General features: G+C 44.9%; 1 protein-coding gene and 2 long non-coding RNA genes across 4 annotated transcripts; 2 read left to right on the top strand and 1 right to left on the bottom strand.

Annotated features, from left to right (window-relative positions):
- Positions 1 to 27987: 27987 nt before the first annotated feature.
- On the top strand, positions 27988 to 32442 carry LOC112391440 (uncharacterized). The gene is made up of 3 exons (XR_003001490.1): positions 27988 to 30936; positions 31339 to 31444; positions 31806 to 32442. It is a non-coding gene; the product is annotated as an uncharacterized LOC112391440 (long non-coding RNA).
- Positions 32443 to 35901: 3459 nt separating this feature from the next.
- LOC112391439 (uncharacterized) lies at positions 35902 to 61610 on the top strand. Of its 2 annotated transcripts, XR_003001489.1 has the most exons (11): positions 35902 to 36474; positions 38710 to 38826; positions 39416 to 39534; positions 45409 to 45513; positions 48540 to 48610; positions 49273 to 49369; positions 49698 to 49899; positions 50490 to 50673; positions 51268 to 51333; positions 51590 to 51700; positions 61087 to 61610. It is a non-coding gene; the product is annotated as an uncharacterized LOC112391439 (long non-coding RNA). The 2 variants fall into 2 exon arrangements; XR_003001488.1 differs by lacking the exons at positions 49273 to 49369; positions 49698 to 49899; positions 50490 to 50673; ... (1 more) ...; positions 51590 to 51700; positions 61087 to 61610 and having other exon boundaries at positions 48540 to 48672.
- Positions 48396 to 50459, bottom strand: TMEM174 (transmembrane protein 174). Its single transcript, XM_024732807.1, has 2 exons — positions 49341 to 50459; positions 48396 to 49150 (listed from the first exon to the last, which is right to left on the bottom strand). Exons 1-2 carry the CDS (start codon positions 49967 to 49969, stop codon positions 49045 to 49047), a joined length of 735 nt encoding a protein of 244 aa, XP_024588575.1. The 5' UTR covers positions 49970 to 50459; the 3' UTR covers positions 48396 to 49044.
- Positions 61611 to 71486: the final 9876 nt, after the last annotated feature.

Here is a 71486-nt window from a genome sequence, read left to right as displayed (position 1 = left end):
TGTGAGAAAAGAAAGACTGAGTCTCAGTTATTAATGCAGTCAAAAATTTAAATAAAATGTTACCAATGAAATGTTACCAATGAAATAGATTAAGATGGTAAAAAACATATGTACCTCAGACAATATAAGCTAAAAAAGAGAAAAAGCTAGCTACACATTAGCCAGCTACTGGGAGACGCAGGGCCAAAGATTCCATGGCAATGTAACACAAAAAGTCATAACTGAATTCTGTTTCCTACAGGGTCCATAGCTCATTAACCATGAAAGAAGCAGAAAAACAAATCAAGGAACCAGTTATCCTTCAGGAAGCCAGCAGACCAGATGGGTGCCAACTTGGTACCAAGTTTGTTATAACTTGGCCGGGCTCCTGACCAGGCTTCTGCACGGGCACACTGGGTCTTAGCAAAGCCAGCGTGGGAAGGAAAAAGTAAACAGGAAGAGGGTGGGGGGACTAATAGCCTAGAGACCTGATGCAATGCAGAATTCTAGTAAGCATAGGCAGCAGCTGGTGTGCCATGGGGTCCAATCCAGTGTACGGTGTGGATACTGAGTCAGGCAGTCAGCGCTCCCAATTACCAGTCCATTCCCAGCAAGACCCCAGCCACTGGCCAAGGTATAAAGAACAGGATCCGGTTCCACCTACCCCAGGGGTTCCTGGCAGGGACCAGCCAGCGTGTCAGACCAGCCAAATGGGTGGAGGGCAGGGTTCCAATCCAGGGGTAGGAATGGGGGTAGGTGGAAGGAGAGGAGGGACGAAACTCTGGATGGCCAAGAAGTCTAGCTGTGGAAATTGACCAGTACAGTGTGGAATATGTGATATATTTGGGTGGTGAGGGTTAGAGAAGATGCCAGGGGACACAGTTTTACATGTTTGGCACTTGTTTTTTAATATCTTGTTTTTTCAAGGGGAGATGTCTATCTAGTCCCTGTAGGGCCTTTCCAGCCCCCATCTAAAAGTTGCATTCCCCACTCCACCCTAGCGGGGCCCAGCAGAGTACCCAATAAGCCTCTGTAATTTATCACTTGGCTCCCATTCCCTGAATGAAGAGACTTTCCACAGAACAGAACCGGCACACACACAGTCTTCCCAACACTTGCTTTCTTCCTCTGGGCGGCTCCAGATCGCCCCCAGGGCAGGACCGTGAGATTCACGGGACATCTGAACTCTGCCCACAATACTGTGTAACCCTACAGCTACCCCTCTGACTGTGCTGACCTTTGATGGGGGGTGGGGGAGGCAAGGAAACCACCCTTTTTGACTCCTCGTTATCCCACCCTGTCACCTCCGTTTTCTAAAAAACACATGTACGTTTGGAAAAAAAAAAAAAAAAGTCTTTCATCTGGGATATGTTTTCTTTACCAGAGCAAGTGTGTGTGGGAGGGGACGGCGGAGGGAGAGAGGGCGGGGAAGGGGGTACCAAAGTGCCCAGCGGCAGGAGCACCTACAAAAACAATCCTCCCTTGGTGAGGCACCGAAGGAAAATCGTGCTAAGCAAAGTGACTTGCAACTCCTGGAAGGCTGGGCAGTTCACGGTGGGCAGGCCTGGGCGACGATGGGGGGCGGGGGGCGGGGATGAAGGGAAAAGAGACGGAGAGGGGGAAGGGCAAGAGGAGGGGGAGGGGGCGGTCCCGAGCAATTCAATGGCGCTTTGATTTAACAACTCCAAGCCCTTTGAAAACATTTTGCCAAGAAAAGCTTGCCATCAACACGTATAATCTCTTATCAGAGGCCCCTGAAAGCCCGGGCCCCGGGGTTAATTCCCCCATCGCAATGAGTTTGAATCAGCTCTAAACCCGCAGTGACATGAAAGCTCCCGAGCCCCGGGCCGCACAGAACCCACTGCGATCCGCCGACCGGGGAGGATTACGGGGCCTGTTTCGCGGCAAGCTCGCCGGCGGGACGGGCAGGCTCAAAAGAAAAAGAATAATTAGGGATAATTGCTTGTGTCCAAACACAAGCATTAAGGCCCCCTGTTCCCCTTTGGGACTTTGTGAGCCAGAATGAAAGAGACACCCCCTGTTTTGACAGCTGGAACAGCGGCCTGGATCCGTGACCAAGGGAGGAAGCGCTCCCGGCTGCTGGGAACGCGGCCGAGTCTGGCCGCGGGTGGGCGGGGGGGCCTCCGGGCCCGGAGCCGCCCGAGTCCACGCGCGGGGTCCGCTTTCGCGCTCGGCCCTCGCGAAGCTCGGAAAAAGCGGGTTGTCTCTCCGCCTGGCGCTTGCGGCCTCGGAAGCCCGCTGCAGCCCAGGGGCCTACAGCGGGGCTGGGCAGCAGAGGCCCGCTCCCAGCGCACGGCGGCGGGTTGGGGGAAGGTGGCCAGGGACCCAGGGGCGTGGCGCCTGAGCCGCCCAAGGCGTCGGGTGCGGCAGAGCTCCAGAGGCTCCGCTACGCAGGTTTGCACCCCCAGCCCCAGGTGGCCTTTGTCAGACCCACTAAAGCTCACAAAATGGGAATGAATATCCGGTCCCATCTCTCTGGGCGTGAGGCGGACTGCGCCCCATTTGGAGACACCCGAATCCCAAGGTGGTCCCAGCCACATCCGGCTGCGCCCTTGAAGCCAAGGCCCGCGTAGGAGGCCTCCCTTCGTAGCTTGGAAGTGACAAGAGAATTAAACGCAACTAGGGAAACGAGCTTAATGCACACCCGCTGCCTCAGGGCCCGGCAACAAGGCCCACAATCCCGAGGCGAGCTTGGTGCTGGGGTTTGGGGCCAGGGCGCTCCGGAGGAGGCCAAAGAGGCCTCGGCTAACAATCTCCGGGGGCCGAACTTTCTGGGAGCTTGGCTAGTTTGCCCTTCGTAGTCCAGGAAGCCACAGGGCCCGAAAAGGCCAAGCCAGGCCTGGAAGTTTCCTTGAAGGAGTGGGGTGGAGGTGGGGGCCAAAAAGCGGCTCCTGCCAGCTGGGTGCCAGCTCCTAAGGCGAGGGGAGGGAAGGGGAGGGAGGAAGGTGGAGAAGGGGGAGAAGCTGACGGAAATACGGTCTTCGAGACCACCGGCAACACCTGGACCACCCAGACCGAGGCCTGGAACTGCGAAACCCTGAAGCCTGCGTGGCCAACCGGCTAGAAAGTCCAGAGAGGGGAGTGGATCTTCCAGAGTGTCACCAGCTGGGGTCTCTCCAAGGCGGCTGGCAGCCTGGTGGCCGGCGGAATCCACAACCGCGCCGTCCCCAGATGCTCGGGCCTGCGCTCCGCTTCCAAATACGGATCGTATGCGGGGCTGAAGGAAGAGTGGGGAAGCGGCGCGGCGAACACGCAGGCATGAGTAATTGATTAAAGGGAAACCACATCCGACAAGAAAAAGGTTTTCTGAAAGGAGCCGAGTCCGAGACGAGCTTCCGACCCTGCAGCTGTGGCCCAGACGGATCCTCCCGCGACTGGGCCCTCCCCACGCAGCAGAGGACGCGCGCTGGGGCCTGCTGGCCCAGCAGAAGGGACCCACCTGGCTTGCAAAGACTGTGTACTTCAGATAAAGCTCAAGGTTAAAAGTTTCCGGGTTGGCCTGGGACTGGGGGAGGTGGCGGGGGTGATCTTTGGACTTCCCCTGGCTGGCTGCGACCACCTGGGTCTCCCACAGTGGCCTTAGATAGGGCACCCGCGGGTTAGATATAGGCCCCGCAGGGGTCGCCTACATTAACCCAAAGCCAGCTTGGGTTCACCAGACAGGACTATTCTGCAAACAGAGCTTTAAGATCTAAAGGTTCAGATCCGGACAAAACGCACGCTTGCTTACATTTTTCTGCCCTTCGTCTCACCCCTTTCTTTTCGGGAAAACTGAACGACAGCAACATTGCCGAGAAATAAGAGAAAATGCTGTTTTTTTAATACCCGTTTTCATTTTACTTCTAATTGCCAGTTTATTAAGATACCCTTAGTTTGTTGAGGATTAAATACAAAATAAAGTTTATAACTGTCGGTAGATTTTTAAATTTTTGTAATTGTAGGCTTCGGATAATTCTCTTGACCAGAGAATAGTTGGGAAGATTCTAAATGAGGGAAAGTGTTGTGTTTCTCTACCATGAAAGAATGAGCTATCACACCTCCCTCCTGTGAGTATAAAAGTCAGGAAAAAATTTGAAAGCCTTGATTTGCAAAGTCTCCTTTCGTAGAAATGGGTGATGCTATCTGAATTTTCAGACTGCGGCACACTTTTCAAGTTAGGCCTCAGGTTTTGAGGCAATCAACGCTTTATTTATTTGTTTTGGGGGAAGGGGAGAATATTCCGATGACAGCCAAGGAGACCTTCCTGCTCCTTTCTCGTGATTCCGAAATCCTCAGTCTTCTCTCTCCAGCTGCTTCATCAGGCTGCCCTGAAGAGAAAGCTTTGGGTTGGCGCTTTGCTTTGCTTTGTTTCTGAGACTTAATACTGCATATATTTCATCACACCACACTGGTTTCAACAACATATAAAACCCATGAAATTTAATATTCAATTTCAGAACCTTGGCCAAGAGATTAAATTATTATACCAAGAAGAAGCAAAACAAAGATTCTTGGGAAAACGAGAACCTCCATCGAATCTCTACTTCCTCGGAATTACACCACTTCTGCTTACGGTGCCTTGTGGGCCTGTGCCCTCGGTGGGCTCAAAATAGGCGAGACAAACCGAAAAAGGAGGTGTGAAAATGACGTAATACATCTGAATCGGTGCCCCGCAAACGTCACCTTGGCGTTGCGGAGTTACTCCACAGTTATGCCTGCGGGCCGCACCCCAAACAGCCTGGAAAACCGAAGAGCGCGATACAGGAGAGGGCGGGTCCCGACCGGCGGCTGCAGCGTCGAGGCAGGCAGGCCGCCCGGAGGAGTTGCGGGTCTGAGCTTAGAAGGGGCGGGTGGTAGTTAAATAAAGACCACAGTTCGGAATCCGGAGTTGCTAGCGCCCCTCCCAGGGATTTGGAAGGGGTAGTGCAAGTGAAGGACCCAGAAGTTTAAGCTTCGTGAGTTTGATGATAAAGTCGCTTTGGAGTTTTAAAAATAGATCTATTGGTCCCACAAGTCCCCGCTAGGGAGGCCACCAGCCCGCTCCGGCCTGCGTGGAAGCCTGCAGGTTCTACGAGGCGTGGGCTCCGCGCGGACGCAGCCCTTGGGCGGTGAGGAACCTCAGCGTAATTTACGAATGTCCCCCAGGAGTCTGGGACCTTTTAAGGAGCTCCCCCTGGAAGGTCTGAGCGGGGAGACCCGAGCGCGGATCGCCTCCAGCCAGGAGCCCCGGGGCTTCGACGGGCCCCCGCCCGCCCCCACCCCCGCCCCGCTTCCCGTTCTGGCCCCGCGGCCGGGGAGCGCTGGGCGACCAAGGCTGTGCGGACTGCCCGGAAGCCGTGCCCGCCGTCCCGGTCTTCCAGCGCGGGTCGGGACCCGCTGCAGTTGAACCTGTGCCCCGCGAGCCCCGGGAGTAGGGCGCAACGTCAAGATCGCAGGTCCAGCGAGCCCCCGAGCCGGGTCTGCTCCGCCTGGGTGCAGCGGGTTCAAGGCCCCCGCCGAGGGCGCGCGTCTCCGGATTCGTGCGGCAAGGTGGGCCCGGCGGCGGTGGGGGGAGAGGGCAGCAAACAAGATCTTTCCCGGGCTGGGAAGGCCCCCTGTCCGCCGAACCAGGGCACGCAAACTGGAACCGGAGACCCAGGGGGATTGTGGGCAGTCGCCGACCCCGCTAAATGGCGGGAGTTCCAGTTTTAAAGCAAATCTCAAGCTTCGCGGCTTAGCTGATGGACTCAGCTTCTCCTTTTAAGAAGCAAACCCAAGTTCGCATGGAAAAGGCTAAAAGATGTTATCCACTTTCGAGTCTTCCTCTTTCCCCAAGGAGGTGCATATCCCCCATCCTTCACAGCTGCCTGCACTACTACAGCAATGAAACATTTGTTTTGTGGGATATGTTAGAATTAATGACAATAAGATCTATAATTTTTCAAAACAAATACAGATTTTTTTAACCATTGTCCTTATACACATTATGTGCGCATGTGTGTATCCACTCATGTATACATAGCACGCATATTTGGGTATATACTGTGGACTTAAATTTGCATTCTAAAGCTGCAAAAATACAGTCATGTATCCCATCACATATGCTATGCTTGAGCATGCTGGTCTTCTCAAAGGCCAATTAAAATGCTATTTTCTTTTAGTTTTTATTTAGAACCTCCAAAACAGGAGCAAACTGTACTTTTAGAATGTAGCCACTCTACACATGAAAAGATGACATGTATAAATTATATTTTCAGTGGAATGTTTAACATTCATTTCTTTCTCTAATATAACCTGACTTCAGGGCATAGGGGCTTCTATTCTTGGAGGGACCCTTAGACACAGTCAGTTCTTGGCTCCCAGAGCAGTGCCTGATGCTGTAAAACACTAAATCTGGACAGATTTACACAGAACAGAAGCTTTAATTTCACCATTCAAATTCCAGCCAAACAGCTTTGGGGATTTTTTCTATGTTCCAGACCCCTTGAATGTTTTTCCAGGTTGTATGGTTGAGCCCTAGCCTATGGCAGCTCATCCAAAATCATGACATTATTAAACACAGAAAGGAGATGTGTCATCATGGTTTTTTTTAAATTGTGTCCACCTTGTAGAACAAAGACATTTTATTTTAAAGATGCAACTACTATAACATTGATGAAACCACTTATGCATATATGATAAAAATTTGATGAAGGCCTTTACATGTAAGAGGTGTATTGTTTTATTTGTAGTCCTTTACTTGAAACTGACTTCACACAGTTGTTTTCTTTTTTTCTAAACGATAATTTTATGAAGACAAAAAATGAAGAAGATATTCAAGATCATTCTTCCAGATACCACCTGAATGAAACTGACTTCTTCCCATTGAGACAGGCATGGGTTTTCCTCTAACTTTAAAATAAAAGACTACTAACCCTCGTGCACTGTTGGTGGGAATGTAAATTGGTGCAGCCATTTTGGAGAACAGTATAGAGATTCCTCAAAAAACTAAAAGTAGAGCTACCATACAATCCAGCAATTCCGCTCCTGGATATTTATCTGAAGAAAACGAAAACACTAATTAGAAAAGATATATGTACCCCTATGTTCATGGCAGCACTATTTACAAAAGCCAAGATATAGAAACAACCTAAATGCCCATCAATAGAAGAATGGATAAAGAAGATGTGAGATTGATTTATGTATCTATCTATCTATCTAACCCTCCATATATATATGTGCGTGTGTATGTGTATATATATATATATATATATATATATACACACATACACACATACACACATATACAAGCAATGGAATATTAGCCACAAAAAAATGGAATCTTGCCATTTGTAAAAACATGAGTAGACCTAGAGGGTATTATGCTAAGTGAAACAAGTCACAAAGAGAAAGACAAATACTGTATGATTTCACTTATGTGTGAAATCTAGAAAACAAATGAACACACATAACAAAACAGAAACAGAGTCATGGATTCAGAGAACAAACAGGTGGTTGCCAGAGGGGAAGGGTGTGGGGGAGGAAGAGAAATAGGTGAGGGAGATTAAGAGGTACAAAGTTCCAGCTGCAAAATAAATGAGTCACCGGTATGAAATGTACAGTGTGGAGAACACAGTCAATAATTATGTAACATGTTTGTGTGGTGACAGATGGTAACTAGACATGGTGATCATTTTCAAATATGTAGAAATATGGAATTCACTATATTGTGTGTCAAGAACTAACATAGTTTTGAGATCAGTTATACTTCAAAAACAAACAAACAAACAAACAAACTCATAGAAAAAGAGATCAGATTTGAGGTTACCAGAGGTCGGGGTTGTGGAGAGAGGGAATTGGATGAAGGTGGTCAAAAGGTAGAAACTCCCAGTTATAGGATAAATAAGTACTAGGGCTGTAATGCACAACATGATAAGTATAATTATCACTGCTCTATGTTATATATGAAAATCGTTAAAAGAGTAAATCCTAAGAAATCTCATCACAAGGAAAAAATTTTTTTCTATTTCTTTAATTTTGTATCTATTTGAGATAATGGATGTTCACTAAACTTACTGTGGTATATCATTTCATGTTATATGTTAAGTCAAATCATTATGTTCTACACCTTAAGCTTATACAGTGCTTTATGTCAATTATATTACAATAAAACTGGAAGAAGAATAAAATAGAATTAATTACTACTATTTGCATTAGTAGAAAGACCAGAATCTGTTTTCTTCTACTGCTAATGAAGAGTATATTGCATGTCCCCCAAATGAAACCTGGAATTTTTAAACTGGACTGCCAGGTGTATCGCCATTAATAAATAGCATGTAAGTGCTATTTGGGGGTATGGGAATTTCTTCTAGTAGGCCCTGGCTGCACAGAGTTATACTCTCAAGATGCTTATAACTTACTGCAAATACACCTCAGGAGATACATTGTGTGAAAAGATGCAAGTCAAATACATATGTACGTTGTGTAAAAACAAAGAAATTTGTATTATCAGAGTTAGGACAGAGAATAGACTAAAAATAATTCTCCCTGATGGTAAATCCATTCATGGCTGGTAAAATAATTATGGACATTTTTTTCTCCACATAAATTTAGTCACATATGTATGAAGCTTGGTGCAACCATGAGATGTACCAGCATTTCTACAGAGCCCCCTCCAAAGCACACAAGAAGTCTGAAATAGTTAAGGTACCCCTTGCATCTTTCTTCCCCTACAGGCCCCGATTGTGGAGAATAGTGGAAAGTACAATGTACTGAGTTAAACAAATATTTAACTTGCTCCATGTCCAAGGCAAATCAGATTTCAGGCCAACATATGGGCTCCAGCTTAGGGCCGGAGACATGGCCTCAGGTTGGCTGGGAGTGAATGATGTGTGTGGTCATTGTTGGAGGCTCTGGCTGGACCAAACAGACACCGTCTCACCCACCTTTCCCAGGGCTGTGGGGAGTCTGAGCTCTGCTTTGTTCCAGAACCCATCACAGACTAGAGCTCTCTGAGGTAGGTCCAGCATGGTTAATGTAGATTTGGAATTTGAATTCTTGCTAGACTGGCTGAGTTCCTTTAGGGCAGGCACTATGATTCATTGGTTTGGGGTTCCCCACGTTTTGCACCATGGTAAGCACTTGATACGGGTCTGATGGATAACTGAAATCATTTAAGTTCCTGGTAAGGAAGATCCCTGTAATTATGGTCTTTGGGTCTTCAGGTGGCTTCAGAGCATCTAGATGTGGGCTGTGACACAGTCGCCAGTGGCCACATGTGGCTACTGCTGCTTGAAATGTAGCTTGTCCAAATTGATAGATGCCGTAAGCATAAGATATGTACTGGATTTTCACAGCTTAGTATGAAAAAAAGAAGGTACAATATCTCAATCATTTTATATTGATTATATATGAAATAATACTTTAGACATATTGGGGTAAAATATATTTGTAGTAGCCGCTTCTAAGGTGACCCCTAATGACCCCAGCCTCCTGGTATTCATGCCCATATGTAATTCCCTCTCCTAGAAAGTAGGCTGGACTTCATGGCTCAATTCTAATGCATAGAATTTGGCAGGAGTGATGGGAAGTAACTTCCAAGATTAGATCACAAAAAGAAAGACTGCAGCCCCTCTTTTGGGTGTTCCTTCTTTCCCTCAATAGCTTGCTCCCTCTCTCTCTTTCCATCTCAGAGCCTAGTCATCAGTGAAGAACAGATTCTCCCGCTGAAGATGCCAGATGGAGAAGAGAGGCCCCGGAGAATCCAAGCGCCGGCCACGAGAGTGATGGTCTTTGGAAGCGGACATGCCTGTCCCAGTCCACGCTTCAGATGATGTAGCCAGACCACTAGCTTGACTGCAGACTCAGGAGAAGCACGGAGCCAGAATTATCCAACTAAGCCACTGTGCGTGCCGACCCATAGCAAGTGAGAAATAATACATGTGTGTTTTAAGCTAAGTTTGGTGGTAATTTGGTACACAGCACTAAATAACGAATACACTATTATTTAAATTAATTTCATTGGTTTCTTTTTACTTTTGAAAATGTGGCTACTAGAAAATTTTAAATTACTTGTATGGTTCACATTCCATTTCTGTTGGACAGCACTGGTCTCTGTGGCTCAGATGGGGCAACAGTGCTCCCAGTTTAATTCGGGACTCTAAGGACCTAGACTCAAATTTATGATGTAGACAGTCATGAAATACTTAGGTATAAACCTTACAAATTATGTTATAATCTCTAATTTCTTGGCTAAGCCCATTCCTGATATTTACATATTAGAGAGCTGTGGATTCAGAGTCAAGAGTTACTCTATTCTCAGTTTAGCCCCCAGTTAGTTGGACACTACCCAGAGAGACCACTTTAATGTTCCTTCCAGCTCTAACATTCTATGGTTCAACAACTGCTCATTTCAGCATTTTCTTGCCACCAGGACATAACAGCAGTATTGGTGATAGCATTGGTGTTTCAGGTGATAACGAACCAACATTAGCGGCTCTGCTTGTCCCACATGGTCTCTTAGCAAAGAGTGGTGAGTGGGTCAGAATGAGGGTGGGCAGCCTGAGATAAGGCCACACTCTCCAGCATACCGGTGACTGCTCTCGCCATCCTCCACAGCCTTTCCTAGAATTCTTGCATATCTGTTCTTCACTGCTACTGACATCTACAACACCAGAAAACTGTGTTTTCCTTTAGGAGTATTGTAGCTAAGTTTGACGTGAGGAAGAAATGAAGGGCTTAGCTTTCTATTTATTTACAGAACCACAGAGATCCAAAGTGCTAATTAGAAACATATTTTAGAAAACTGTATTTCGATTGGATTTTATTTTGCTAGGACGATGACAAATTCTCATAACTTTTCAATGGTTTTTCCATCTTCTGACCAGAAGGCCACCGATTTGAGTCTCCTCTACTCTGGCAACTTACCAAGAATTATAGAATAGGGCTACGTTACAAGAATGAACATAGTCTTCTGTGCTTTTTGCCACAGTTAATTAAGAAATTCTCTTCCTTCTGTCTTAAATACGTTTTACTTTGACAGCATGATTGCAGACGTAATACATGGCCCTTCAGAGGGGGATGACTTCTCTAGCCATATTTTGACCAAAAGCAGAGAGTCTACTAAAAGGCTGTTGTCGATAGTTTCAATCACTTAAAAGTGACGTTTGATAAATGTTGCTGAAAATATTCCCACTTTGGACTTACTGGGTGGGTGATTAAGTGAAGGGCAGGGACTGTTACACAAGCCATTATTTTATACATGTTAGTGGATGCTCTGACGTTTTGTACAAAAAAACAAACAGGTTATTAATATAAATTAGCATTATTTTGGCAGATGGCATTTATTGTTTCATGATATTTATTTTATTAGGTCTTTCATTTGCAAATTTGTATAACAACATTTTAGCAGAATTTAGATTTTCCTCAGGAGATGAGTTTTAGAAAGCCTTGCTAAACTGTAGAGGTAATGCTATGAGGGAATGGTAAAGTGATGTCGCTTATATGGAGACTATTACAAATTAGGGCTTTGTATTTAAGTGACAACTTAAATTCTAGATTTTGATTTTCAGTTTTCTAAATGTACATAATTTTTTCCTAAATAAAATCACTAGTGCTTGTCTAAGTACACAAAACAGGAAAATCAACCATTTCAGGTGATACCAAAGCTTTCCCAAGTTTCCAGAATAATGGGATTAAAGTCTCTTCTTTAAGAGACTCTTAAAGAGTGTCTTTTTCTGTTTGCTCTTCTGTTTTCCATAGGCACTAACTTCAGCTATCGCTTCACAACACCAAGGAAGCTGGCTTTCAAAACATACTCAACATATGCTTCTGATAACTTTCTAAAACAAGTAATGAACAGCACAGCATGTTAGAGTAGACTTATGTAAATTAATGTCCAAGAAGTGATGGTTCTTAGTTTCTCATTTTTATTCTCATTTTCAAACCAATTTTCTTTGGTTTAGCATTAAACATTAAGCAATATACACCCAAACCTTGGGAAGCTTTTTTTCCTATTTTTTTCACATTTGCAGGCACAACATAATTTTTCTCAACTGAAGAAAGCCATGGTTTTACCAGTGAAATTCTATTACTGTCTTCAGGGAATGATGATTTATACTACTAAGGTTTAGAACGTGGAACTTTTTTTCTTTTTTTTTTTTTTTTTTGCGGTACGCGGGCCTCTCACTGTTGTGGCCTCTCCCGTTGCGGAGCACAGGCTCCGGACGCGCAGGCTCAGCGACAATGGCTCTCGGGCCCAGCCGCTCCGTGGCATGTGGGATCTTCCCGGACCGGGGCACGAACCCGCGTCCCCTGCATCGGCAGGCGGACTCTCAACCACTGAGCCACCAGGGAAGCGCCAGACCGTGGAACTTTTTATCTTCAGCTCTTGGAATCCAATGAAACCATTTTCGTGCCTTTGCCTCTTTACTCCTATTCCTCTCTCCTCCTCGTCCGCCTCCTTGACCATTTCACGTCCTTCCGCAGCCACACACCGTCTCATTCTTCACTCTCTGCAGCTCTCTCTCCAGGGTGGACCCTCTGCCTTTGGTGGTCCTGCAACTTCAGGCTAATCCAGCCACTGACGACTAATTCTGTTCCTTCCACCACTCGCTCCCTCCACCTCCCCTGCCCACACAGAGGGTGCTCTCCCCTCCCCTCCCCGCAAGGGGCTTACCACACAGACTCAGCTTCAGCAAAGGGAAGTGCTCACAGGGCAAGGAGAGGAAGAGGACTTAACGTTAACGTCAAAAACAAGGAAAAGAGTTGATATGCAGCCTTAAGCATGTGCAGGATGCTCTAGTTGTCTTTCTGAAGTCCTGCCTGCTAGTCCCCCAATGCCCCCAAGGCACTCCCACAAAATTTGCTGTTACCAGCCATGCAGATATTTTCCTAATTCCCAATTCTAACCCCACCTCTCAAACAGGTGCCTTTTAGTGCAATCAGGATAAAATACACATGTGGCTATTACTTTGTTGCTTTGAAAAGGTGATGAAGGGCATAGGGCCTATCAGGCCAGGCCACCCCTGGGTAATTTGCCATGAGCCTCTGTGTGGATCCAGATCCTCCCTTTGTTTGAGATCTGATTCCTGCAGATGACTGACAAGGGCGGACTTGTAACAACATTATTTCAGGAGGATAATACCCAGCCACCATAAATTCCTTTTTTAATAGTTTATTGCAGGTTGTAGGCTATTGACAATGACTTTATTTTAAGCACGAAGGAAAATGGTTCCTTGTTGCTGCTAGTCTCTAAAACCACTTTAAGACATTTTAGTACCCTCAGAGAAAACCTAGGCTTTCATGAAATGAATCATAAATAGTTGAGTTAAAGAAAACCACCGTTCAATAGGAAGAGAGAGGAAGGGACGAGACATGAAGATATCTGAGATACAAAAGAGATGCTCTGGGAGCCGCTTCCATGCAAGTAAAATTTCAACCCAACTTTCACAGCCATCCTTCCACGTCTTAGCTTTCCCGGATGATAAATAAAATCGAACAAAGAAATTTCTAAAAGCCTTAACCATACCTATGTGGAAGAATGAAAATGAGTTAGGAACTAGCTCATTCTCGGATTAGCGGGAGGAACTCTGGGTTTCATTTCATTTCGTGTTCTGTTGAGGCACGTGACTTCATTACTGATTCTCTGCAGTGAAAAAGAGACATTACAATTTTCATGGACGATCTCAAATTTCGTTAGTATTTGTACATCTTGACTTCAAGTGGTGCTGCAAGAGATTTTTAGCAGTTCTTGTAGTTTCAGACCACACACCAGTACCTATGCCGTAAAAGGCCATCAGGAAATAGATAATAATTTTATGGACATTTAATTGGAGGAGAATGTTTATAAGAGCGTGTGTATCTATTTTTTCTTTTCCTTTAAAAACGTGTTGCCTTTTGTTGGAAAAACATAAAAATACAAGCCCTAAAATATCTTTCTAAAAAGCAATTCTTATAAAACACGCGTAGAGTTAAAACCATGCAAGGTAGGTACATATGTGACTAATCATATTTTTGATATATCTCTCTACCTAATCATTAACTATAAATGCCATATAAGAATTTGTAATCCACAGTAAATTATTTCATAGAAATAATTTAAGAGGGCTGCTGACTAATGTGAAACATTCTAGTTTCCACCAGCAGTTGGCTGCCAAACGTTGTAAAAAAAAAAAAAAAAAAAAAAAAAGAGTCCCAGATATAAGTTGACATAAATTATCATGACTATAAATCTCTAACGATCAAGTGGCAGTTAGATATTATTGCATTTAGAAGATAGGGAAAAACATATTAAACACCATGAAGTCTTTCCTGGTTCCACTTTACATATTAGGAAACTGGATCTTTAAAAATCCCCTCAAAGCCTTTTAACTTCTTTAATGCCCTAGACTCAATGTCCTATGTTTCAAAATACATTGTAATAGTTAGAGTTTACTGAGCATAGAAAAAAAAAAGGGGGGGAAATCATATTATAATTACCAGAAAGACAGCCTAAGCTCTATTTTTAAAATGTAAGTTAGAAAATTTAGTTTTAAACTAAAACTTTTAACATTTTTCAAATGCCTTTCTCAGAGTGTCCTTTTTGCAGCAAAAATCAGAATAACTCAAAGTGATAATTATCCAAATAACAGTTATGAGGGGTCTTTTGCCCCCTTTCAAATTCTTAGGTTCTCTGTAAAGCTGGAAACATTTGAGTGGAAATAATGTTCAGATTATAAAAAGCAGCAGCACATGAGTGAAATCAGGCAGAATTGGCCTGACAAGGGGTCAGAAACCAGAAACAGTGACATGCAACCACTCAGATGGCAGCATTATTCAGGTAGAAATCCATAATTAGCTGAATTTTTTGCGTTTAGAGGATTTCTATAAAGTGCAGGGGGAAAATAGTAAGTCTGGTTGAGAAAATTAATTCCCTTTCCAAATCTTCATCCTTCCCTTCAAGATGTGACTCCAAAGAAAGACAATTATGTCAAAGAAGGTTAGGGGCCTAATTCTGAACACTGCCTTTTAAGCACATTCTAGAGGCCTATTAGACATCATGTAAACTGTAGACAGCAGTGCTTCCACCACCCCAATACTAAACATCTGTGCACCAGCTTCTTGGGAGCAGAAATGGAGACATACGCATCTTAACATATTCCAAGAATATAGTCACAGGGGAAAATCTACCTTTCACCATATATGGCCATTGTGCAACTCTATCCAAGACCTTGACGCAGATATTTATGTAATATCTTCACGCCCTGTCCCCGTAGGTTGGCAGAGGTTTAAGGAAATACTTTGGGGAGACCCCTGCAAAGTTGGTTTTCTAAACTATGAATGGTGCTGATGGAAAAAAGCTGCAATGCTTTTTTGAGCATGAATTGGACTATCTCCATGTGGGGGTATGTCAGAGAATTTTTTATCAGTCTTTCTAAAAATACCTATAGATATAAAAAGTTGTAGTTATTATATACACTGAACATACTATTTGTGCCAGAGGTTTTTTGGTAAATTGTGATCTTGCCTCATTTCTTTGTGTAATATCTCAGTATGCACTCAATTCCAGTGATGGAAAAGGAGATCCATGGGATAAAGTGAATACCAGGTGATATTTTACAAGTGACTTTGGGAAATTGTCCAACACGGCTAGATTAACACTTTGCTGCTTATGAGGGAGGAGAAATACAACCAGTGGGAGGATTTACAATAATGGTATTCCAAAAGAGACATAGTATTAAAAATGACACTTAAAATTTTTTCATGAGTATAATTTGCGTAAACCAGTGTGAAATTAGCATGCTGGCGTGTAGTGGACATTTAAAGAACATACAGCAGGCATGATAATGTAGTCAAATGAGCAGCTATGATGTTTTATTACAAAACTTTAAGTATGTGGAGGGGGGTTTCAGAAGGCCTGGATTCTAATTATGCTTTGCATTTTTTTTTAAAACTAGCTTTCTGACTGTGGCTAAGTCTCTTCATCAGAAAGAAAGAGAGATGATAATATTTGTCCTTCTTACCTCACAGTTATTACAAAGCTAAAATAAGAGAACACATATACAATTGCCTTGAAAACTGTCAAGCACTCCAGAGGCAAAAGATACGATTATCGTCATATTCTCAACCATCCTGCAGTAATAGGATGCCATTTTCATGTCAGTGCTAATGTAGGATTCCCACTGGGAAGAAAATAATCAAAAGAATGCCGCTGCCTCCACTCGAGCTCTCCGTAAGGAGCCCTTTGAGCACTGAGAAAGGGCCATGCTCCCGCTCTAAGCGTCACCCACCGCTCCCCATGGACCCTCTCGCCAGAGTGCTCACCCGGAGGATGGTTCACGCACTCACGCTCACAGAGAGGACATGGCTCTAGGATTTGCCCTGTACCTGCCTGTCTCCCACACGTTAATAATGAAAGCTATTCTCAAACCTCCAGGATCAGCCTATACCTTTGTAGAACAGAGAAGCTGCAAATCACCGGTGCTGCCTGGCCTTCTCTCTTAACACAGCTGTGCTACATTTACTGCTTCCCTACTCAGCTCACCCTTCCTGCAAAATATATCAATATTATCTTTAAAATGTGTTCAGTAAATTGTTACCTAGGAGAGATTTTAGCTCCGGAGGTGAGGGTGGGGCTTAAAAATGTTAATTATCTGGAGCATAGAGCTTAACATTCTGGACTCCAAGATGGTTCTTTTTTTTTTTTTTGCGGTACGCGGGCCTCTCACTGTTGTGGCCTCTCCCGTTGCGGAGCACAGACTCCGGACGCGCAGGCCCAGCAGCCATGGCTCACGGGCCCAGCCGCTCCGCGGCATGTGGGATCCTCCCGGACCAGGGCACGAAACCGCATCCCCTGCATCGGCAAGCGGACTCTCAACCACTGCGCCACCAGGGAAGCCCTCCAAGATGGTTCTTAAGCCTATTTAGATTTTCTCCAAATTCTTTAAGGCTAATGCAACTTCTGAATGTATCTAGTAATCTCTAATTATTTGTGGAAATGGTAGATGTGAGAAGACCAGATTAAATCCACAGATAATCCCAAAATCCCATTTTAGCCAACAGCACGGCTCTTTTCCCACCAAGCCCTGCGCTAGAAGGACCATTAAGAAAAGTAAGGCTGCCTGGAGTTCCAAGCTCCCCGTTTCCCTGCCTACCCTCTGGTGGAGATGCTAACGCATCAGCCAAACTGCCAGACAAATAGGCCTGCAGAAAGAAGAGGCCAGACAAATAGGCCTGCAGAAAGATCAGGGGCCTGGGCCACTGCCAAGCTAGAAAAGCAGACGCTGAGGAACTAGAAGGCCCTGGAGTCTTAGCAGAAAGGAGCAACCCAGGAGCCTGAATGGAGGCTCAGTACCCTCAAAGATGCAATTTGATTTTTGCTCCACCTCTTTCCTTTCCGGGGCCATTTCCATTTGTGTCGGAGCTCTCTGAACTAGTACTTTTTCGGCTCAAACGCATCAGGAATAAATTTGGTAAAAGGAAGAAAAAGAGAAATGGAGACTTATGTGAAGAAGGGAAGAGAACCGGGATGACCGTAACTTCTTGGGGTGAATGCTGAAAATGTGTGGAAGTTTGTACTAAAAGATAAAAGAGTTGACGTGGAGGGGCCACGGTCGGAGAAAACAACAAGAAAAGGTGTCCATGTAATTAGACGTAAAAACCTGGCTCCTGAATTTAAACCTTCTGAACCCCAGGGCTCAGAATTAGCAGTATTGATTTACGGTCTAAATTATGTCCTTTAGGCTCATGACACCTCCAGGCCTCTATACCTGCGAAACAGGGGAAGGAGGGTGGGGGGAATACGGGGTCGCCAGATGCTGGGAGGGCGGTTTCGGCCCTGAGGACAGACGGGACGCGGGGAGCAGCTGGCCACCTTCCTTCCCAGGGCAGCCTTCCTCTCAGAGGCTGCCATGACTGTCCCCCGGCTTTCGGGGCGGCGGGACCCCTCGGCCGGCACAGCCCCCTCGATCCCGAGCGTCCCCCAGCGCAGGTCGGGCAGCGGCGGAGCGCGCGGCCACTCCCAGGGCTCCGGACCCGAGCGCGCGCGGCCCCCCGCGAGCCCCGCACTCCGCGAGCGCCCGGCGCCTCGGCGGGCTGGTGTCCTCGGTCCCTCTGTCCTGCCCCCCTGCGGCCATCGCGGGGAGAGCAGCGCGGCCGCTCCTCGGTCCTGGCCGGCCAGGGTCTCCGCCGCCGCCGCCGCCGCTGCCACCTCGACGGCGGGCACCTGGGTGGACAGGCTGCGCTCCGAAGGGGACGGAGGTGATTCCCCGGGGACCGAAACCCCCTGGGATCATCGAGAAGGTTCAGGCAACCGTCCCCCAAACCCACTCTGTCCACAATAATGAGAACAACGGGGGGAACCCTCTCCCAGCGCCAGGCTCGTCGTCTCGTTGGCAGTAACTGAAGTATCTATCGCAGAAATGAAGTGTGGAGGTAGAAGGTGGGGGAACGGTGCCCTGCGTTTTAGGACGACAGGAGGACCTGTGGCAGCCACCACCTTTGCAGATCGGGGCTTAGATGTTCATTTCATTTTAAGGCCCCTCTCTCACTGCCTCTACTAGCCTAGAGAGAGTTCCAAACGACTTCCACATCCCGGTAGTACGAGGGTGCATGGCCTTTCCCTTAGCCAACCAGCCAGCCCAATTTCGGTTGCCAGAAAATGTGTTTCCCATCTAACACTTCTCTCACAAGGACAAAATATAATGTGTCTAAAAATGGTGAACTTCCTGTCTGGGCTTCACGAACCCTGGTTCCCCACTTTGGAATAAGACTTGAGTACCAAAGATTAGCTGGAAACCTATTTTTCTTTGTACATCCCAGCTTTCTGCTGGTTCAGTGTCCCGTGTCAGGTGAAATTATTCATGAGGCTCTGAACAGAGTTGATAAGTCTTACCCCTTCCCCCTCAAAATTCCAAGTGGATTTAAATCACTCCCTGGTTGCTTCAGAGAGCCTGTGTTTTATGGGAGTTCTCTAGTGGGCTTTGAAGTATTTGCTTACCAAATCTGTTTCTCAGCTTCCAGCTCCTGAATAAATTACCCACCCCTTCTCTCCGCTGCCACTCCCCCTGCTTCCCACACATGTGAACAGTCGGGGTGTTCTCTGGACAATAGCTTAGAATGTGAGCTCTGGGACGTATCAGTCAGTTGCCAGTCCTGGGACACCCATTTGCTACATGCTTGACTGAGAGATTTTGATTGTCTAATGGAATAGGCAGGGAATTGGGGCCCTCGGACCACATTCTGTGCACAGATTTATCCCTTGCGTGCAGGATCACTTAACCAGTGTCTCCATTTACCATCTTGAGGCCAGTTGCCTTGTCAGGAAAATGACCATGAGAACGCTCATTTAGAGAACACATCAAAATCCTCGCGTTGAAAACATCTTGGAGCTTCCTTGAGGATTGCCACTTGCCAGAGGTTAGTGTTAATTGATGTCAGGCAGGTCTGTTGGGAAGAATGTAGACGTCTATTTATTTGGTTGTGTGTATAAGGGCTAGAGAGGATAAAGGGAAAGTGGGCAGCCACGGCGGCCCTTTGGTGAGCCAGGAGGCATTTTGCATGATCAGCCAAGCTACTTAAAAAAGCACTGTCGTCCAGCCTTCTGTGCGAGTGAAATGGGACATGGCTAAGTTGTCCATTTCGATGCCTGCCCTTGCTGTCCCCATGCCCAGTATGTCACTAAAATCACCATTTCCCTCACTCACGCCACGTGTGTTAGAGGTAATTAAAGACTCCCCGGGAGATTTGAGGGCAGCCACTTCTGGGGTTAAGGTTTGTCACGTTTCTATGCTCCACCTCACCGGAGGCCTCAGCCGCACAAGGATTCCTTGATTCTCCAGCTGGGCCCTCCCAGGCAAAAACAAGGACCCCGTTACCCTTTTCTTACTTAGAGTTTTACTAAAACAACATCATCAACAACAAGGAAAACAAACAAGAAATCAAAATATACAAAAGCATAAACATCTGGTGTGTTGACCGAGCACAGATTTCTTACCCGAAAATAATTAAAGCCTGTCAGACCTGGCTGGTCCCACCTCTGGCTGGGCTCACGCCTTCAGATTCCTCGTCACCCACATCACTGCTGCTTCATTGGAAGAACGGGTTCACACCACTCTGCTCCTTGGTCCTCTTCTTTGCTGGGGGACCTCTGGCCTGGCTGGACTCCCACTTTTGTGCACCCTGGCCTCTGAGCCCGAGAAAAGCATTTCTCAGGCCGGGGTTGGGCTTCCTCTCCGAACCTCCTGGCAGTCCCTCCCGTGCAGGGAGGTTCAGAGCCCTCCCCTGTCACTCTACTCTCAGGCAGCCGGCCCAGGCTTCAGCCCTGGGTCCCACCCTTCCAGAAGCCTGCCTGCCTTGTATTCACCCCTCACCTCCCCCACTCTCCCCAGCCAGCCAGCACCACTGAAAACCACCTGTTTTGTGTTTTGAAAGCCTGGAAGCACCCCCGTCCTCCACCCTCGCAGACCTCCCACTGAGTCCCAGTTTCCTATCCAAACTTCAGATTTGAGGTCTCAACTCATTTGAAGGACATGAGAGCTCGCTGCATATTCAGTTCAAGTCTTTCCTTCCTGGCCGGGCTTGCCAGTGGTCCCCCACTCAGGGGAGGAGTGGTCTTTTAAAGTTCTAAGCCTGGCAGCCCCCGGGGCAGCCCTCAGACTTGTCAGAGGTTAGAATGCCTGCAAAGTCACAGTCATCTCTGCAGGACACCTTGTCACCAATTAGTCCCCTCAAATGTTCTAGGAACAATTTTACAGGCAAAAACTATGATCCTGCTATGGCATGTACTGTACCGTGAAATCACAACCATCAGTGAACAGGTTCACACACACACACACACACACACACACACACACACACACACGGGAAACTATTGAAGTCTCTGATGGGCAGTTTCTGAATATTCTGGTGATGCTAATTTAATTTGTTCGGCAATTCTTTTCACCTTCTGCCAGCATTTGCTACCCGGTGACTGGGAGTAGGTATCAAAGGTTGGAGAAAAACCTAGCGAAGATAAAAAATTTAACATTGATAAAACTCTCCCCACATAGTGGGCAGAATAATAGCCTTCCCAAAATGTTCACCTTCGAATCCCCAGAATCTGTGAATATGTTGCCTTACAGGGCAAACGGGACTGTGCAGATATGATTAAGCCAAGGATCCTGAGATGCGGAGATTGTCCTGGATTGTCTGGGTGGGCCCAATGGAGTCGCAATGGTGATCATAAGTGAAAGAGTCAGAGTCAGAGAGAGATTTGAAGATACTAGAGTGCTGGCTTTGAAGATGGAGGAAGAGGTCCAGAACCAGAGAATGCGGAAGCCTCTAGAAGATGGAGAAGTCAAGGGACTGGATCCTCCCCCAGAGCCTCCAGAAGGAACACAGCCCTGCCGACATCTTGACTTTAATCCAGCAAGCCCCATTTCAGACTTCTGACTTCCAGAACCGTAAGATAAAAAATGTGCATGATTTTAAGCCACTAAGTTTGTGGTAACTTGTTACAACGGCAACAGGAAACCAGTACTTTCCATTAACTTAATTGTTTATGTGACTTGAGAACAGAATACCTTCTTTAGGACGTGATGGGAGCAAGCTGGTACAACACGAAGAAGGAAACAGTGTCGCCATTCACTTTTTTTCAATAGTTATCAATTGTCGTTTACTCCACTGCCACCTACTCCAAGCCAAGGTCTGGACTAGTCACTGATAGACCAGCAAGAACCGTTGGTGGTAGGTATCGTTAATGCACTTTTTACTGAGGAGGAAACCGAGGCTCGGCATAGGACAGCAACTGCCCCAAGGTCACACATCAGTGGCTGATAGGTGGAGAGAAGGGATGCCACTTCTACTTCAGCTAATTCCAAAGCCTTTGCTGTTTCCTGCAACCCATCTTTATGCCCCTTCTCGGAGAGCAGCTTATGAGCCACTGTTCTTCAACGCCAACCTGTTCATCCACAGGAATACTCAGTCCTACAGCCAGAGAAGTGCCTTTTTCTGCCATGATAGGTGGCAAGCCATAGTCAAAACTGCTGCTTGGAAACTTCTTTCAGTTGCAAAAGAAAGGTTGGAGTTGAGCCTTTGGCTAGAGGCATAATCAGAAAGTCTTAATGTGGCACTGGCCTTAGGTTCAGTTACTGCACGGGTCTGTGTGTTGGTTTATAGGATAACATGTCCACTTCAAAGTGCAGGAGCAGGAGATTCAGGGCTCCTCTCTCCTGACAGGACCTCTGGCCTGTGCTCGTAAGCCCCACGCCCCGTAGAGGTGTGAGGAAGGCACTAGGGAGTGACCTGACTGCTGTACGCTTGGCCCGGATTCAGCGATTCTCCGTCCTGACTGCACATTCAGACCACCTCAGAAACTAGAAGAACCTGGCCGCATCGGGCCCCACCCCAGCCACGTAAACCACACTCTGTACGGTAGGGCCAGGGCATCAAGGTGCAGGTCAGAGTCTCCCAGGTGATTCTAATGTGCTGTCAGGACCGCCACGGGACCCCTAATCAGCAGGTTATATCCTTCACCGGAGCTATGTAGGTGCCGGCTGCCACGGTGCGTACTTGCCTGGGTGCGTCAGCTCTGCGGAGTCAGTAACCACGAGGACTTCAGATCCCTCTCGGAAAAGCAGGTGGCCCCATTCACAGGACACCACGCAGCCAAGAAAGCAGAAGGTACACCTTAGGGTGACCAGCCACCCCATTTTGCCCAGGACTTTGGGGGAGAGGGGTGCTCCCAGACGTAAGATTTTAAGTGCTAAAATCAGGAAAGTCCCTGGCATTTGGACAGGGAATGGGAAGTCAGAAGTCCACGGGGAGTAAACTCTCATGCTTGGGTGGGAACGCTCTGGCATCAGAAGAGGGGTGTGTGTGAGTGTGTGTGTGTTTGTGTGAGTGTTCCATGCGTATGTGTGAGAGTTGTGCATTCCCGTATGAGAGTGTGTGTGCATGAGTTTGTGTGTGAGAGGGTAAGCATTCTGGGGACAGCAGACCTCACCAACCCAGAATCGCCCCACTGCAGTGGCTTCTATCATATCTCAGCACATGCCAACCGAGCTGGCCCTGGATCCTGCCAGAGCGCAGTCCCGAGTGGTTCAGTGAACTCAGGGGTAGACATCGTACATTTATTTTGCTCTATGACAGTATAATTAGCTTTTCCTCTTGTGAGGAATGAGGGTAGCGTGCTTTCTGACAGCTGTGGGAGCTGCCTTCCTGCCTGGATAAATCTAGTATCCCTGATATTGTTACACCTGTTTAAACAAGGAACAAAATAGGTATTTATTTGAAGTTCAAGAGGCCATATGAGCCAGGGCCTAAATATAGGCCTGGATATAATTATAAAGATACTTAATTCCTTGTTCTGAAAGACTTGTGCAGCCCGCTGTTCCCTCAGAGGCTTGGGCAGTTTCCTTAAACACGTGTACTTCCCACAAAGAGGCAAGACGGGGCTGAGAATGCCTTGCGGAGGCAGGGGAGCATGGAACAGCAGCGATTCCCAGACCTGGCCGGTCGATCCTCAGAAGCACCAGGCGGAGGCTTGATAAAGATGCAGAACTCAGGCTCCTCCTGTGGAGACTGTCTCTCCTTTGGTCTTGGAATGCAGGACAGCCCCCCAGGTGATTCTGATGACTATCCAAGTTTGGGAACCCCTGAGCTAAGGCATTTCTGGAACTAGGTCAGGGATACTAATAATTGCTGTTTCCTGAGGAGCCCCTCCATATAGGCCCCCGTTATTACTCCCAGTTTGCAGATAAGACAACTGAGTTCTTTCATTCATTTCTGTGCTGATAGCAACCAGAGCACCTCAGGGCAGGAGTTCACCATGTTTTTTTAGGTCACAGGGCCTTTTGAGACTCCGATGAAAGTTATAAACCCTCTCATCATAAAACTGCACTCGCACAGAAGATTTTGCACGATTTTGCAAGGTTCATGGAGCCCCCCAAAGCCTGCCCTAGGATCTCTGCCCATCGTAAAGGACATTCCCTAAGAGGGGTCCACAAACAGGGACAGCAAGCTGGACCCTTAGCAGCCTGAGGAAGGGCTTATGGGGCATTCACTGTGGGGTTAATGGGGTTCAGGGCACACTGAGGGGAGCTGTGGATGCAAAAAGGGAGGGTGGGATGCAGCCCCTGCTTCCAGTTTAGTTGGAAAGACAGGCCGCACAAGAAGAAAGACAATATGAAGTTCAAGGTGGTTTATGCCAAGCCCAAACAAGGGCTGGCGCTATGCGCTGCAGCTCAGTGAGCTAAGCCATCGTGGGAGGGCCAAAGGGTGGGGAGGTGACAACTGAGCCTGGCAGGAGCCTGGCCTGAGATCAGCAGGAAGGAGACAGTTCTGGGCAGGGGGAGCTTGGTGATCATTTGGGGAAGGAGGGGAGAAAGGCACATGCACAGCAGAGACAAGGAAAGACAGGCCATTAAAGGGGAAAAAAAAATAAGATTCTGTATGCTAAGAAATGAATCCTAACCCCACCCTCTCCAGAGAAAAGGAAGAAAGTAAAGGATATGAGAAAGAAATGTTTAACAGAGTGATAACCTTTTTGGTCATTTTATAGTATGTCTTCATCGACCAATTAATTATTTTAACATAATGCTAGATAATTGTGCTTTACATCTACAGAAACAATTACGATTACCAAAAAATTACAGAATTTATTAAAAATATATTAATTTATAGTTCTCCACAGATAATGTGGTCCAGTAACAGGACCTAAGATAAAGTTGTATGGAGACATCTGTCAGTTTATCTCTGAGACTCTACGCATAACCTCATTTGCAGATTACTTCAGAAGTTTAACTTTGAGGTTCTTTGTGAAAATGGGGTTAGAGCCAAATGACCCTCCTACCTACCTTTCACCCAGGATAGACCCTGTCACAGTGTGGCTGAAAGTCTGTGCAGAAGAAAGTGGAGAAATAGAGGTGTGAGGTTGGATGTGATAGAAGGGTCTGGGGCCCCACTGAGTTTCCTCCTTTGTCCTGTAGGGGGAGCCGCTGCAGTTTTGAGGGAAGTTCTTGGAGTCCCAATAAGGCGAGGGGCAGAGGGCGCTGGGTGTGGGAGAAACTGGAGGCTGGGAGATTGCCAAGAGCCAAGAAACAATTGCAGAGGGGCAGATGCAAGGAGGAGAGGCTGGGCAAGGGCCAGGGAAGGGCCGATTCCAAGAAGCGAGGATTATCCAGCCCTAGGGACCTGGGGGAGAGAGAAGAGGGAGAGAGGAGCCATGGTTTTGCCTGAGGGTGACTGGGCACCGGTGGCTGCACAGACAGAACCAGAATCCATAGGGTACGGAGGGTGAAGACAAGCTCAGCATTGGTCCACCCTCTGGCAGGAGGCTGGGAGGCTCTCCACATAGGGTGCCTCAACTGGGCTTCTTCCCAATCAGAGTGTCGTAATAGTTCCTTAAATGACAAATGCTGCAGGCGGGGTCCTCTGCCTGCCTGGCACTGTGTTGCCTGAAGGGTGTTCAGATTCTAGGGCGCACTTCTTTCCTCAACTGTTTGCTCTGCCCAGAACTTGGCCCCATAATGGGAGACGGGTTCTTTAAATAGACGAGGGATTTCAGCAACTCCAGGGCAAGATGCCTTGTAAATATATGCAGAATGTTTTAATAATTAAACGTATGAAAATTAATAATGAAGAACAAAGCTAGGAGTGAATCTGTAAGGTTAGATGGAGGCAGAAATAGGGAAATGGGCTGGGATGGACGTTGCTCTTTGAGAGAAGCAGGAATAAACACAGAAATAAGCTTATGTGGAAGTAGAAGCAAGTGTAGGGTCAGATACCTGTTTTCCACAGTGATCCAGGGCCCTAGGAGTTTCAGAAATGCACATTGCCACTGCCTGGGTTAGTGCAATGATTTCTTAAGCAACTAAAGTAGTTTCCTCCTTCTGTTTCCTGTTTCTTTGCATAACAATAAGCTTACTAAACAGACTCAGAAATTATCACAACATCCTTTAACCCATTCCCATGTTTAGACAAAGCTACATATGACCACTTTTAAAGAATAATAGCAACATACAGATACATTTAGCCCTATTTTCATTTAAAAGAACTCCTTGCAGTGGGAAGGGACAAGTGACTAGTTCTGGCCAATAAAATGTGAATCATCTGCTCTCAGCCGATACCAGATCTGCAGTTGCCATGATCTTGAACTTGCCAGCCTCCAGACTGTGAGAAATAAATGTTCGTTGTTTATAAGCCACACCATAGCAGCCCAAACAGACTAAGACGATGGCCATTGTCCTGCTCTCCAGTTTTTCACTATTATTTACAATGCTGCAGTTGACATCTTTCCTGTATCTCTTTGTGCTCAGCCGTGAGAGTTTTTCTAGGGAGTGTAACAAAAAATAGAATTGTTGGGAATATGGATTTTCAGTCCTGCTTGATATTGCTAAATGATTCTTGAAGAGGCTGGACCAGTTTATATTGGGGGGCAGCTATTTTTTGAGCTTACATCATAGCTTTGCCCAGTGTTCTAATACAGACAATGTTATGCATTTCACCTTTAGAGATCTTCTAAACCAACCACTCTTATTCTAGATAGTTGTGTTTTACAACATTTTTAAGCTTTAATTTTTTTTAAAAAAGAGACATATTCATTGTAAAAAAAATGCAAATAACTCATAAAGGTACAAAGAACAAGGTAATAACCACCTGAAATCCTACCATTTGAAGAAAACCACCATTAATGTTTTGGCGAATATCCTTCTGAGCGTTTCTGATGGAAATGTGTGTGTGTGTGTGATGTTACATAAAAGGAATCAGGCTCTGCTAGCTTATCACCTGCATTTTTACTCAATGGTCTGTTATGAATACGTTGAGATAGTTTTCCAAATCTACAAAACTCCTCTGATTTCCTTTCCTTTGGCCTGGGGTTGCTTCAAAGTTAGAAGATGAGAGGAAGGGAAGGGAAGAGAGAGAACTAATAGTGGTAAAGGGCTTAGCGTGCGCTCTGATTTCCTCAGCCACCCCGGGAGGGAGGTGCTGCTGCCCATTGCACAGATGGGGAAATTAAGGTCACAACAACAGAGGGCAATGGAGTCAGCATTCAGTAAGGTCTGTGCTTACTCCACTTCATTTGCTCCACCTACTCCCCTGTTACCCGTCTCCCGCTGGGCTTCCCCAGTCCTCTGCGGATGCAAAGAATGGCAGAGATCTGAAGACCTAGACGTGAGGTCCAGGCCCCACCACAATCTTGGTGAATCATGGTGAGAATATAAAAAATCTGCCCCACTGAGGTAGGTATCTGCTTTCCCTTCTCCCTCCTTAGGAAAGAGGGGGCAGCGGTGTCTTCCTGAAGGCACTCGGAGGGGGGCGGATCTGGAAACATCTTAGGAAGGTGAAGGGACATGCCTCGGGGGGTGGGGAGTGGAAGCAGCCAGGTCCTGAGAGAGGGTTCCGATTTCTCCCAGACTTGGAGAGGGGAAGGGAGGGTCAGGGAACATGGAGAGGCAGAGGTATGGTAGTTAGTAGATGCAAAGTCTGTGGCCAGTGGGGCGGAGAGCTGTGAGGGCCTCTCTGAACTTCAGGAGTGCCCAAAAGCCTGTGAGGACTGCGGTCAGCTGTGGCTTCCTGTAGCCCCCGGGAGCAATGGTAAAGGAGGAAGCCACCAGGGCCCAAGAGCCTCCTGGCCTCCTTCCCACCCCCGCCATTGTTTAGCACCACATAAGCCCGGTTTCTTGTAGGATCGCAGGATTAAGAGAGGGAACACCCTAATAATTTGGAGGCTAAATTATTTTATTGAAGTATAGTTGACTTACAATGTTGTATAGATTCAGGTGTACAGAAAAGTGATTCAGTTATATATATATATTTTTTCAGATTATTTTCCATTATAGGTTATTACAGGATATCGAATATTGTTCCCTGTGCTATACAGTAAATCCTTGTTGCTTATCTATTTTATGGACGGTAGTTTGTATCTGTTACTCGCATACTCCTAATTTGTCCGTCCCCTGCCCCTCCTCTCCCCTTTGGTAACCCTAAGTTTGTTTTTTATATCTGTGAGTCTGTTTTGTAAATAGATTCATTTCATTTGCATTATTTTCAGATTCTACATATAAGTGATACATTATAATATTTGTCTTTCTCTGTCTGACTTCACTTAGTATGACAATCTCTAGGTCCATCCATGTTGCTGCAAATGGCAGTATTTCATTCTTTTTTATGGCTGAGTGTGTGTGTGTGTGTGTATCCCACATCTTCGTATATATATGCCACTTCTGTTGATAGGCATATTTGGGTTGCTTCCATGTCTTGGCTATTGTAAACAGTGCTGCATGACACTGGGGTGCATGTATCTTTTTGAATTAGAGTTTTCATCTTTTCCAGATATATGCCCAGGAGTGGGACTGATATTCTTAGTGTTTCAAGGAACCTCCATACTGTTCTCCATAGTGGCTGCACCAATTTACATTCCCACCAACAGCGTAGGAGGCTAAATTTTATTTTGGAGAAATAGAGGAATGTGACGTTCCTTGAATTTGACGTTGTGGCCTAAACTTCAGGGCTGACGGTATGGGAATGTACCCTGTGCAGTCACCCAGAGCCTCACACTCAGAAGAGCCTTGCACTTGGTTTAATGCTCTGCCGTCGCCATCTTGAAACAATTTCTGAACAAGGAGCCCCACGTTGTCATTTTATAGTCATGTATGAATTAGTAGCCAGTCTTGCAAAAATACATGCCCGCTGCCTCCCCACTTAGCAGAAGTTTCCAAATCTTACAACTTGAGCAGAAATCCTCACTGAAGGCTGGAGCAATTAAAGAGGACACTAGGGCTTCCCTGGTGGCGCAGTGGTTGGAAGTCCGCCTGCCGATGCAGGGGACACGGGTTCGTGCCCCGGTCCGGGAAGATCCCACATGCCGCGGAGCGGCTGGGCCCGTAAGCCATGGCCGCAGAGCCTGCGCGTCCGGAGCCTGTGCTCCACAGCGGGAGAGGCCACAGCAGTGAGAGGCCCGCGTACCGCAAAAAAATAAAAACAGGACACTAACCACAGGTCAGCCCCGCTGTACACTGCATGCACCGTACCCACCTCGTGTTTGTTTGCGCCGTTATATTTCTATAAGCAATGCTCGTTCACCAAATGGTCGCTACACACGTCTAAAACAGAGCTAAATATAAACTTAATATGTATTATTATAAAACTAAATGTGAAAACCATGGTGGTGCATAGAAAGGAAGCTGAGATGAAAGTGAAGCTGGCGAGGGGTGGGGGCACTTTTGGGTTATTTCAGTGGAGCGGGGTTGAAAGTGCCAGGGAGGCCTGAATTGTAACACGTGTGTCCCAAGCGTCCCGGCTTGCTCCCAGTGTAAGCGCTCACCTAGTGCTGACAGTTTGGAGCATTTCTCCCTGCAGAGTTCCCTCTTGTTCCTTGGTCTTTGATTTCCACAGATCTTCAGAAGTTACACATCAATGTGGAGTCTTTGTATACATTTGGAACTGAATAATCCGCTGTTGAAGTCGTCAGATCCTGATGTTTACGATGTCTCTGCAATTGGTTCCCTGGCTCTTGGGGGCGTACATGACTTTTTTATGGGGTGAGGACACTTTTCCCCCAAGGTTCTGGAATTCATGCTGCTCCCGCCTAAGGCTTCCAGAAGCCCCTGCAGTTACCTGAGCGTATGTAGGTGCTGGACCGAAATGCCCCCAGGGGTGAGGGGTTTGGGGCGATGGGTGTGACCAGGAGCTAGGGGACCGGGCGCAGTGTCCCTCTGACACAGACTCCTCTACCTACGTCTCCCCTGACTCACCCTCCCCCCCTACAGTCTGCTTGCCCTGTAATTAACACAGACACTGCTGCCTCTGTTTTCTTACAGGTAGCGTTAATCATTCACCAAGTATGTATTCAGGTACACACCAAAGTGCTCAGAGGTGGGAAATGTCGTTAGTGCCTCCAGGCTAGATTTTATTAAGTGCTTTCAGTGTTCTGGGCACTGCTCTAAGCATCTCTCATGGGCGGTTCTGTTTAACCCTCAAAACTACCTAATGAAGCAGGCACTCTTATTATCTCCTTTTAACATGAGAAAAATGAGACACCAAAGAAATTGATGGAAGCTAGCAAGTGTTGGAGCCAGAAATCGAAACCCAGCTGAGCCCACCAATTCGATCCCACACATGCTACCGGCCAAGCAGGTAGAAAGAGGAAGCTAATTATAACAAAACCCCCAGAGCAAGGGTGCGAGCTGACACCCACTGAGAAATTTGGGGTGTTTGGGCATGAGTGAGGTCAGAAGGCAGCAGCCTCTTTGGAGTGATGGTAACACCAAGCACGAGAGAAGCGCTGGCCCCCTTGGACTCCCAGGCAGTGACCTGATAAGGATGTGGCCCCCTGTGGAGACCAAGCCAGGCCAGGGACACAGGTGAGCAGTCAGTGAAGAGGAGCCATTCTCGGCACTGCCCATTGCAGGTTACTCTGATTGTCTTCTAGTCCAGTCTACCCAAGGGCTCTGGGGCAGCCTCTTCAGGAGAACGTGATATCACCTGAAAGAAAGAGCAGGTTCAGTGAAAAACCTGGTCCACCAGAAGCTTGAGGGAAACTGAGAGGAGAGCTTCGTTCTGCTTTGTGCCCCAATGATGGAGTGGAAGGCAGGTGGGAGGTCTTTGCTCCAGGTAATAGGAACAGCTGTCAGAGCTAAACAGAGGCGTGGTCCCATCCAGTGGAAGAGGGGGAGGATCAGGGTGAACCTCACGGAACTGCCATTGAGGTAGGTCAAAAACAGAAGAGTATTGACAATTTCACTTGTTAGTTCTAATTCAGCTCAGCCGCCAGCAGAGCGTCAGCTGTGGCTGAGAAGAGGGTATATTAACATAGTGGATAGGTAAGTGCAGGGAGCGGGGAGAAGCCAGCGTGGGGGAGGGCAGAGGTCAGATAAGGCCTGAGATATTCAAGAGAGCCCTTGAGCCCAGAGAAAGGAGCTTGCTGTGGCCGAAACATTTCCCCGCGCGGGAGCTGGAGGACAAGACCAGCGTCCTATGAATATCATCTGAATCCTGTTCTGAGCTGACCTGACCTGGGGATGAGCATTACGCGACACACAGGTAGAGGTGGCCAAGCTGGCCGTGTCAGTTGAGTGTCACCAGTCCCCATGGGCTGGGTGACCAGGGGAGGCTTCTTGGAGGAGGTGCACCTTGAGCTAATTTTTTTCAAGGACGGGTGGGAATTAAAAGAGTTGCAGAGAAAAGAAGAAGGTGAGAGCTGGAGAAATCTATTATACAATTCTACAGGTATTTTAAAACAGAGAAAGTCACAAAATGGTACGGATACAATGATTTTTTTTTGTTGTTAAAAACATGTATGAGTATATACATCTGCATGCAGACACTCATATCTATACATAGAATGATATATGGAAGTATGTTTATTAAAATGTTAACTATGTCGTCATTCCTGGGCATTACTTTCTTCTTTGTGCTGATCTGTATTTTCTAATTGTTCTGCAGTCAGCTGGTATTGCTTGGAAAACATGTTTTAGAGGGTAAAGAATATAGGCTGCCTGAAGTCCTGTCAGTGTGTAGACGCTCCGTGAGAGGAAGCTGCTACCTGAATGTGAGTTAGAATTCTTCGCAGGTGTTACTGAGGTAGTGAATGCCACAGGATTCCCACGGCTCCTAGGATACCTAACAGAACGGTTTATGAGTGCCCACTCCGTAGGTTTAATTCGATCTCCACAACTTGCTAGTCAGTAAAATGGAATAACGATAGTACCTACTTCTGAGGCTCTTTTTGAGCACTCGGAGAATGTTACTATTGGCTTCTCTGTCTCTGTCACTCTCCCTCTTTTATACACACGCACTCTGACTTGAACACTGCTCTCAACCATCCACATGAAGATAGTGTAGACTGATAGTGTAGATTTCTCAGACTTTAATAGGCACATAAACAACCTGGGGACCTTGTTAAAATGCAGGTTCTACCTCAGGAGGGCTGAGCTGGAGCCTGAGACTTAACAAGCTCCAGGTGATGTCCCGCTGCTGATCCGTGGACCACACTTTGCGAAGTGAAGGTGAGAATGAGTTCATGTCCTTTGAGGACATCCTGGAACAAAATGTACTTCAGCGTATTCAGGTATTACCTGTCACACGGATTCCCATCTCTCTTGGGCAAGTATTACGTCACCCTGTTCCTCAGGAAACAGAAACACCTACTTCTATGTGTAAGACTCTGTGCTGGATTCTGGGACATCAAGGTCTCTGTTGTAAGGCAGGGCCCCTGCCTTCAGGAGCTTATATTCAACACCTAAACATAAAAATCTAGGCAGCCAATAAAAGAACCTATTCTGGGTGCCAAAGGAGGGCTACAGACAGTGAATGAGAGTGAGACTCCGGGGTCTATTCTAAATTCTGTAGAGAATTTAAGTCCAAATACTTCCTTTGAAATGTTGAGGAGTAGCAAATGCTCCAGATGCAGGGCTTCATTAATAAGTCTTAACTTTTTTTAAAGGAGATGTTGGGGGTAGGAGTTTATTAATTAATTAATTTATTTTTGCTGTGTTGGGCCTTTGTCTCTGTGCGAGGGCTTTCTCTAGTTGTGGCAAGCGGGGGCCACTCTTCATCGCGGTGCGCGGGCCTCTCACTATCGCAGCCTCTCGTTGCGGAGCACAGGCTCCAGACGCATGGGCCTACTTGCCCCGCGGTATGTGGGATCCTCCCAGACCAGGGCTCAAACCCGTGTCCCCTGCATTAGCAGGCAGATTCTCAACCACTGCGCCACCAGGGAAGCCTTAAGCCTTAACTTTTAATGTGAAAGTCACGTCTCTGTGTATAAATATATGCTCCCGGGACTTCCCTGGTGGCACAGTGGTTAAGAGTCTGCATGCCCATGCAGGGGACACGGGTTCGAGCCCTCGTCCAGGAAGGTCCCACATGTCACGGAGCAACTAAGCCCGTGTGCCACAACTACTGAGCCTGCGCTCTAGAACCTGTGAGCCACAACTACTGAGCCCACGTGCCACAACTACTGAAGCCCATGCACCTGAAGCCCATTCTCTGCAACAAGAGAAGCCACTGCAATAAGAAGCCCGAGCACCACAATGAAGAATAGCCCCCGCTCGCCACAACTAGAGAGAGCCCGCGTGCAGCAACGAAGACCCAAAGCAGCCAAAAATAAAATATAAATAAATAAATGTATTTAAAAAAACAACAACAAAAAATAAATATATGCTCCTATGGGATTTGTGAAGTTGTGGCGTATTGTTTTTGTAGCAGCCACCCTTCCTCATTCCTCATTAGTGGGGTAAACAGGGGTGGAGATACAGAAGTCATCTGGAACATAAATACACAGGCTGGCAGCCACACCGCTCCATTGTATCCATTGTTTAAGGAACACGTTTGTCTCATTCAGCTGCATCTTGTGGGGCTTTCAGCTTCTGCTTTATTCCATTTGAAAATTATTTGCTATCAAAACAGTGATGTCAAATTGGTGTAGGTGGGGCTTAGGGCCATAAATAAACACAAAATAGTTCAATACAGAGGAAACGAGTTATTATTAAGTCTAGGAGTTGTCCGTTTGTGCAGGTCACCCCTCCCAAGCCCTGTGTTTTGGGCAGAGCAGTCTGCCAGGCTTGAGGGGGGGCACTGGCTTACCTTGGAGAAAGTGTCATTTTATTTTATTTTTATTATTATTATTATTTGCGGTACGTGGGCCTCTCACTGCTGTGGCCTCTCCCGCCGCGGAGCACAGGCTCTGGACGTGCAGGCTCATCGGCCACGGCCCACGGGCCCAGCTGCTCTGCAGCATGTGGGATCTTCCTGGACCGGAGCACGAACCTGTGTCCCCTGCATCGGCAGGCGGACTCTCAACCACTGTGCCACCAGGGAAGCCCCTATTTTTTATTATGTTTTAATTGAAGTATAGTTAATTTACAGTGTTATGTTAGTTTCTGGTGTACAGCAAAGTGGTTAAGTTATACGTATATACATATTCTTTTTCATGTTCTTTTCCATTATAGGTTGTTACAAGATATTGAATATAATTCCCTGTGCTATATGGTAGGACTTTGTTGTTTATCTATTTTTTATATTAGTTTGTATCTGCTAGTCCCAAACTCCTAATTCATACCTCCACCCTTTCCCCTTTGGTAGCCCTAAGTTTGTTTTCTGTCTGTGTGTCTGTTTCTGTTTTGTAAATAAGTTCATTAGTATTATTTTTTGGATTCCACATGTAAGTGATATCATATGGTATTTGTCTTTCTCTGTCTGACTTACTTCACTTAGTATGATCATCTCTAGGTCTGAGAAAGTGTCCATTTTGAATAGCACAATGTCTTAGAATACAGAAGCCCTGCTGAAACAGGACGTGGTCTGCCCACAGAAGCAGTGGGGAAGAAGAGAGAGGGGACCTAATGGGGCACATTGACAATGTGATCAAATGTTAGAATATTTTCTTGAGTGGTTATTTCCCTAGGAAGCAAGAGCTCTTTTTGGAGATCAGGAATTTCCATCAGGTGGCGACACTTTGGAATGGAAACTCCTGGAAAACAGGGCTCCCTGGGGAAGCTTGGAGTTGAGCAGAACTGAAGCTGGCAGGAACTGCCATGGGAAGCCATGGGGCCCAGAGAGACCCTCCAGACCTGGCCCACGGGGAGGAGGGGGGATGTAAACAAGATTGCCTAGCAATATCAGCTTTTTTTTATCAGGTGCTAATTATGTTCCAGGCATTATATCCTTTGATTCTCCCAATAAACCTTATGACCTGGATAGTAATGTTGCTTCCATTCCCAAAGATGTGGAAATTGAGACTTAGCAGGGCCAAGAACTTGCCAAAGGTCATAAGAGAATAATGGAGAGAGATGAGCCTGTTCTGGCTCCAGAACCGGCTTTACTAAACACCATTCTATGTCCTTAAAGAAAAAGACTGAGCCACAACCTTAGAGGTTGAATGTAATCTGCCAGAAGTGTTTGCTTTCACTAGACCCATGAAACTCACACCATGGTCGGGACAGAGCACCCATCAAATCAGGGCCCAGGGAGACCTAGAGGGTCACCAGCCTCCATCTGCTGGTTTTCACCTGGTGAAGGCAGTGAAATCGTAGCCCCGGAGCTGTGCCCGGACACCACTGCACCATTCACAGGGTTCCTACCAGGGCTCCAGGCCCATGCTGAGCCTCAGGGCAACATTAAGAGGCCCAGACTACCCCCTGGACAGATAAAGGGGACAGAGGTGTGATAGCTTTGAGTCACTCAGCCTGTAAGGGGCCAAGCCTTTGGCTACAGAAGTCGGCCCTTGACCGCTGTGCTCCGCTGTGTGCAGGCCAGAGGCCTGGCGACTGCAGGTGAGCATGAGAGCCACCCGAGGACCAGGACTGCGATCCGGACAGTGTTGGAGGCCCCTTTGACTATTGCCTTTGAAAAGGCTGAGGGCAGACTGAGGCCAGAAGAACCCTCAGCCAAATTTGCAACTGTTTCACCACACATGTTCCAAACAACCTAATCAAAAAATGGGCAGAAGACCTAAAAAGACATTTCTCCAAAGAAGACATACAGATGGCCAACAGGCGCATGAAAAGATGCTCAACACTGCTAATTATTAGAGATGCAAATCAAAACTACAATGAGGTATCACCTCATACCAGTCAGAATGGCCATCATCAAAAGGTCTACAAATAATAAATGCTGGAGAGAGTGTGGAGAAAGGGGAACCATCCTACACTGTTGGTGGGAATGTAAACTGGCGCAGCCATTACGGAGGATAGTTTGGAGGTTCCTCAAAAAACTAAAAATAGGGCTTCCCTGGTGGCGCAGTGGTTGAGAGTCCGCCTGCCGATGCAGGGGACACGGGTTCGTGCCCCAGTCCGGGAAGATCCCACATGCCGCGGAGCGGCTGGGCCCGTGAGCCATGGCCGCTGAGCCTGCGCGTCCAGAGCCTGTGCTCCGCCACGGGAGAGGCCACAACAGTGAGAGGCCCGCGTACCGCAAAAAAAAAAAAAAAGATAAACGACGAGGTCCTACTGTGTAGCACAGGGGACTATATTCAATATCTTATAATAGCCTATAATGGAAAAGAATCTGAAAAAGAATATATATACATAAAACTGAAAAAAAACCCTGAGCCACTTTGCTGTACACCAGAAACTAACACCTAACACAACACCATAAATCAACTATACTTCAATAAAATAAATGAATAACCACACATGTTCCATTCTTCTCCGGGGCCATCATTTCCCTCTCAGCACCCAGAGCCTTCATTCTGACCTGTGGCCTCCCAGCGGGGTTTGCCGCTGCACCATTCACCTGTGCACGTGTTGCACAAGTATCACTGGGGGATTCCCTTGTTCCAAACACTGAGACTTTGGTGGGGGGCTGGCAGGGCCCTTTGACCTGGAGTCCAGCTTGAGGGTGAAGTTTGGTGAGGATGAGGCTACATCATAAATGCTGATTTCTCCCTTAAGCTCTATCCTCTAAGTCTGCCCATAGGAATTGAAAACTCAGAGAAGAAGACAAAAAAAAAAAAAAAATTCCCAACAGAAACTGTAAATGGAAAACTGACCATCCAGTTCCAATGGCATCTGGATCTGCCAGAGAAAGGGGCTCGGACTCCACAAACTACGGCAGGGTCTTTACAAGGTGTGCAGCCCGGTAAGGATGGTGGGTATGGAAAAAGTGCTTTGCAAACTCTGAAGTGACACTTGAGTGTGGGTTGCTGTTTTAATGAAATAAAATACATGTCTTAGAAAATAAAATATCCAAGAAATGAGCTCAGGAACTGGGGCAAACTAAAAGTGAAATTTGCAATCATATAAGCCACTCAGGGACCACAAATCATACAGTGCCTTAATTTTTCACCCTAGTCACAAGTTGCTGGTTTGAGGCCCAATTTCTAGATTCCCTTTTGAGTTCTTCCTTTCCAGAAGGCATACTCGTCTCCCTACTGTCCTCTGCCTCTCTTCTTCTCCACCGCCACCCAGGGCTGTGACATATGTCTGTGCAGTTTGTCCCCAGCACAGCTGCAGCAGGGGCTATTCACATCGAAGTCTACATGAGTCAGACCATTGATGCTTTTTTTTTATAACATTTTTTTGTAGTATAATTGCTTTACAATTGTGTGTTAGTTTCTGCTTTATAACAAAGTGAATCAATTATTCATATACTCTGTATATGATATACTCTGTAGATACCCATATCTCTTCCCTCTTGTGTCTCCCTCCCTCCCACCCTCCCACCCTTCTAGCTGGTCACAAAGCACTGAGCTGACCTCCCTGTGCTACGTGGCTGCTTCCTACTAATTAAATTTTAGAGATTAATCCTTTCTCAGTTGCTTCATTTGCAAATATTTTCTCCCATTCTGAGGGTAGACCATTGATTCTTAAACCCGGCTGCACACTGGAATCGCTTGGGGGACTTTAAACATTATTAATGTCTTGGTCACTCCTCCAGAGAGTCTGATTTAATTGGTTTGAAGTACAATCTGGGCACTGAGATTTTTTAAACTTCTCAGGTAATTCTAGTATGCAACCATGTTTGAGAACCACTGAATTAGACTATGCTGAGAATGGCATCCCCTGGGGATGTGGGGTATACAACCTGCTAGCCCTTCAGCTTGGCTCTGCTCGCCCCTATATGTGATCTTCAATGACCTGAACTCGCTAGTGGGAGAGATCACAGACTAAATACACACTTTTCTGAGTCTTGTTTTCCCTAGGGCTGGGATTGAGGTTAAGGAGAGCACAGGTACTGATCTCTGAGCCTTTGAAGGCTCTCTTAACACTTCCTGCATCCTTCTGAGGGATGAGGGAGAGGCAGGGGTCTAATCCCACTGAAAACTGGGAATTTTTCAAGCCTGGTTTTGGAGGCTACCCAACTCCGGTGCTCTGCCCAGGGTGAGCATGCTGTTTTGATCGCCTGGCTGAGAGAGTGATTTAGGCCCTCGGAAGAATCTGGCTTATTTCCCCTGGTACCTAGGTCATTCCGTGATTATAAATCAGCCACTGTTAGCAGCTGCATTTCCCTCTCCCAGGCCGCAAGGGAACTGTGCAGTTTTTACTGAATTAGCAACTTAATTGCAATAAATATAGCTCTAATGCCCCAAAGAAGTTATGGCAGCTCCCAAAGGTGTCTGGCTTCCCACACTCCCCCTACCTCAACCTCCTCTCCAAACTCAGGGAGCAAGTTAAACTCTGAGCAATTTGAACTTACTAAATCACAGCTTCTGGAATGAACTCACTTTGTTTTGCATATGTCAATATCATCAGATCCTGCCATCTGAATTTAATGTCACCATTTCCCATAACAACTAACATCCTTCAAATGGGACAAAGAGGCTGACCAAAAATCCCACAAAAACCCAGAGAAATGAGACAAATATATGATACAAGCAAATCTGTTGACTCATGGTTCGGTCAAAAGCTCGCCTGTTTTATAGCGTAGATGCTCTGTAACTCACTGATGCTCCCCCCACCACGAGCACATCTGTCATTCTAAAATTACAAGTTGAACTTCGTTGGCTGAAACCTTGCATCTGGCGTGTGTATTTATACTTGGCATTTCAGAGTTAATATTTTTGGTTCAGCAGAGGGATTTAAAACAAACATTTTCTGAAAAGTTCCAAATTCTTGAGCAGATATTTGAATCCGACTAAAGTGAATGAGAGAGAGAGAGAGAGAGAGAGAGAGAGAGAGAGAGAGAGGGAGAGAGAGAGAACCAAGTATGAAAGAGGCTGCTAGTGGCTTACCCAATATCTGTTCTACTCTTTTTTATATAGTCAACAGTACATCCTCCAATTTCATCCTTTCTTCCAATGGTGTCCTTTTTTTTTTCTACTCTTTTCCCTTTGTAATTTAACAACAGTAATTTTTAAAAATTTATATTTCCCAGATGTCTTTGCAGCTTGGTATGGCCACAGGATCAAATTCTGGTCAAAGAGGTAGAAGTGGAAGTATGACATGGAACTTCCAGAAAGGATTTCTTGAAAGGAATCAAATCAGGTGAGAGGTGTGTCCTTTTTTTTCTTTTCTTTTTCTCCTACCTTCTAGAATGTAGACATAACGCTGGAGCTTCAGTAGCCATCATGGACCATGAGATGACTTGGAGGAGGAAAGCCAGGTGCTAAATTTGGGTGGCGGAAAAAGAGGCCACTGATGACAGAGGGATCAGCCTTGTATTGATACTATCTACCTCCGGATTTTTTATATGTGAGAGAGAAATAAACTTATCTTGTTTAAGTTAAAGTTATTTGGGGTTTTTATTTATACAAAAACAAATCTGATCCTACATGATAGATGAGGATAGGGTAAAGTTAATAGAAAAGTCATTTCTTGTACTATGTCAGCACACTTTGGCCCATGTTAGTCCATCTGCTAGAGTGAGCAGCATGACTTGAGGACATGGACATAACTATGTCTTGTGCTCAGCAAGGTTAAGCCACGTGCCTCAAGTCACCCAGCCAATAAGCAACAGAGGCAGTATTCTAACTCAGCCTATGTGTTTACTTAAAACTGCTGTCCCTGTCAGTGCAGCATGAGTCAATAACTACAGCTCTGTAGAATGTGCAGTTTTTAATCAACAATATTATTATGTTCAGTCCTTAGCAGGCTGTGCAGTGGTCAGATCCGGCCTGAATCCATTCCGCACCCAAGGAGCTTGGGAGAGATTTGCTTACGCCAAAGATGCTCCCCTTCTTGAATCTACTGGACTTTGCAAGTAAGGCTTCTGTGTGTCTCTCCTTTATCCAGCCTCCACCTGTGATGCCCCCACATAAATGGTAATAGATTCTGTATAACAGGAGAGAAGAGACTGCTGAGGGTCCATAGAAAGTTGCCTTTGCTTAGAGGATTTAAGTCACAGGTGGTTCCATGGACAAGGTTTGATGACCTCCTACAACTAGACTTTCAAATCCAGGCAGTTACTAACAATATTGACAATGTAGCGTGAGAGAGCCCTCAACAACTGATGTGGCTAATCGGGGATGTGAGATGTGTTAACCCATCAAAATTAAGGAGAGGGAAGTCTTTCGGTTTATTTGGGCCATTCTGGTTCAGTGAGTGTAGTGACAATGAAATTTATTCAAGAGAACTTTAAGTCACGCCCTGGAAATACCAATTAAGTGACAAGCCGTCTGCTTTTCTCTCCATACCCAGAATAGTCTGTTATCCTAGTGTAGGGCCTGCAGCAGAGCTGTGAGGGCAGTGCTAGGTCCTGGAGTGAGGCGATGTCCTCCACGGACCACAAGGGCTCTGAGCGCAGGAGTACCCAGTGCCTGCTTCACTGCCTGCCAATGAGATGGGCTTCCTAAATGTTTGTAGCTCAAAGAGTTGAATGAACTTTTTTTTTTAACACCTTTATTGGAGTATCATTGCTTTACAGTGTGAATGAATTTCTGAGTGCCTATAATACTAACCCTGAATAATGCTTTTCCAACATCACACCTTAAGACAGTGGTTGACATGGGAATAAAACCCAATCTTAGAAATACCTATGAAATAATTAGATAATCCACATAAAATAGGTCCTTTGTAGCTGGTCTTAGCACATTGCCACACTTAAAAGGAGCAGAATTAGGTTCCACTATGTGGAACAGACAGACCAAAATAATACTGACTTAAACAAGATTTCAAAGTTTATTTCTCTCTCTCAAAAAGTTCTCTTAGAAGAACTCTGACGTAGATAATCAGGCAGCATCATAGTCATTGGGGACCCAGCTTTCTTCTATCTTGCTGTTCCATCTTTGTAACAAGTAGTCTCCATCCTCAAGGTCACCTCGTGGTTCAAGGTAGCTGCTGAAGCTTCTGTGATCACATATAAGTCGTAGTCTTCAAGGAAGAAAAACAGAATGAGGAAAAAGCGAAAGTCAAAAAAGGAATTCCCCCAGCTGTTTTCTAAGCAGTCTTTGAGGAAGCCCCTTCCAAAAACGTCTCCTTACATCCAGTTAGCCAGAACTTAGTCATATAGCCAAACTTAGCTGCAAAGGAGGCTGGGAAGTGTAGTCTTGCTGGGCACGTTGCCACCTCTCCCTCTCCCCCCAGTAATATACGCCAGCAGTTCTTAACATTTTTGGTCTTGAAAACCCTTTATACCTGCAAAATTTACTGAGGAACCCAAAGAACTTTTGTTTATGGACTATCTATTAGTATTTACCATTTACTATATTAGAAATTAAAGCCAAAAAAGCATAAAATATTTGTTTATTCATTTAAAAATTATAATGCACATATCAAATCATCACATCATACACTTTAAATATCTTACAATTTTTTGTCAGTTATACCTCAATAAAGCTGGAAAATTAAAACAGCTCCAGGACATTCAAAAATATTAAAACATGAAAATTATAAACTCTTTCTGTATTAAATAGCATATTTTTCCAAAGGAAAAAAGAAAATGAGAAGTGATATTGTTTTCTATTTTTGCAAATTTGTTTATTATCTTACTTAACAGAAGACAGCCAGACTCTCATATCTCATATCTGCTTCTGCTTTGAATCTGTTGCCATGTGTTGTTTTGGTTGAACTGTATGAAGAGAATCTGGTCTCATACAGATGTGTAGTTGGAAAATACAGAAGTATTTTAAAAACTTTTCAGGTAATTGTGGATATTCTTCTTGGATACCAGACCAAAATCCAGGTGATAAGTTCTGAAAGGCTAGTTGCAATGTGGCATCTGAAATTGTATCGACGAACATTTTGTACTCTGTTACATTAAAATCCATTGGTCCATCTTGTACACTGAGTTCATTTTTCCCACACATGATTTTGTAATATCATGTAGTGGTCATGTGGAAAATATTTGTTCACTGAGTTATACTGACCTTTCAAATGCTGACACATTTCATTATATAAATTTTTAGAAATTACGTTTTAAAATATCAATACCGATCTCAAAAGAAAAGTCCACTTTTGGAGAAGTTGTCAAGCTCACGATGACAAATAGAAGTTTTCAAAAATTCTAATTTTCACTTGAAAGGTTGAATGTTATCATTGGCAACAAATACTGTCAGTTATTTCCCTTGAAGTGACAGGCTCATTTTGTTCAGTTTTGAGAACGTCTGCCAAATGCACGAGTGAATAACTATGGTGCCTCCTGCCACAGGCCTTCGAGGACCACAGGGTAGGCTGGGAAGTCAGTTGGGATGTCACTTGAGCACAGGGACCAGAAAGGTGACCCCCAAGGATGAGCCCCCCCGCCATGGCCTCCAAGGGGCTCTAATGAGGTACAGACACACTCTAGCCTAAACCTGTCCTCTTTGAGCTTTGTAGACAGCACACAAAGCGATCTATTTGCCTTCTGAAAAATTCCAAGCATGCTTGTGTGGCTCCCGTTTAGGTTGTGGAGGGATCAGGGCGTCCTTCCTGGATGAGGTGGGACCAGACCAGCCCCACAGGCCCCGGAGGAGGAGCCCCTGACCAATTCCAGGACAGAAAGGAGCAGGGGGGGCTGCTGTAGCCACGATTCCCTCTCACACCCACTTGGGGTGGGGAGGGAGGGGAAGCATGCAGAGTTAATCCCTGGAGCTCCTTCTGATGAGGAATCCATTTACTTAGGTTGCTCTGTTTCACCTCTGAAGGCACAATGGTGGTGGCTCTTTGGTAAGTGAATGGCTGTCTGCTGTGAACAGTTTTTCAAGTGTGAAGGAGGAATCTGGGTTGAGACAAATCATCCAAGGAAGAACCATGTGGAATCAGATTCATGACTCTGTGCACTGCTGTTACACTGACGTTGGTCAGTGTTTTACCCCGTGGGCAGAGGACTTTAGCAACAACATGTATGTGTGAAAATTCTTTCACGTACACAGTGAAAGCTCTGTTCTCTCCCCCAGAGACTTTGTGTGTGTGTGTCTATATAGAAGTGTTACTCATATTACATTGCCTTGTGTCCACATAGATGTATGTATACATGCCACATTTGTTTCTGTGTCTTGTGTGTGTTTACCTGTTACATGTATAAGCAGCAGTGACAATGAAAATCATTTATCCTTGGACTCAAGAAGATGAGGTTAACATTAAAAGCACATGGAGAGAGATCATTTCCTTTTCTTCCTGTATTCTAAAAATAATTTTATGAACAGGCAATATTATGAACATGATAAAAAAATTTATTAATTAGCATGAATTAAAGTGAAAAATAAGTCTCCCATCCTCTGCCCCAGACATGATTATTACCAGTTTTTAAGTCTTCTTCAAGAGATATTCTATATATTTAAAAAAGAGTATGCACACACATACCCCTTTTTAAAAAAAAATGTGTTCTTTTAAACTAATGGAAGGTTAAAACAGGAAAATCACATAGCTTCATTTCCAGCCCCTTGTGTGTAAGCACAGACTCCAGCACACATATCTGTGTCTATGATTTACACATGTGTAGGTTTTGTGCTGGAGGAAAAATTCTTTGTTATAAGGAAACTTCTGGAACCTAGAAAACTGACTTCCTTCCCAGTTCATCTGGTTATTAATCTTCCTAAAAGCGCAAGACAAATAAAATCCCCATATCTGGTATCCCAGAGGCAGGAGAGAATCATTCCCATGGAATTGTCTTCACTTTCTGATTTGTCATCAGTTCTTAGGAGCAATCCGGTAAGGGTTTATTTAGTACAGCTCTCTGTTGATTTTATAACCAACTGCTGACTGCTTGGGACATAAAACTCTTGATGATTTACAAGTAGTGAGTGGGAAAGAAATCCATAAATCACATTCAATAATAAGAAGGTGTAGGTGAACACACACACACACACACACACCCCTTCAAAGGAAGAGTTGTAGGCATGACCAGAAAATATATTCGTTTTTAATTTGAAAATTGAGAACTCATTGGTAAGAGGCCCACAGTCAATAACCTCAGAGAGTTTAACAGTACCAGGTGGTATTTTAATGTAGAGCAAGAGGTTTTATTTCTTAGAGAGAAGACGCTGGTTCCCACTTTTGAAATGTTCAAAGGAGTTTTTATGGTCTCTGGAGTAAAAAACTTTTTTTTTTTCCCTAAAAACTTTCACCAACCAAGCCAGGAATGCTGATGGTTATCAGTTGTCTGATATTATTGAAACTCTTGAAACTATTATGCAACAAATATTTCTCAAACACTCAAAGATTTTTTTAATGTAATTTTTTTCTAGGACTGTGCTTAGAAAAATCTCTAAAAGTAGAAAAAAATAAGTTTCTAATTCCAGGAGAGTCCTAGAGTTTCAGGGAACTGCCAGGGAAATATAAAGCAAAAAAGCTTGAAAAACATTTTTTGGGGGAAAGTGAAATTTAATAAATATGATTCTGCTACCGTGAATAGTTTGCGAACCCTCTGCCTCCAAAATATAGTATAATATAGACAGAAATTAAGGATCCATTTATCCAAAAGCCAATCTCATTTGGATCCTGATTCAAACAAAACAAAGAGGTAAAAAATTAAGCAGAATAGAGAAAACTGAAGACATTGAATAATGACGAAATATTTGAAGACATTAAGGAGTTATTATAAATTTGGGGGGTGTAATAATGGTGTTGTATTTTTTGGAGTTTTTATCTTTTAAAGATACACAATGAAATGTTTTAGGATGAAATGACTTGATGGTTTGGATTTGCTTTTTAAAAATACAGGTTGGGGATTATGGGTGGGAGGATAAAAGATGTAAGATTGGCCATGAGTTGAGGGTGAGTAATGGCTACATAGGGTTTCATATACTATTCTCTCTAATCTCGTACATGTTTGAAATTTTACATAATGAGAAAAAAAAAAAAGAGCTAAGTTGAACTAGAGTGGTTGTTAGCTATTTGAAAAGTTCTTCGTTTATTCATTTCACATTTGTTATTCGCCAGGAACCAAGCATCCATAGAGGGCTTTGCGTGAGGCCCTTGGTGACTGTCAAGGGGTGTAAGCGGCAGTCTGCCTGCCTGCTTGTGACAGGCGGGGACACTACTGAGAGCTAGGCTGCCCGCCCCCTTCTCTCGGTTGGTAAGAAGGTGTCTATCCCACGACCACTGTGAGGCACTTCCGTTTTGGGGGAGAAACACCAGCCCCCTGGGGGTGTGGACCTTCAGCTCAGCCCCACACCACTGAGCCGATAGTAAACAAGGCCAAAGACGAACCCCAGAGGGCCGAAGCTGAAAACAGCCACCCAAGGCCAGCTCATCACAAACAAGTGTTTTGTTTTTACACTGTACACCCCACCCCCCAAAAAGTGGGGGGAGCACTTAAAGGGCTGTTTTTGAGCAGAGCCACTTGCTGCATTTGAAACTTAGACCCGTGCCTGGTTCAGTGGAGTGAAAGGAAAAACGATTGCCATCCCTGCAGGATGCCTACCTCTCAGGGCCCTGCAGAGGGCGTGGCCAGACCCACACTGCAGGAGAGATCAGCCCGAGAGGAGAAAGAAGTCTAAGAGCTTTGTGAAAGTTTCTTCCCTTTGGTGCCTGGGCCTCATTACCCAGGCTTGGAGGGTCCGTTCCTGTCCTATCAAGGTTGGCGGCGGTCATCAGTGCCTCCAGACCAGAGGCCCAACCCAAACTGGCTCCCGAGAGATGTGAACATTTAGTTCTTAAGACACCCGTCCCCTTTGATTAACAAGACCTTTTTGGCTTTGTTCTGAATGATGTGTAGATTGCCAGAGCATGCCCAGCCATGGCACCCCGGTGAAGACTGAAGGTAGAGGAGAGGGATGTCTCCTGGTGCTCCGGTCACTGACATCTGGACTTTCCCAGCAAGGTCAGTATCACACCCTATGTGCCTCTGGGTCTTGCCCTAACCAGGAAGTGTTCAGAATCAGATCACAGCTCCCTCGTCATTAAAACTCTTCAATGACTTCCCAATTGCTCTGCAGACACATACTAAGATGTTTAACAAGGCCGACAATGGCCCATGGGTTCTGGCCTGGACACTGGACCTTTAAGCATGTGCCTAAAGCCAGGGCCACGTTCCACAGCAGGAATCTCAGGGTGGATGGCATAGCTGGGACCAGACAGACCCCAATTCACTCTCCCCAGATCACAGTCCTCCGTTCACCGCTGATAAGATACTGAGAGAGAGAATGAGAAAAGACAAATATCCAGAAAACAAACCTGAAGCTCTGCCAGAAGTGTGTCCTCGCTGGTCAAAGAGACCAGCGAAGACTTGGCGTCAGAGTCCAGGGGCCAGTTGGTGGGCTTCCCATTATGTTGGCCCCTGCAACCCCAAAGGAAAACAGAAAGAGAACATGGTGGGGTTGCTTCGAAGCCAGAGAGCTGGTGGATATAATTTCCCAGGTGCTGGAAGGCAGCTCTGTTTTTTCTGTTTTTTGGGTTTTTTTTTGCGGTACGCGGGCCTCTCACCGTTGTGGCCTCTCCTGTTGCGGAGCACAGGCTCCGGACGCGCAGGCTCAGCAGCCATGGCTCACGGGCCCAGCTGCTCCGCGGCATGTGGAATCTTCCCGGACCAGGGCACGAACCCGTGTCCCCTGCATTGGCAGGCGGACTCTCAACCACTGTGCCACCAGGGAAGCCCGGCAGCTCTGTTTGAAGGCTGTAGCAGCAGCAAAATAAAAAGGTTTACACAGCTGGCCCCTCCTCCTCCTCTTTGTCTAGTATCAGCTGCTGTTCCTTTAGCTCCTGGCACCGGCCTCAGAGGTCCAGGGAGTCCGATGTCATGGCTGTCCATGTAACGGTGCTCCCGAGGTTATACAGGACCGTGGTCCTGACTTCACTTTCCCAAGTCAGCTCTGTTGACCCTCCTGACTAGTCCAAATCCCTCTTATGGCTCCAGGACCCCTCTTGGGTGTCAGGGCATAAGCGATCAGTAGCTGTCTCTCTCTCTCTAGACTAGCTGTAGCTGCTTTTCTGCGGGTTCAGTTTTTCAATGTTATAACCCTACTTGATGGCCCGGGTCCTGACACAGAGGACGTGCTCAATAAATAAGTGCTGAATTCCTATTTTCTGAGCCCCACCTCCCACCTTGAGCTGTCAGCTCTGGCGCACTGTCTCCAGAAGCATAAATTACCTCTGCATTAGCACTTTGTCTGCCTTGGAACAGGGACAGTTGGTGCTGAATGACTGCAGCCTAGAGCTAAAAAGCCCCCAAGGCCACTTCCCTGCACATCGGACTCCAGGCATCACTGAGACAAAGTAGCTGTCCCACTGTCCCACCTTTCACACGTGGTTGTCCTTTCTTAACATCTCTTTCCCTTTTGAACTACCCTTGATGCTCATTGGTACCCAAATCCAGGAACATAAAGTTATGCAGTGGGTGAGGATGACGAGGGAGAGGGATGAGGGAGGCAGGTGTGTGGGCGTTGCCGGTGGGCATGCCACTGGTGGTGCTCAACTATGTCTCTGTCACCTAACGTCCTCCCTGAACTGATGGCCCTCAGCCAGGAGTCCAGTGTTTCATGAATATGCCGAGCAAAAAGCTATTTTCTGTTAACTGAGTCATATTTTTCAATCACCTGCTATCACTGAACATGAAAATGAATTCTCATACAAAGAGGTTTCGTCCCTAGTGAGAGAGTGGCATGGACATATATATTCATATACACACTACCAAATGTAAAATAGATAGCTAGTGGGAAGCAGCCGCATAGCACAGGGAGATCAGCTCGGTGCTTTGTGACCGCCTAGAGGGGTGGGATAGGGAGGGTGGGAGGGAGACGCAAGAGGGAGGGGATATGGGGATATATGTATATGTATAACTGATTCACTTTGTTTTACAGCAGAAACTAACATACCATTGTAAAGCAATTTTACTCCAATAAAGATGTTAAAAAAATTGAAGTACAATATAGATCCAAAAAGCAAAGTAGCAATGACCATTAAAGGAGAGTGTGTTACAGTCTTGTAAATCAACTACACCCCAATATAAAATAAAAATTAAATTAAAAAAGAGATTTCGCCCCTAAGATATAATACAAATCACAATAATAATATACCAAGCTTATTTTAATCATATACTTGGAAAACTAGATACTTCTGATAAAGATTAGTAAAAATCACTCCATATACGAACACAGTACCCAAACTCTAAAGGATTGCTAAATCCTGGTCTTCCTTTGGGATGAGCCACGCACCCTTACCTTGAGTGGCCTACCTTTGTAGCCTATGGAAAACACTTTCTTTTAAACTCTGATGGTTTAGTCTGTCTCTTCTAAAGCCTGTGGATCTGTTCTGGTTGTTTATTACACAGCCCAGATTCTGGGAGATTAAGAGCACCTAAGTATTTTTATAAAGAAGGTGAGCTTATCTTGACCGTAAAGATTGTTTCCATGACATGATTTTCCAGGTGTTGACACAGCAGCTCTATTCTGTCTAATTTAACAGATCTCATCTATGTGTAGGGAGGTGCTCGTGTTCTGTTGGCCACTGGGTCCAGCACAAATCCCATGCTGGGGTGGGCACCTCAAGCTTCAGCCTTGCTAGAGAGAACATCGACAGCTGAGAGTCGCTGTGATGTGTCTCTCCGTGGTAACTTAAGGATTTATTGACATAATCGTCTTATTATTTATTTTTATTAATTTTTATTGGAGTATGGTTGCTTTACAATGTTGCGTTAGCCTCCACTGCCCAACAAAATGAATCAGCCATACACATACAGATATCCCCCCGCTTTTGGACTTCCCTCCCATTTAGGTTATCACAGTGCATTAGGTAGAGTTCCCTATGCTACACAGTATGTTCCCATCAGTTGTCTATTTTATTAGCCAACTATCTAATACTGTTCTAACAGAAGACATTATTTTATTCCATTTAATTCATTTATTTTTGCAGCCTTTAAGATGCCAGAGTCCTCAAGGGACGCCAGATGGCAACCAAGTTCTTATACGTATGAAGATCCCCAGGTGAGAACAGGAACTGGGAAATCTCCATTTGAGCCCGTTTTCTATTCCCTGCTTCCTTCCCCTACCCCCATTCTCACTACTGTGGAAACTCCCAAAGTCACAGCAGTAGTGAGTTTTCCCTTGGCTACTGGAGCTCAAATTAAGACACCAGTGCGTTCCAGTGGGAAAGGGGTGGGTGGTGAATAAACAGGTGAAATTCCTGATCCTGAGCCATATCCAGGGGATTTCTAGCTGGATCGGAAGTGCATATCCCCACACTAGCCTAATTTTTAACAGTCAGAGAGATTCTACCTCCCATTTCCCCCTTCCCCACCTCGAATGGTATCTGTCAGGCTTCCTGGGCTGCTCTGTTGTCTAACTTCTGAAGGTCACAGCATAGAACACTTCAGTTGTCAGCAAAAAACTAAAACTCTGTGCCCCCAGCCGCATAGTCTCTAGCGAGGGAGGGAGCATATTTCCTCATAGCGGGGAGGAGAGAAGCAGGCAGAGTCCTCATCTCCCAGCTGTGTCTCTTCTATCTGCTCAGCATCAGGGCCGGTCCTGAAAAGGGAGCAGAAAGCACAAAATGCATTACAGCCCACAGCACCACTCTCAGAACCAATGCCACCATCCTGGCAACGGGCCACATGGAGATCTGCAGTCTCCCACCACCTTCCTTACAGACCAAACACAGCCATAGACCGTGACTGCCACAGCTGGAAGGGGAGCATCGCCAAGGCACACATCCTACCTGTCATTTCCACCGTCCACGGAGGAAAGGTAGTCCTGGTCATCAACAAAGGCAGCATTCTCTGAAGGGTAGATGGTGTAGTACTGAGGAGGGCTTGGCATGGTGGCCACCATCCCTCCAGATGGTATGAGGCCACACGGGTTCACCACTGGCTGCAGGTAGGTGGTGTTCATCCCCATGGGCTCTTGAGAGCCATAAGGAGGAGGGATGTACTGAACCACGGTGGCCCCATGGAAGGTGATGGGTTGGTTGATACCAGCGAAAACAAACGATTGTCCTCCTGCCATCTGCTCTGAGTCCGGGAGCCTCTCCTCACTTTCTTTGCACAATTGGCAAGAGAGCATTTTGAACTTGCAGATGGCAATCAGGATGAATGTCACCCCCACTGACAGCAGGATGGGCCCAAGGAGCTGGGTCCATTCAAAGTGGGAGGCTCCTTGGTGTTTGATCCAGCCCATGATGGTGAACGTGATCCCCACCAGTCCCAGGAAGATGCCTGAGAAGAGCAAGGTGGCCCCCGCCTTGTCGTCATCCGACACCTGGATGTCAGCAGTACTGGGTGTGTAAGGAGTGACCGAAAACACGTTGAGAGGGAAATCTTCCATGCGGCCGCGGCCCTGCTCCATCATCCTTACACTGCTTCAAGGGGAAAGAGGTTGTGAGAGCTCCTGAGAGCAGAGCAAAGGAATCCCAGGTTCAGATTAGTTATGGAAGAACTTTGGACTTCTGTGGTTAACAGAGTAGAACATGCAGAGCCCTGAACTTTGTTTAGAAGAATAAAGGTCTGAGAAATGAAGCCTGAATCTTTCTCCATATATTGTCAACAATTGGAGACCTCTGATTTGCAATTCAATGACAAGCTCTCTCTCTTCCCATTCATTCACTCATTCAGAAAGTTTTTACTGAGCCCATCTTATGTGCCAGGCGGTACTTTTTTAGATGTGTTAGGCACTGCATCAAGGCTCTGTTTGCATCCTACCCAAACCACGATTGTAGAAATAGCAGAGGACCCCCCCAGGGCCTCTAGCTGTGCAGGGGCCCTTGATGTGTCCACCACATGTTCAGGAATCTAACCGAACTTTCCTGCCGGGTCAGCTCACTAGAAATAGAGACCTGTTTCATGACTGTCTGTTTTCCTTCCCACCCCAGGAATCTCTAGTTGTGATGACACTTAAACTTTCATAGCAACTCTCACAAAGCTCTGAGGTCCTGCTCTTTCCTGGCCAGCTCCAAGTGCCTTTGCTTTCAAGCATTTGGGGAACAATTCCAGCTGTGGGAGAGGAAAGACACCCTAGAGGCCTTTCCATGCACCACGTCATTGGCAGAGCATCAGGTATGACCCGGGGTCTCAGGGACACGCACTTCAGACCCTGGCTCGGTAGTGGCAGCACCATCCCCAGTTTCCATCGTGAAGTAAACAGCTGGATTTTCAAGTCTGCTGTGTTTTGCAACCAAACCCAAGCTGATTTCAAGAAAAAAACTTGCCCTTCAATGACATGATCTGTCATTCATAACTACAGAACTTCAGAAGAGCCCCAACCAATTTCGTCCTCCACAGAATAGTAACTGTAGCCCTGTAACTTTCCTAGACAGATCTTCTCCAAACAGATGTATCTCTTCAGGGGTTAAATATTATATCAGCTCCCTTTTGCAGGCATGAGCTCAAGGTCCAGGAGGAGTTGCCCTCTTGCCCTAGGGCAGGGCTTCCCAAACTTGCCTGATGATAAAAATCACCTGGGCCACTTTTTTTAAATGGCAGCATGTGAGTTCCCAACTCAGCTCAACAGAACCAACATTTCCAAGGGAGAGTAAGTGCCTCAGGTTGTTCTTATCATCAGAAATCTTTGGAAACCCTACGTTTATCCCAAGTGCTCCTGGGAAACCTGGGGACTTTTTTTCCCCTCCAAAATGTCTCTCCCTGCTACAGGACAAGGCTGGTGATCTTCAACTTCACTGCCAAACAGAAGGGAAAGCAAGCAGGTGACCCCCTCAGGTATCTCCCCGTGCGTGTCCTCCAGCAGCAAGGATGGAGTAGTGTTGCAGTAGGAGGGGTCTGCCCCTTTTCCCACTGGGATAGATCAGAGATCCAGGGGAGCCAACTTTTCTCTTTAATCATAAAAATTCTGGTCAGCTAGCCTGACATTCTTTTCAGGCTCTTAACCCCTGAAAGTCCCTGGCATTTAGAAAGAGTTAGGCTCTCCAAATCGTTCTTCTAAACCACTCAGTTTATGTTTCGCATTTGTCTTTAGCTACATCCACTTGCAATTACAACTGCGAATACTGAAAGAGCAGGGGAGAGAGAGCACCTTCCTCTAAACAGCTCATGAATCCAAAACTGGAATGGCTTTCAGAGCAGACTGGTGAGGAAATTCTAGTTATAATTCCTTTTTATTTTATTTTATTTATATTTTATTGAGGCATAGTTGATTTATTATATTAGTTTCAGGTGTACAACAAAGTGATTCAAAATTTTACAGATTATACTCCATTTAAAGTCATTATAGAATATTGGCTATATTCCCTCTGCTGTACAATATATCCATGTAGCTTATTTATTTAATACATAGTAGTTTGTACCTCTTAATCCCCTTGTACCTGTCTTGTCCCTTCCCCCTTTCCCTCTCCCTACTGGTAACCACTGGTTTGTTTTCTATATCTGTGAATCTGTTTCTGTTACTCATTCATTTGTTTTATTTTTTAGATTCCACATATAAATGATAACATACAGTATTTGTCTTTCTCTGTCTGACTTATTTCACTAAGCATAATACCCTCCAACTCCACCCATGCTGTTGCAGATGGCAAAATTTCATTCATTTTTATGGCTGGGTAATATTCCATTGTATATATGTATACCACATCTTCTTTATCTATTGATCTATTCATGAACACTTAGGTTGCTTCCATATCTTGTCTATTGCAAATAATGCTGCTCTGAACATTAGGGTGCATGTATCTTTTTTATTGAAGTATAGTTGATTTACAATGTTGTGTTAGTTTCAAGTGTTCAGCAAAGTGATTTAGTTATACACATATATGTGTATATATTTTTAGATTATTTTCCATTATAGGTTATTACAAGATATTGAATATTGTTCCCTGGGCTATACAGTAAATCCTTGTTGCTTATTTTATGTATAGAAGTTTGTATCTGTTAACCTCATACTCCTAATTTATCCCTCTCCCCCCACCCTGCACCTTCCTCTTTGGTAACCATAAGTTTGTTTTCTATGTATGTGGGTCTGTTTCTGTTTTGTGCATGTGTCTTTTTGAATTAGTGTTTTCATTTTCTTTGGGTATATACCCAAAGAATTGCTGGGTCATATGGTAGTTCTATTTTTAGTTTTTTGAGGAACCTCTGTCCTGTTTCCACAGGGGCTGCACCAGTTTACATTCCCACCAACAGTGTACAAGGGTTCTCTTTTCTTCACATCCTCATTAACATTTGTTATTTGTGTTCTTTTTGATGGTAGCCATCCTGACAGCTGTGAGGTGATATCTCATTGTGGTTTTGATTTGCGTTTCTCTGATGATTAGTGATGTTGAGCATATTTTCATGTGCTGATTGGCCAAGTGGTCATTTGGAAAAAATGTCTACTTAGGTCTTCTGCCCATTTTTCTATTGGGTTGTTTGTTTTTTTAATATTAAGTTGTATGAGCCATTTATATATTTTTGGATATTAACCCTTTATTGGTCATATCATTTGCAAATATTTCCTCCCATTCAGTAGGTTGTCTTTTTGTTTTGTCAATGGTTTCCTTTGCTGTGCAAAAGCTTTTAAGTACCATTTGTATATTTTTGTTTCCTTTGACTTAGGAGACAGATTCAAAAAAAACTATTACTATGATTTATGTCAAAGAGTGTTCTGCCTATGTTTTCTTCTAGGAATTTTGTGGTTTCTGGTCTTACATTTTGCTCTTTAATCTATTTTGAGTTTATTTTTGTATAAGGTGTGAGAAAATGTTCTGATTTCGTTGTTTTACATGTAGCTGTCCAGTTTCTCAGCACCACTTATTGAAGAAAAAATCTTTTCCTCATGGTATATTCTTGCCTCCTTTGTCACAGATTAATTGACCATAAATGTGTGGATTTATTTCTGGGCTCTTTTTTCTGTTCCATTGCTCTATGTGTTTTTGTGCCAGTACCATACTGTTTTGATGACTGCAGCTTTGTAGTATAGTCTGAAGTTAGGGAGCATGATACCTTCAGCTCTGTACTTCTTTCTCAAAATTGTTTTGTCTATTCAGGGTTTTTTGTGCTACCATACAAGTTTTTAAAATTATTTGTTCTAGTTCTAGGATAAAGGCCACTGGTATTTTGATAGGGATTGAATTGAATCTGTAGATTGTCTTGGTAGTATAGTCATTTTAACAATATTTATTCTTCCAATCCATGAACATGGAATATCTTTCTATTTGTGTTGTCTTCCATTTCTTTCATCAGTGTCTCATAGTTTTCTGAATATAGGTCTTTTACCTCCTTCGTTAGATTTATTCCTAGGTATTTTATTCTATTTAATGCAATTGTAAATCCTTAAATTTCTCTTTCTCATAGTTTGTACTTAGAGTATAGAAATGCAACAGATTTCTGTATATTTATTTTGTATCCTGCAACTTTACCAAATTCATCAATGAGCTCTAGTAGTTTTTTGGTGGTGTCCTTTGGATTTTATATGTATAGTATCATGTCACCTGCAAAGAGCAACAGTTTTACTTCTTCCTTTCCAATTTGGATTCCTTTTATTTCTTTTTCTTATCTGATTGTTATGGCTAGAACTTCCAGTACTATGTTGAATAAAAGTGGCAAGAGTGGACATCCTTGTCTTTTTCCTTATCTTAGAGGAAATGCTTTCGGCTTTTCACTGTTGAGAATTATGTGAGCTGTGGGCTTGTCATATGTGGCCTTTATTACATTGAGGTATGTTCCTTCTATACCCATTTTGTGGAGTTTTCGTAATAAATGGGGGCTGAATTTTGTCAAAAGCTTTTTCTGCATCTATTGAGATGATCACATTATTTTTAATCTTCAGTTTGTTAACATGGTGTATCACCTTGATTGATTTGCAAATCTTGAACCATCCTTGCATCCCTGGGATAAATCTCATTTGATCATGGTGTATGGTCCTTTTAATATATTGTTGGATTGAGTTTGCTAATATTTTGTTGAGGATATTTTCAGGTATGTTCATAGTGATATTGGACTGTAATTTTCTTTTTTTTTTTTTGGTAATTTTCTTTTTTTGTGATATCTTTGGTATCAGGGTAATGCTGACCTTGTAGAATGAGTTTAGGAGCATTCTTTCCTCTGCAAATTTTTGGAATAGTTTGAGAGGGATAGGTGTTAACTTTTCTCTAAGTGTTTGGTAGAGTTCATCTATGAAGCCATCTGGTACTGGACTTTTGTTTGTTGGGAGCTCTTTTATTATTATTATTACATATTCAGTTGCATTGCTGGTGATTTGTTTGTTCATATTTTCTATTTCTTCCTGGTTCAGTGTTGGGAGATTGTAGATTTCTAGGGATTTTCCCATTTCTTCTAGGTTGTCCATTTTCTTGGTATATAGCTGTTCAAAGTAAGCTCTTATGATCCTTTGTATTTCTGTGGTGTCAGTTGTAACTTCTCCTTTTTCATTTTTGATTTCACTGATTTGGGCCCTCTCTGTTTTTTTCTTGATGAGTCTGGCTAAAGGCTTGTCAATTTTGCTTATGTTTTCAAAGAATCAGCTCTTAGTTTCTTTCTTTCTTTGTTTCTTTGTCTCTATTTCATTTATTTCTGCTCTGATCTTTATGATTTATTTTCCTTCTACTAACTTCTGGTTTTGTCTTTTCTTCTTTTTCTAATTCCTTTAAGTGTAAGATTAGGTTGTTTATTTGATATTTGTTTCCTGAGTTGGCATGTATCACTATAAACTTTCCTCTTAGAACTGCTTTTGCTGCATCCCATAGATTTTTTTTTAAACATCTTTATTGGGGTATAATTGCTTTACAATGGTGTGTTAGTTTCTGCTTTGTAACAAAGTGAATCAGTTATACATATACATATGTTCCCATATGTCTTCCCTCTTGCGTCTCCCTCCCATAGATTTTTGATCACTGTGTTTTCATTTTCATTTGTCTCCAGGTATTTTTAAATTTCTTCTTTGATTTCTTCAGTGATCCATTTGTTGTTTAGTAGCATATTGTTTAGCCTCCACGTGTTTGTGTTTTTGCAGTTTTTTCTTGTATGTGATTTCTAGTCTCATAGCATTGTCGTTGGAAAAGATGCTTCATATGATTTCAGTTTTCTTAAATTTACTGATATATTTTTGTCATCTAGCATGTGATCTATCCTGGAAGAATGTTCCATGTGCACTTGAACAGAACGTGTAGTCTGCTGCTTTTGAATGGAATGTTCTATCAATTAAGTCCCTCTGGTCTAATGTGTCATTTAAGGCCAGTGTTTCCTTATTGATTTTCTGTCTGGATGATGTGTCCATTGATGTAAATGGTGTGTTAAAATCTTCTATTATTATTGGGTTACTGTCAGTTTCTCCCTTTATATCTGTTAATGTTTGCTTTATGTACTCCTGTGTTGGATGCCTATATATTTACAGTTGTTTTATCTTCTTCTTAGATTGATCTCTTGATCATTACATAATATTCTTCTTTGTATCTTGTGATAGTCTTGTTTTAAAGTTTATTTTGCCTGATATAAGTATTGCTACCCCAGCTTTCTTTTGATTTCCATTTGCATGGAATACCTTTTTCTATTCCCTCACTTTCAGTCTGTGTGTGTCTTTAGATCTGAAGTGAGTCTCTTGTAGAGTCACTATATATATGGGTATATATGTATATGTATATGTATATGTGGGTCTTGTTTTTGTATCCATTCAGCCACTCTCTGTCTTTTGATTGGAGCATTTAGTCTATTTACATTTAAAGTAATTATTGATAGGTATGTACTTATTGCCATTTTGTTAATTTTGGGGGATTGCTTTTGTAGTTCTTTTTTGTTCTCTTCTTCTTTTGTTCTTCCCTTGTGATTTGATGACTATATTTAGTGTTATGTTTGGATTCCTCTCTCTTTTTTGTGTGTGTATTTATTATAGATTTTTGGTTTTTGGTTACCATGAGGTTTATATATAGCAATCTCTTTCTAGATTGATGGATGGATGGTTGGATGGATAGATAGGTAGATAGATACAGATATGATTATTTTAAGTTGCTGATCCCTTAGTTTCAAACACATTTTAACAATTCTGCATTTTTACTCCCCCTCATGATTACTGGTTTTGACATATTTTGCAACTTTTTGTTTTCTGTATCCCTTAACTACTTATTACAGACATAGACAAGTTTACTACTTTTGTCTTTTAACCTTCATACTAGCTCTGTACCTGGTTGATTTACCATCTTCACTGTATATTTGCCTTTACCAGTGAGCTTTTTCCTTTTGTAATTTTCATGTTACTAGTTGTGGCCTTTTCTTTTTCACTTAGAGAACTCCCTTTAATACTCCTTGCAAAGCTGATTTGGTGGTAATGAACTCTTTAAGCTTTTACTTCTCTGTAAAAGTTTTGATCTCTCTGTTAAATCTGAATGAAAGCCTTGCCAGATAGAATATTCTTGGTTGTAGGTTTTCCCCTTTCATCACTTTAAATCTATTGTGTCAGTTCCCTCTGGCCTGCACAGTTTCTACTGAAAAGTCAGGTGATAGACTTATGGGCATTCCCTTGTACATAACTTGTTGCTTTTTCCTTGCTGCTTTTAATATTCTCTCTTTATCTTTACTTTTTGCTACTTTAATTACAGTGTGTCTTGGTGTGGTCCCTTTGGGGTTGATCCTATTGGGAATTCTTTGTGATTCCTGGACCTGAATGTCTGTTTCCTTTCCCAAGTTAGGGAAGTTTTCAGCTATTAAGATATGATGTTTTCAAATATGTTCTCTGCCCCTTTCGCTCTCTCTTCTCCTTCTGGGACCCCTATAATGTGAATGGTAGTATGCTTGATGTTGTCTCAGAAGACTCTTATGCTTTCTTCATTTCTTTTTATTCTTTTTTCTGTGATTTCCACTACTCTGTCTTCCAGCTCACTGATCCATTCCTCTGTATCATTTAATTTATTGTTGATATTTCATTTCAGTTATTGTATTCTTAGGCTCTATTTGTTTCTTCTTTATACTTTCTAATGCTTTGTAAAACTTCTCACTGTGTTCATCCATTCTTCTCCCAAGTTCTTTGATCATCTTTATGATCATTACCTTGAACTCCTTATTGGATAGATTGCCTATCTCCACTTCACCTAGTTCTTCTTCTGGGGTTTTATCTTGTTCCTTCAGTTGGAACATATTCCTTTGTTGCCTCATTTTTCCTAACTTTCTGTTTTTATTTATATGTATCTGGGAGGTTGGTTACATTTCCTGACATTGGAGAAGTGGCCTTTTGTAAGAGACATCCTATGCATCCCAGCAGTGCACTTTCCTCTTGTCGCCAAAGCTATATGCTCTAGGGGTGCTCCGTATGTGGGCTGCCTGGGTCCTTCTGTTGTGGGGTCTGACTACAGTCTGGTAGGTGTGTCTGGCCTCCAGTCTGTTCAGTTGCCAGGCCCTGCTTTGTGCAGAGGCTGCCAGCTGCTGGTTAGTGGAGCCAGATCACAAGGCGACTGGCTGTGAACTCCAGGAGGTCCCAGGGCTACTTTTGGTTCACTGGTGGGCAGAGCCAGGTTCTGGGGTGGGTAATTGTGGTGCCAGGATTTCCAGATCTAGTGTCAGCCTGTTGGTGGGTGGGGCCAGTTCCTGACACAGCTGGCTGTGGGTTCCAGGGTGTCCCAATGCTGATAATGGCCCACTTGTGAGTGGGGCTAGATCTCAGGATGGCTGGATGAGGAGTCCAATGTATCTCAGAGCTGGTGTTGGCCTGCTGGTGGGTGGGACGGGGACCTGAGTTGTCCTAGAGCTGGAATTGGCCTGCCGGTGGACAGAGCCAGGGCTGAAGGGGTGCTGGGGCTGGTGTTGGCCTGCTGGTATGTTGGCTGAGTCTTGCAGTTGTCCTGAAGCCAGTGTCCACTTGCTGGTAGGTGGGGTTGGGGTCCAGGTGCTCCTGGGCCTGGTGCCTACCCACCAGTGGATGAAGCCTGGTGCTGAGGCTAGTGGCAGCCCACTGGCAGATTCAGGCCCTAGAACCTCTGGTTGCAGGGCCCAGGAGTCTCAGAGCTGGTGTCTGACCACTGGTGGGTGAGGCTGATTCCTGACACAGCTGGCTGTGGGGTCCAGGGTGTCCTGAGGTTTGTGTCAACCCACTGGTGAGTGGGGCCATATCCCAGGGCAGCTGGCTGAGGGGTCCAAGGTGTCTTTTTTTTTTTTTTTTTGCGGTATGCAGGCCTCTCACTGCTGCAGCCTCTCCCATTGCGGAGCACAGGCTCCGGACGCGCAGGCTCAGCGGCCATGGCTCACAGGCCCAGCCGCTCCACAGCACGTGGGATCTTCCCGGACCAGGACATGAACCCACGTCCCCTGCATCGGCAGGCAGACTCTCAACCACTGCGCCACCAGGGAAGCCCCCAAGGTGTCTTGAGCTTGTGTAGGGCGGCTGATGGGAAGGGTTGGGGCTCAGAATGTCCTGGGCCTGGTTCTGGCTTGCTGGTGGGTAGGCTGGGTCCTGCCATAGGAGGCTGCAGGGCTGTGGTTATCCTGGAGCTGGTCCCTGCCCACTGTTGGGTGAGGCTGATCCCAAGTTAGATCCAGCTCACGGATGGGCAGGACTGGGGCCCAAGGGGTCCTGGGATTGGTGCCTTCCCACTGGGTCCTGGGGTCTCTGGGTGTAGGACCCTGGGGGTCCCGGGTCTAGTGCCTGTGCAGTGATATGTGAGGCCAAGCTGTGGGCCCTCCAGTAGACAGGGCTGTGTCCAGTGGTGGCTGTGTGTTCAGAGAGTCTTAAGGCTGCCTGCCTGCTGGCAGGTGGGGCTGTGCTTGGCCTGAGGCATCCCAGTACTGGTGCCTACAAGTTGGTAGGCAGTGGTGGGACTGGGTCCTGAGGCTAACAAGCTACAGGGAGGATTACAAAATGGAACTTGCCAGTGCCAGTGTCCACACGCTCCCCAAAATAGCTCCTGTCAGTGTCTGTGTCCCCAGGGTGAGCTCCAGTTGCTTCCTGCCTCTCTAGGAGACTCTCCAAGGTCAGCAGGTGGGCTTGACCCAGATTCCTTTCAAATTACTGCTTCTGCCCTGGGTCTCAGAGTGTGTGAAATTTTGTGTGTGCCCTGTAAGAGTGGAGTCTCTACACAGCCCTCTGGGTCTCCCAATAGTAATCCTCCCTGGTCTTCAAAGCCAAATGTTCTGAGGACTTGTCTTCCCCAGGCAGGACTCCCAGGCTGAGGAGGCCAGCGTGGAGTTTAGACCCCTCACTCCTTGGGGAGAACCTCTGCAATAGTAATTATTCTCTCATTTGTGGGTCACCAACCTGGGGGCATATGTCTGGACTGTACCGTGACTCTGCCCCTCCTACATGTCTAGTTGTGGTTCTTTCTTTATACCTTTAGTTGTAGAAGATCTTTTCTGGTAGATTCCAGTCTTTCTCACCAATACTTGCTCTGTAAATAGCTGTAACTTTGGTGTGCCATGAGAGTAGGTAAGCTGAGTGTCTTCCTATTCTACCATCTTGTCTAAGCTCTCAATTCAGATCCCTCCACTTACACTTTCAAGGTCACCTTGACTCTGCCTCTCTCCCTAAAAACTCAAATTCTGTATATATATAGTAAATACCAATTTTTAAAAAGCAAACAAGTTGAATTCAGTAGCATATTAAAAGTATTATACACCATGACCAACTGGGATTTATTCCTGGAATGCAAGAATGGTTCAGCATATGAAAACCAATCAGTGTAAAAAATACACTACATTGAGCTGAAGGGAAAAGGGAAAAGACCCCATAGGCTCATCTCGGTGCACACCAGGAAAAAAAGTGTTAAGATTTATTGAACACATACAATGCATCAGGCACAATTCTAGATATTTAATGTACATGGTTTCATTTCATCCTTTTAACAACCAGGTTACAATCGAGAGAACTAGGCTGATTATTAAGCTGTTGTGACTCTGCTCCAAACCCACCCCTTGATACTTTGCTTTAGTTGGAACTCTGCCGAGAACAAATATTTCCCTTTGCCAGATGGTTCCATATTAGACTCTGCCAGTAGGGGGCACTAGAGGGAGACTGCAAGGTGGGAGGAAGGAGAAAGCAATTACAACTGATCCTTGAACCACAGGGGTTTGAACTGCATGGGTCTACCTATACTGGGATTTTTTTCAATAGTAAATACTACAGTACTACACAATCTGCGGTTGGTTGAATCTGCAGATGCAGAACCACAGATACAGGGAAACCACAGACACCTCAGGCTGACTCTAAGTGATGCGTGGGTTTTCAACTGCATGGAAGGTTGACATCCCTAACCACCCCACCACATCGTACAAGGGTCAGCTGTACTACTTCATCTTTTTCTTGCTGCTACTGTCAGTGTCACCCCATCAGCAGTTCTTCATCCTGGTAGGAACAGTTCCAATTTCCAGTTTCCCTCCACACGTACACCCAGAGCCAGCCTCACTGTGCCCCTTCAAAAACACCACCACCTGCCAAACAATGCTCTCTCCTCAGAGGTTCTTTTTTTTTTAATAGATTACTGGTTTATTTTAAAAGGATATGACTTTGCATCAGCAGGCGGACTCCCAACCACTGCGCCACCAGGGAAGCCCCTCTTTTTTTTTTAATAGATTACCGGTTTATTTTAAAAGGATATGACTCGGGAACAGCCAGACAGAAGAGATGCACTGGGCAAGGTATGGGGAAAGGTGCACAGAGCTCCCATTGTCTCTCAGAGTGCACCACTCTCCCCAAATCTCCACGTGTTCACCAACCTAGAAGCTCTCTGGACCCTGTCCTTTTGGGATTTTATGGCTGCTCCCCAGAGGTTCTTTATCCCAACTCCTGAGATGCCAGCACAAGCTGAATGGCATCCTTTATCCAGAAAGCAAGGTGCCAGCTCCATGGGGTCCCTTCTCTAAGCGTCTATATTCTAATGTAACTCCAGCTCCTTCCCTCTGTTGCCCCCACCTATTTTTACTATCTCTGAGTTACCTCGGTGTTCATTTTTTGTGTTTTCAGTCCTCCAATACCTGTTTAACTAGTTTCCTAAATTAAATCCTCTCTATTAAAATAACTAGTATGGTTTGTGTTTCCCTAACTGGATCCTGACTGATATGTAGTACCAACAGTGGGTTTAGGAAACATACTTACAAAGGTGGGATTCTGGAGTTGGTTTGGTCATATTCTTGGCCTCAAATACAGTGCTAAGCTCAATGAAAAATGGGACATTAGTAACCCAAATCACGTAGTAACATCAAAATTAATCAAAATATCGCCTGTGGTAGGCTGCAAAAAAAGTGCCTAGTGAAGGAAGAGCCTTAGGGACCAAGTGACTGCTACAGTTAACTAGTATGATAGGCTATGAGAATTGTGAGATGGAGATGGCCACTTCTGAGTGCCCTAGAACACTTACAAAAAGAAAAATAGCAATCTCAAGTCTTTAAAATATCAGCTCAAGTGATGGTCGGAGAACCAAAGGGCTTCTACAGTGGCCCTAAAAGAATCTCTTCTTTCTAGTATCTTCAGGGCTGACCTCACTGAAAATAAAGCACAAAATTTAAACATTCAGGGTACATAATTACAACAAAAGTTGAATTCACAGCCTTATCAAGTATCTAATATGAAAGTTAGGGGGTTGATTGTGAAGGATTGGGATCCTCAGACTTGGAATGAGGACACCCATGTAGGCTCAGATGAAGTTGAGAATCTTGAGCCCCTGAGACATTCTGAGCCATCCTTGTTAGAAGAAGCAACTCTCTCCACTTACTTCACCTGAATACGCTATAATAACCTCACCTTAAGCAGCAAAGAATGCCTGTTCTCAAAATTCACGCCAGGTACCTCTTGTTGCCTCTAAACATAATGTATCAAATTTCAGCATACTCTAGGGGTGTAGTACACTCTATTCTGACTCAGGAGAAAATGGCTTACTCTCCAAAAGAATTATAAAATTAAAAAAATTTATATCAGCAGAGATGTGGAGAATATGGGTAGAAATTAATCCTAAGGATTAATAGAATATAATATTGGATTGGTAAATTTTTATATGGATGCACTTAACAGATATTCTAGATTTAATGTTAGTGTTATTAATTAATTGTTGTTTAATTTAATGTTAATGTATTCTAGATTTAATGTTAATGTGTATAGCTGGAAGTGACCTTACTAGTGGACCTGGTTGGTTGATTGATACTTGGACTCTACAGTGGCTTGTATTCAATGAGGTTGAGATACCAGAAATTCTCTGGTACAATGTAGAGGAATTCAAAGACTTTGAGAGATAGAGATGTTGGAGTAGACTTTTTAAGACTGACCTTTACACTTATTTTCTACCCCTTGATCCCTTCACCAAGGTGTCGAGAAATACATTAGTGCAGAAAGCATCAATATCCTTGAAAAGTTTACTGATGGCTGTCTTCTCTAGGCCAGGTATGATATCAAGAAATGTTGCCAATAAGGTGGGCCCGCTGATTTTAACGGGACTGATATGGGAATTTCAGACTAGTAGAGGCCAAGAGAAAGCACTTAATAGCCAAAGACAAGAGGAGTGCATTTATCATAATGGGTATCAGGGATGAAGGATGGTAGTCAGAATATTTTGACCCACCATAACCTTTGGTTATGGCTACTCGATCATCGTGTCCCTAGGAATGAAATAGATGAGCATCCTACTAAAATGTTACTTGGTGTGCATAACAGGTGAAACTCCAGATCTGGTGACCAAAAACCTGACTCGTATTATCACAATAGAAAGTCAAGGCTTCTTATTCAGTTTTTGAACCTAAGCCATTCACAGACCTGGAGCTCCGTGACTGGAGGAGAGGCTGGTTCCCCTTCAAAAAGAACCCTGCCACACTGCTACAAGTATATATACTTTAAATCTTCCTCCAAGTATTTTTCAAAGGACATACAGCCATTTACCCAAACCTCTGGGAATTGATACACCCTGACTCTGAACTGACACTATTTCTAGGGACCCAAAATGCCACTGTGGTCCATAAGTCAAAGTGGGGGGCTTAGGGTGGTTGGGTGCTAAGTGGAATTTTGTCTTGTTGAATACAGTGGGGCCAGTAGTTCTGTGAAACCACCCTGTGTTTATTTCCCCAGTTCCTGAATGTAAAATTAGAATAGACATACGTGGCAACTGGTAAATCCCCACATTAATTCTCTAACCTGTGGAACATGGCTACTATGGTAGGAAGAGCCAAGTAGAAGTCCTTCCCTATCAGGATAGAAAAATAAAAGCAATGACACTTTCCTGGAGGAAATTGCAGAGATCAGTGTCATCATGAAAGACTTGAAAGATATAAGGGTGGTGATACCTATCACATCCCTATTTAATTCACCCCTTTGGCTTCTTAAGAAAATTATAAATTTATCAAGTGGTGATTCCAACTGTAGTTGATGTTCCAAATATAGATCTTAATTCGAGAAAATCATCATAGCCCCTGGCGCCTGATACGTAGTGATTGATCTGGCAAATGCTTTTTTTTCTACATCAGTTTATAAGAACCAATTCTTTCTCTATTCTCTCTTCAAAATTTTTATCAGTGTAAATAGGGCTTTTAGCACATTAATATATATCTTTTGTTATGAGCACCCTTTTCAGTTTGGCTCCCTCTTTCAACCTAAATTTTTTTTCAGCCATATCTAAAGAATAGAGCCTCTTCCTTCTGAAGCAATCATGACATTGACCTTGCGGGAAATTTCAGGCAGTGTTTTATTGCTAGTTTGATTGTGGTTTATAATTTGGATAGACTTTGCTTCTTATTAACACACTTTGTATCTATACTTCCAGACTTATTTTTTTCTTACAACAAGTTTACACATTTCATAGAAATGGAATCACATGAAACTATGTCATTCATTAACTCTCTTTTTACCTAATAGTTCATGCCATCTTTCCCAATCCATACAATTTATTTTTTAATATTCTTACAAAAATAATTGTTTGATGCAATTATAGCTAGGAGTTTCTCAAACAAGATGTATCGAGATATCAAATAGAAATCAATGATTAAGTTCATTTTTGGCTACTATAATAAAATCCATAATCTGAATAGGAATCTAGGGTAAACAGTTTTTAAACTTTGGTAATACACTGTTGGGGCAAGAGTATAGGAAAATAGTCATTTTAAAATCTAATTGGTGAGAGTACAACTTGAAACAACTTTTTTGGAAGGGAACAATATCTATTAAAATTTTAAATGCACATACAATAGAATAGAATTGAATTATAGGAATGTAACCCAAGTATATCCTTTAGACACCTGCATAAAAGAGTATTTTAGCAGAATAAACAATGAATCACTGTCTTTGGGGGAAAAAAACCCCTAAATATCCATCAGTAGTGGACCGGATAAATAAGTTACAGTGATGAGCAATGGGGTATCCTGCCACTGTTTAAGAGGGGGTACAGCCTCAAGCCCTGCATTTCTTTTTCTTTTCTTTCTCTCTTTTTTTTTTTTTTACTTTGGAAGAGAGAAGAACAGAGTGTTCGATTCTGCCCTATTTATGTTTCTATTTGGGAACAAACATTGGTTGTGTGCGCACGTGTGTGTGTGTGTGTGTGTTTTCTGCCACTGTTTAAGAGCAAGCCATGTCTATGTGAACAAGTATGGGATAATCTCGAAGATGCGTTGTTGACTGAAAAAAAAGTAAAGTGAATAGTATATTTACTATGCTACCATTTGCAAGGGGAGTGAGGTATACTTGTTATTGAAAGTACGTGCATAAAATATCACTGAAAGGATGCATAATCAATTGGGAAAGAGAATCGGGAGAAGTTCCAGTTATATAACAAAATACTCCCAAATTTTGTGGCTTAAAACATAATTCTGTAACTTGACTGAGTTTTGCTGGACAGTTGGCTAGGGTTACAGTCATCCATAAGCCCAACCGAATTGGACCTCCAAGATGCTTCACTCACACGGCTGAGAGTTTTTCTGGCCATTGCTGGGAGTTGAATGGGTGTTGTCTATCAGAGCTCCTACCTGTGGCCTTTCCATGTGATTTCTCCAAGCATGGCAACTGGGTTTCCAGAGGGAATGTCCTAAGAGTGAGTGTTCCAAGAGTCCCAGGTGGCAGCTGCAAGGCGTCTTGTGACCTAGCTTTGGAAGTCCCAGAATATCACTTGCATTTCATTCTGTTGCTCAAGGAAGTCACTAAGTCAACCCAGATACAAAAGAAAGAGAATTAGATTCTTCCTCTCTAGGGGAAGAATGTCAAGGTCACAGTGCAGAAGAAAATGTGGCATAGGAGATATTACTGCCACTCTCTGGAAAGTACAATCTTCCACAGAGGGATATTGGCTTTTCACTGTTCCGTCTGTGCTACTGCTTGAACGTTTGTCTATGTGGACATCCAAGTATGCCCCAAGGTTTCAGATCAAGCATGTTTGTCTACTCATTCTCTTATCGGTGGTTAGTAACCTCATCCTTCTTTACTGGCAAATTCTGGATCGGACCTACTCGGGCAGCTCCGTGGCAGTCGTCAGTAACGCCGAGTTCTGATTTGTCCTGAGTTTCTTGCATATCCCCACTGTTTTTCAGGCTTAAACATCAAACTTCCAATTTTTAACCACCAATCCACACTCCTAGTTAACAACTGTAATTTTGAAATGATTACAGTACAAAGAGATGAATGAAAAGTGACGCTAAAACCACAAAAACAAGAGTTTTCCGAGCTTATCAGAGAACTCTTGTGGGAAGTGAAACAAAACAGTCATGTAGCTGTTAACAAAACCTTTGACTGAACACATTGCGGTGGGAGTAAATTGCTTTGTGGAATTTGTGTGTGTGTGTGTGTGTGTGTGTGTGTGTGTGTGTGTGTTATGTGTGTGATCAAATGGCTTTTTTTAAAGTTTGGTAGGGGCTTCCCTGGTGGCGCAGTGGTTGAGAGTCCGCCTGCTAATGCGAGGGACACGGGTTTGTGCCCCGGTCCGGGAAGATCCCACATGCCACGGAGCGGCTGGGCCCATGAGCCATGGCCGCTTGGCCTGTTTGTCGGGAGCCTGTGCTCTGCAATGGGAGAGGCCACAACAGTGAGAGGCCCGCGTACCGCAAAAAAAAAGAAAAAAAAGTTTGGTAAAGTGACCAATTCATTTTGCAAAACCCTCTAGCTGCTCAGGCCATGCTCCTGCAGCATAACCTGTTTCTGCGACAGTGCAGGCCATATTCACTTTGATTTGATTACAGATGAAATACCACCAGTTCTCTAATAGCAAAAAAGTACCAAATATTTCAACCACTCAAAGCACATAAAAGGCAAAATAGAATGAAACAAAACCATGAGCTCGGACAACATGGGAAAATAGCAATCTACTAGTTTTGCTTTCAAATATGTGTCTCAAAACCCTTCAAGATTTCCAGAATTCAGAAAGAATTTATCCCCAAACATTTAGGTAGAAATGACACCATGTGGCTTCCCCTACACCTAGCACACTGTCGGAGGGGGAGGGGGAGTTGAAGGGGGTGGGGGAAAACAAAGAAGCAGCAGGAAGGGGGCTGGATGCTCTGCTCTGCACAGTAGGCCAATGTCAAAATGGCCTGTCATCTGTCAATGGCCACCATCATCCCCAACGGTGAGAAGATCAACAAAATCAGAAAAGGTTTGGAGGGCATGATTGGGTTCTCAAGGAACCTGGTCCATGGGCTCAACTCTGCATTCAGCTGCTGTGAGAGGAAAAGAGGGTCAGAATGCACAGCTCCTGACCCTGCTCGGAAGTCCAGGGCCTAGAATGGTCCTGATGTCCCACACAAGGCAGGTACTTCCACCAGGACATGCCTGTCATTAGTGCTAGAGGAGGGGAAACAGGCAGCTGTCATGGAGGGGGCGGCTAGGGTCCAAAAGCCATGCTCCGACCAGCTCTGTGCCTTCAGAGGGCCGAGGCTGCAGACATCAGGGAACATGAACCAGGCTGCACGTGGTACTCAGCAGTACCGGGACAAGCACTTGTGGCAGGAGGATCGATGCACAGTACAGGTGGAACAGATGTGGAACCTCAGCCCTGAGAAGTGAATCTGCACTTAGACGAATGTCAGGTGTCTGTAAGTCAGTTGGAGGTATCTGGCGGGATCTCAATAGCAGGAGTTACCAGCTGCTAACCTGTTTTATTTACTTGAATTGCACCTGACCGTGGCACCAGAGAGTTACACTCACCTTTTACAATAAAAAGACACAGTGGTTGAATCATAGCTGTACTATCATAGCTGTACTATAGTCATGTAGAAAATCAAAACGGTCTCCATGAATTTTACTTTGTTATAAGAATAACAAGAATCTTGGGGAGGGGTGGGTGGGCAGGGATCACTGCTGTACAGATTCTGTGCATTTAACCCATCCTCTTGCTTGAGCTTCCTAATATCCCTGTGAGGGACATCTTTATAGATGATTAATCTCAGAAACGGGCAAGTATGTTATCTGACCAAGTAGCGGCACAGGAGGACAATCTGTTTTCTTAAACTGCTTTTAAACTCCTCCTCTGTGAAGGACAGGCACATGCTGACAAGCTCTCTGCCGAGTCCTTGAGCCAGGCTGTCTGCGAGGGGCGCTGGGGCAGGCGGTCTTCAGGCTGTTCTCCCCGACAACCTTTTTTCGGACTGAACTGAATGCTACCTTGCTGGGGCTGGGATTTAGGTCCCAGCTCCTGACATTTTTGTCACACCATAAGGTAAGCCTCCCAGGGGCTCAGCTCTTCTGAGGATCTTCCGATGGGGTAGGTCTGCACTGGGCAGTAGCTCCCTTCTGGATCCAGGAATCTGTGTACTTGTGTATTCGCTTTCTATTGTGGTCACAACCACAAACTTAGAGGCTTAGAAAGACCCTCATATTATGTTGATAGTGAGTCGGGCATCGTCTTATCTGGAGGTTCTGGGAAGAATCTGTTCCCACATTCCTTGAGCTTGTTGGCAAATTGGACCCTGTGCAGATACAGGAGTGAGGGCCTGGTTCCTGGCTGAAGGTCACTTTCTGCTTCCATGTCCCTTCTCTTGTGGCCCTCTCCATCGTCACAGCAGCTATGGCACTTTGCCTCATTCTCAGGCTTCAAATCTCTCTGACTTGTTTTACCTCCTCCTTCTGCCTCATTCTGTTGCTGAGACAGTTACAGAAAGTTCTCTGCTTCTCTGAAAGCCCTGTGTGATTAAATTATACCCACTCAGATAATTCCTTTCTAGATGGATTGTGCCGTATAACATAACACGGGCATAGGAATGCTATCACGTTCACAGGTTCGGGGAACAACGGGTATGGAATCCTTTGGGGGGAGGGCTTTTTTAGAATTCTTCCTACCACATTCTGCTTCTGTTGCTGAGAGGCGGAGGGTTATTTAGGAACAAGTGAGGCAGCTAAGACTCACCATGTGTAGGTTTTGTCTGCATTGCTAAGGAAGTGTAAGTAACAACACTGCGGCAGGTCTTACGGTCCTTACCGAGTCCAATTCACTCTCACGCAGTTGTTCGCACGGTGCCGTCCCAGGACCAGCAGCATCAGCATCACCTGGGACCTTGTCAGAAATGCAAATTTTGGGCCTCACCCCAGACCTACTGAATTAGACGCTCTGGGGTTGGGGTCCAGAGCAACCGGGTGATTCTGATTCTTGCTCAATTAAGAACTATTTCTTTAAGGCAAGACCGCACTTTGGTTTTTTGTGGAAATCAAAAGTCAGGGAGGGGGCAGATAGGTCATCTCTAAGGTGACTTCCAACAACTTATGATTCTGTGAATATTCTTAAAATGATCACACTTTATAAACCAAAGTGCACATGTATACACCATTGTGCGTGTACGTGTGTGTGTGTGTGCGTGAGCTTACACAAGCGTAATGGTTAAGAGTGAGCTTAGGCTCTGGAGACTTCTGTGATCAAATCCTGGCTCCACCAATCACTAGATATGCAACTGGATCAGCTGCTTAGATTCTCTGAGCCTCGGTTTCCACACTTATAAAAGAAGCTAATAACAGTACCTACTTCATAAGGGTATGAGGGGCAAATGAGATGATACAGAAACAGAATGTAGCATAGTAAGCTCAGTGCCGATCAGGGGCATTTACTCTATCTTGCTACATTTCTTTAAACTTCCCCCTTGGGTACTTGAGGAGCTGGGTCCCTGGTAGGGCTGGAGCACCCAGGCCCTTGCCAGGAGGCCCTGAAGCCATTCCCTGGGTACGAAGGATCAGCTGCTACTAGGTCTGAAAGCCAAGGTGAACCTTCTCTGATTCTTAGAGTCAGCTTAAGTCCTATTACTGCAAAGGAAGACATATAGGTGAAGTGTGTATGTACTCCTAGGACTGCACTTATTTCCTCCTCTGGGAAGCTGAAAAACACAAGGTGGAAACCGCATATCTTAATGTGGAATCAGCTGAAATTTGGAGAGGGGCTGGAAACAATAGGTCTCTGCATCTGTGTGTGTGCCTATTAATATGTTTGTTTATTTTTGGTTTTGTATTTTGTTGTTTTTGTATCTTCAAAGGAGCAGAAATCGTTAAGCCTGGAATAGAGCCCAGATGTGCCTCTGTATAAAGTTTTGGTGATAAAGTGTGTCACTTGGGGGAGCATAGGGCACCCTCCACCCCACGTCCCACCCTGACCTCCCAGCCCTCACCAGCCAAGCCTGGAAAGATCTTGCCCAGTTTGCTGAGGGGCCAGAAGGGTGAAGGCCTTGTGGAGCCAGAAGCCTGGGAGAGAGGAGAGGCCCTCCTTCCTCTGAGGGGATCTCTGCTTTTGTCAGTCTTCTGGGTAGTTCTCCATGGCGCTGACGTAGAAGACAAGCTAGAGGCCACCCAGTGTGAATCGCTGCTGCCCGAAATGGAATCTGGTCTCCAGGCGTCGGCAGGCAGTGACACGAGGGGCTGATACCCACAGCTGCTCCCCACCTGCAGCCTCTTCCCAGGCAACACATGGCGCCCGGAGCCTCACTGCCACCAAGAGAGCGGCTCAGCCTGTGAGTCACTGATCTGCTAATAGCCTCCAATAGCCACAGGAACTCTCTGGGCAGGACGCCAACCGGGTCCTCGGCCCGGGAAGGAGAAGCGAGAGCTTGCAGGTGTCTGCCCTCTTTGAGTTGGATCTCCGGCTGAGGTCTTAAGCAGCTGCCTTCCTTTTCTGTGCCTTGTGAAGCATGAGACAGAGCCAGGGAACTCCTCTGCCTGCCTCCCCGAGGAAAATGCCCACCAGCCTCAGGGAGAGGTGAGCTCCCCCAGTGAGAGTTCAGAGGATCTGGGAGGTTTGGGGAAGGCCCCATAGTCCAGAGAGTCAGAAGCCCGGAGGTGCATTCATAACTGCTCTTGCCATCTAACACTTCCTCTATTCCCCAGCAATGTTCTCTGCATATTCATCCATTTGGTTCCCTTCATGCAGACCAAATGGTACAATTGGCAGGGGGTGGGGTTGGGGGGGGATTAAAGATACTTTGTTCTCTTTTCTGTCACTCTAGAAAGCTCGCTGATCATTTGGTTCCAGTTAGGTAGAATTCTGGATAACAGCATTCTGCGATATTAAACAAGGTTCATAGAATGTCACTATGGAAGGAGCCTTAGAGACTAGCAAATGGTGCTGAGTACAAAAAAAGTTAGGAATAAAATGAAGTCTACAGCACAATATAGCATAGGAAAATTAAAAATCCATACACGAAACAATACTCATGTTATAAAACTACGTACCTACTCAAAGATAAATAGCTTTCACATTGATATGGTTGTCTCTTGGGAGAAAAAGGATGGGGGCTGGGAATGGAGAAAGCAGGAAGGGAAGAGGGGGCGGGGCGGGGGGAGAGGGGAAGGGAGGGGAGGAGAAAAACTTGCTGGAACGATGAGGGTACCAGACCATGTCTTGAAGAGAATGAGTAATTCTACCCTCTAGAGTGAAGTTCTAGAACATAAAAAAAAAAAAAAAAAAAAAAAAAAAAAAAAAAAAAGCAAGGCTTAGTCTAATCTTTTCATTTTACAGATGGAGAAATTGAGGCTCATAAAGATGAATTATTTGGCTCTGGGGTTTTATTGCCACTCTGGCAGAAACCAGGTATTTTGATTC

The sequence above is a fragment of the Neophocaena asiaeorientalis genome, unplaced genomic scaffold, assembly GCF_003031525.2.
Source record: "Neophocaena asiaeorientalis asiaeorientalis breed wild unplaced genomic scaffold, Neophocaena_asiaeorientalis_V1.1 scaffold515, whole genome shotgun sequence".
Classification (NCBI taxonomy): Eukaryota; Metazoa; Chordata; class Mammalia; order Artiodactyla; family Phocoenidae; genus Neophocaena; species Neophocaena asiaeorientalis.
Note: the sequence above shows the minus strand (reverse complement) of the source record. Positions and strands in the feature narration are given on the sequence as shown.

Bases quoted from the DNA above. Each gene is read 5' to 3' on its own strand.
- TMEM174 (XM_024732807.1), bottom strand. From the start codon at position 49,969: ATGATGGAGCAGGGCCGCGGCCGCATGGAAGATTTCCCTCTCAACGTG. The intron at 49,151-49,340 runs GTAGGATGTGTG...CTCCCTTTTCAG, and splicing joins GTGGACGGTGGAAATGACAG to GACCGGCCCTGATGCTGAGC.